The sequence below is a fragment of the Panthera tigris genome, chromosome C2 (assembly GCF_018350195.1).
Source record: "Panthera tigris isolate Pti1 chromosome C2, P.tigris_Pti1_mat1.1, whole genome shotgun sequence".
NCBI classification, from domain to species: domain Eukaryota; kingdom Metazoa; phylum Chordata; class Mammalia; order Carnivora; family Felidae; genus Panthera; species Panthera tigris.
The window spans coordinates 73366345-73422415 of NC_056668.1; the positions used below are offsets into that span (position 1 = coordinate 73366345).

Here is a 56071-nt window from a genome sequence, read left to right on the forward strand (position 1 = left end):
AAATCAACATATATGAAATGCATAACACAATACCTGACTCAAAGGAAGACCTTGAAGAGGGATTGGTTCCCTTCCTCCCTATACTTCCTGGCCATTTATGTGCTGAAAGGCAGTGAGTAACCCAAAATAGCAGCTCCACAGATAGAAGGGACTTCAGCAGTTTGAATCCCTTTAACAATCCTAAGAATTGACTAGCTAGCCCTTACTTAAGCTCCTCCCCTTCCAAAAAAGATTTCACCATTTTCTATTCCAAAGAAGTCTGTATCCTTTAGGGAGAGTTCTGATCACTAAGACTTTCTTAAAGTCCTGTCTAGACCCTGAAGAACCACTGTCTCCTTATCTCCGCCAGTACTTTAGCATGAGGAAGAGATCTTTGAACAACATCTGATGCCACACTCACATCATGTTTGTCACAATGGGGTATGAACTCCTCCTACAGAGTAAGGAGAGGCACTCAGCCAAGTAGCAGGGCTGGGCTCTAGCTCCCAAATCTGATTAAGTGTGATCCTGGTCATTTCCCTTTCTGGGTCACAGTTTCCTCATTTGTAAAACGGAAGTTAGGCCAGATTTCTTTCCTGTATTCCCTTTTATGAATATGCCAGTGAGTTTGTTTCCCACAGAAGATTGGCATTTTTATAAACTCTCAAAAAGATATTAAAACATAAAGACAAATTTCAGATTTATTGTGAAAATAGATTTCATTATATAATATATACTTTTGTTTGAGTTTTGCTATCCAATTAAGATAAAATCTGTCTATGCTAGAACACGAAGAGATCACAGCATTTGACATTTAAAAATTTTGCAGATTCCATGGTACCTGGATGGCTCAGTCAGTTGAGCACTTGACCCTTGATTTTGGCTAAAGTCATGATCCCAGGGTCATGGGATCGAGCCCCGCATCAAGCTCAACACTGAGCATGGTGACTGCTTAATATTCTATGTGTGTGTGTGTGTGTGTGTGTGTGTGTGTGTGTGTGTATGTGTGTGTGTGTGTCCCCCTCTGCTCCTATCCCCCGCTCATGCACTCTCTAAAAATTAAAAAAGAAAAAATTATTATTATTTGCAGGTTCCTTCCAGTACTGAAAACCAAAAACTATTAACACCTTGTTTCCAAACTTGGGGATTCTGGTGACTTCATTTAGTTTATTAATACTAAGAGCCTCTATTATTGGCAGGCTCAAGGCTCACTCTTGCTAAACCATCTCTCATATTGAAGGATATATGAAAAATATTTTCCACAGTGCAAGAAAAGGGATCTGTATCAATCACTGAGGAAAAGGCTAGAGATGTCTTAGGAGTGTCTCAAGACTGACTTCTAAATATTTCCAAGATTCTGTCCACTTCTTTTTCAGTGCCTACTTGATCATCCTCCGCATTTTTCAACCATGAGGGCATTGCTCTACTCTCTCCGACTTTACACTGTTCATTGTTCCCCTTTCCCCAAGTTCAGGGTGATGCTTTAGCAGAGACCGCTCTGCCTTGAAACAAGCCAAGCTATAATGCAATGTTGACAAAGATCTTTTTCAAGTTTACACATCCTGTGTGATATTACCCCAAAGGTCACCATCAGGTGAGAGGGACGACCTTAAACAAGAAAGAAGTTCAAGAAGCGGTGCTAAATCAAATGACTTAGAGAACATCTGATCTGCTTTTTCCTTACCAAACTCTGAAAGCTAAACAAGCACCAGGCATCCAGGACTGCTCCTCTGGGGCTGGACACTTCAACAGCGCGTTCACTTGAAGTGCCTTCAGATTCACTTCAAATTAATCCATTGCTTGGAGAACTCATCATACCCCCACCCCCATTCCGTTGGAAATTTTCCACCAGCTGCCAGCATTGACGACAGAGGTTCCCTGCTCTTCCTTTCCGGGTCCTCAGTGTCTGCAGCTGTGACTGCAGCAGGGCTTAGTCCCTATGGGGTTCAGGTGCGCTGGCCCCTCTTCAAGCAACGTAGGACTACGAGGGGAGGTGCGGGACCGCTGCTGGCCCTGCCAGAACTTAACCCCGGTTCCTATCGGCGGACCTCTTTCCCGGGGAAGCCGCCAACCCCTCGGCGTCCAGCGGTCCACTCAAACCACCCGCCGGGCACTTCCGGGAGGAGAGGAACTGGGCGGTCTGGCGCATGCGCACACTACACCCACCGCGCGGCGCGCAGGTTCCCGCCTCGCGGGCTGGCTGCGGTCGGGAGAGTCTGGCTGAGCGGCGGCTGGTGTGCGAGTCGCCCGGCTTGCGTTTTAAAGGGATGGCTCTAAGATTATTCTACCGTACCTAGCGTAGTTGAGGCCACTCGACATCCTTTATGGTGTACTGTAAGTCACTCTCATCTTTGTTTTTAAATACACATATTTTTTGAAAGAAAGGTAGTGCGGATACACAGTTTTTTAAAAAAGAAGCAGGTTGTAACAAAAAGTTTATGAAGAAAAGTAACAGTGCCCTGCTCATCCCCTCCACCTTTCTTCCTTCCATTTTCAATTCCTCCCTCCCGTCCTTCCTACCAGTTTTACCTTTTTTTTTTTTTTTTAAATGCTTATTTATTTATTTTGAGAGAGAGAGAGCGGCCTATGTGCAAGCAAGGAGAGGGGCAGGGACAAAGGAGAGAGAGAGAATCCTACAGGGCTCAGTCTCACAGTGAGATCATGACCTGAGACAAAACCAAGAGCTGGATGCTTAACCAGCTGAGCCACCCAGGTGCCCCAAGAATTCCCAGTTCTAACACGGTTAACATAAAAACTTAACAAAAGACAATTTCAAGTAACAAAAGTAGTAGAACACAGGACAGTGTGCCACTGTTAGGAGCTATTTTGGTTTTTTTAGCAATTAAAAAAAAAATTTAGGTTTATTTATTTTGAGAGAGAGAGGGAGAGAGTGAATCCCAAGCAGGCTCTGCACCATCAGCATGGAGCCCAATAGGGCTCAAACTTACAAACCGTGAGATCATGACGTGAGATCATGACCTGAGTGAAAAACCAAGAGTCAGGTGCCTAACCGACTAAACCACACAGGTCCCCCCTTTTTAGCAATTATTTTAAGAACATCATTCACTAGTAAGATCAGAAGAGCCTTATCAGTCATTCTTAGTCTTTCCATTGCAAAGGGATGATGTGAATTCTTGTAGTAGTGGCTTCTCCACTGTGGAAGCAGTTAAATACACCCCCAACTAAAAAATATCTCCCCCTAAATTCCCTTTCCTTTAACGTTTGCAGCATAAACATCCTTGTTTCAAGAGAAACCCTGTGGCTCAAGCAGATGCTGTTGTTCCCATCCAGCTCATTGCCAAGTATGTCCCCCAAGACCAGATAAAGGTAATGTAATGGGAGACCAGATAGTAAGTACTCCCAAACTGAGGAAAGTAAGCAGGAGAGAGCCCCTGGGAAAATATGACAGCCTAGTTGCTATTTAAAGGCAGGGCAGGAAAGTTAAAAGGACAGAACTTTTTCAGAGTTCTTAGTATAAATAAAAAAAGAGGCATATGGAAAAGAAAATGTATGCACAACTTTGCCCGGGATATGTTTATGAATTTTATAATTTTTAATGCTTTTTTGTTCTTTATAGACTTTTTCAATTAGTATATATCTATTATATAATTAGACAAAATAAAGAAAGTTGTAAATGAATATATGCTACCCCCCCAAAATCTGCATAAACATTAGGAAAAGGGGAAATTCATGTGTAACTGTACTGTGTGTTGTGCATGCATTTTTATCTTGTTCTCTCTGTGTATGTAGAAATTATATTTCCTTTATACTTTTTGGTATTTTACACCTTTTCTGTAGTGAGTATGTATTTTTTTTTAATTAGGTAAAGACAAAGTGATCCGCCATAATAATAATTGATAGGCAAGTATCTCAATAAATGCTAAAAGCATCAGGTGGAAGGTTATTGGGAATATTCACAGGGTCTCAAATATCACCCCACAAATTATGAATTACAAGCAGAAATGGGTTTCTTTACAATGGTAAAATCTGGAGGATGTTACCTTGACCGAGTAATCACATTCACATCACCAAAATGAGACAATTTGGCATCATTTCCCTCCTGGTGCAATATCCTGAACAGGATACAACATCACCTGTGAAATAGTCTTGTCCAGTATTTTGATTGGAACCTATATATACTTTTGAGGAAACAATCAGACAAATCCAAATTGTGGGACATTCTGCAAAACAACTACCTTGGGTTTTTTTAGATGTCATGAAGGACAAAAACAAAACAAAACAAAACAAAAAACAACCAAACAAAAGAACTAGAAAGCTGTACTGGTATAAAGGAGTCTGAAGGGAGGGATGGGACACTATATTGGCATTATTGGGGCAATTGAGGAAATTTCAATACGTACAGCATATTAGCTAACATTGTTTCATTTTTTTTTTTGAGAGTGATAATAGTGTTAGGTTGTATAGGAGAACACCCTATTCTTTTTTTTAATTATTTATTTTTTAATTAATATCCAAGTTAGCATATAGTGCAACAATGATTTCAGGAGTAGATTCCTTAATGCCCCTTACCCATATAGCCCATCCCCCCTCCCACAACACCTCGAGTAACCCTCAGTTTGTTCTCCATATTTATGAGTCTCTTATGCTTTGTCCCACCTCCCTGTTTTTATATTATTTTTGCTTCCCTTCCATTATGTTCATCTGTTTTGTCCTCATATGAGTGAAGTCATATGATATTTGTCTTTCTCTGACTAATTTCACTTAGCATAATACCCTCCAGTTCCATCCACATAGTTGCAAATGAGAATGCCCTATTCTTAGGATACACATGCCACACTACTTAGGAGAGAAGCATTATGACTCAGCAACTTTTCAGTGGCTTGAGGCAGGTGAGGAATATATATTTTTCAGGTGTGTATGTATATGGAAAGAAAGAGATAAAGTGAAAGATGAAATGAACAGCTAGTGAATCTCGGTGAACAGTAGGTATGTTCGTTAGATGATTCTTTCAAATTTTCTGTAGGTTTGAAGTTTTCCCAAGTAAAAAGTTGGGGAGAAGGTACAGGAATAAAGACCCTCACAGTCAGCTCCACCAGGAGACGGCTTTTCATCATACTCGCCAGTGGAGGACCCTGAAACCTTAGGGCTTTGCGAAGGAACCAACCAGATTACTGCAGGCTGCTTTTCAAGCAGCTTTCCAGTGTGGCTGGATTCAGAGCGGGCTAATTGTGGGATGATGTCAGGACACAAAAGATGGACAGATTCCAGTTTGTCTGGTACTGAATAAAAAATAGGTCCTATATCTTAGACAGCCCTGATAAGGCGCCTCCAGGGATATGAGTAATGGTCAGACCCAGGGGATGAACCAGGGCTAAGAAAGCTGGACAATGGAGAGCCCAGAGCACCGTGACAAGGAAATTCTTCCCCTGAATTGCCTTTTCCTATTGAGATAAGATAGTTCACAATAAAGCGCCAGGCTCAGAAGTGCTGCATCAAACCCAGCGAGAGCAGCTGCCACTCAGGCCTGTGAGCCACAGGACTGCGTGCCTGGCGCTGTGGGCACCTGGATGGTCTCCAGAGGGCCTCGGGGGGGAGTCATTGATCTTGGACCCAGAAGGCCTGGTGGTGAATCCCAGTCTCACCACTCCCCAGCTGTGAGACTGATTCCTGCTATTCTTGTTCACAAGAAAGTTCATTCCTCTCCTACCTGCCTTATCGGTGGGCCACAAAACCTGAAAACAAACCATGAAAGGCCTTTTCAACTCCTAAAGGCCAGTAAAATGTTGGTCATCATCATTACCTTATAGGAATGAAGTAGTTTGTTTTATAGCTTCTCTCCTCCTTGCCCCCCCGCTTAGGGGTCCAAAGTGAGTTGGGCCTTGAGTACATTTGTATTGTGAAATTGTGTGAGTAAAGCCCCTTTGAACCTCTGAGGAGGCAGGAGTGAGATACTTTGAGATGCTCACTTTCTCCTGGGCAAAGAAAGAGTAGCAGAAGATGTCACTGCTTTGGGATACCTTACCCAGGAAATAGATCCCCATAGACAGGTGGTGACTCATCCACGCTGTCCCGAGCTAGTGAGTAGCTGAGCGAACACTGGGAGTGTGGGTCATTGTGCTGCACTGGAGGGGAAGCAGGGCCTCCTCCTTAGTCCGAGCTGTGGACCTTGGGGTCTCATGTGAGGTAGAGCAGAACCGGGAGAGTGGAATGGGAGCAATGCCTTTGACCTTCAGGAGGAGAGGACTGAGCTGCTACAGAGAAGAGTGTAACTTAGTGCAAGCGAGAACATTCACGTGGGCCTGCCCCAGCTGCTGTGGTTGCACGGAGCTCCCCGGCACTAGAGTTATTCCAACCCAACTCCATCACCCCTCCTTGAATAGGTTTTGGGAAAGATGTACCATTGCCCAGAGAGTTGGATCAGATGATATGCCACGGCTCTTCCAAACTTAAGAATCTGAACTCCTTTTGTCTAGCCAAGAATTTGGATGAATCTGTCCTCTGCTCACTAGCCACATGACCTTGGACATGTTTATTAGCTTTCCGAGCCTTCATTTTCTCAGCTGTAAAATGAGGTTATTATCTCAAAAAATTGTTATAAGCATCAACAGAGATAAGGAATGATAAATCATAAACATCTTCTCCTGTCTCTGTACCTTACCCAGTTCTGGGGTGACCAGGTGAGTGCCTGGAGTGGCTGTCCCATGGGTCAGAGCAAAGGTCACATGTGCTTGAGGAATCAGCACTAAATCAGATTTCACTAGCCATCCTCCCTCCAGGGTGTTCCCTTTGGCTCTTTTTGTCTTCCCTATCTCCTGTCTTTAATCTCCCCTTCTTCCTTTCCCTTGTGTTCACTCAGCTAGCACTTTCTGAGAGGTTCTCTGTCCCAGATACCCTGCTGGCTGGGGCAGTGCATGAATCACATGCAGTTGAGAATGTGAGCAGTGTCTTGCCTGGTGCTGACAGAGAACGGAAGAGGAGGGCCATGGTCTAAGGGAGGCCTGTGCTGTGGGCTTACAGAGGGGCGGTCCTTTGGCGGGGGCAAGGCTAGAGGAGTGGTGGCCAGACAGGGGAAGTTTACACTAGGAATAAGATGTTTGAGCCTGTCTTTGAAGAACAGATAATGACTTTCTACACAGAGAAGATGAGGCCCCAGTCCTTAACCAGCTCCTTCCCTCTGGTCAGCTTCTACAAGCAGCTTCCTTTTTTTTTTTTTTTTTTTTTTTTTGAGGTAGGCAGAGGGAGAGGAAGAATCTTTTTTTTTTTTTTATTTTTATCTATTTTTGAGAGAGAGCGAGTGAGCATGCTGGAGTGGGGGAGGGGCAGAGAGAGAGAAGGAGACACAGAATCTGAAGCCGAGTCCAGGCTCTGAGCTGTCAGCACAGAGCCTGACGTGATGCGGGGCTTGAACTCACAAACTGTGAGATCATGACCTTAGCCGAAGTTGGACACTTAACTGACTGAGCCACGCAGGCACCCCAGGCAGCTTCTTTCTAAGCGAGATGATGTGAAAGCTAGCCACAGTTCCTGGAATCACTGCTGCCTGCTCACTGGGGGCTGTAAAACATCACTGTGAAATAAAGGGAGTAATTCTTAACGCTGTCTGTGCCCTAGAATCACCTGTGGTTTGTTTTCGTTGTTTTAATTCAGGTTTCCTGGCTCCACCCTTTATATATTCTGATTCAGTGTATCTGGAACAGTACCCCCCCCCCCCGGTTATTGGTATGGCCTGCTCTCACAAATCCAAGGTAGAGATATTGTCACACCCACTTTGTTTCTCCAGTCTCTCACTAAAGACTGCCCATGGTTTACTTCAGGAAGCTCAGCATCCCCTCGTAAAGATCTCCAACTCTTGCTTCAGTTCGCTGAGAACCCGAAAGGCTTAGATAGTCCAAAAAGTGAAGGTGCTGCGATGGGGTTAGGTGGCATTCTTCCAGCCTCCATTCCCAGAGAAGAGAGGACGGATGATGAACGGTCCACTACTTATCTATCTTCCCCATGCCCCCACTTTCCCCATCTGCGAAATGGGAATAAAAACAGTCCTTACTTCATAAGATGGCAGTGAAGACTAAGCGAGCACGGAGCACACAAGAGCACACAGTGAGCACTCAGTAAATGATGGCTGTGGCTGTAGAGGCAGCTGGGCCAGCCTGTTAGGGGGGTGGGCTCTGGAGCCAGACTCTCTGGTTCACAGCCTAGCAGCTGTTCTCCGTATAACCTCCATGCCTCAGTTTCCTTCTCCGTGCAATAGAAGTGGTCGTGACTCCCTCCCAGAACTGATACTGAATGTTATTAAATCAATGAATAAGTGCAAGGCACTGAATTCAATGCTGGGCAAACAACACTTAAGAAAGGTTAGCAGTTACCATTACTTCTGCTGTGATCTCTCGCTGCCTCATGGTGTCACTGTTGGACACCGATCCCCTCGGTTCTCAGCTGGTGCGTGCCCCCTGCTCCCTACAGCCTTTCAGGCCCAGCTGGGGCCCTTGGAAGAAGGGACAGCAGCCTCCCCCTTTCCTAATCATGGCCAAGGGTACCCTGACTTGGTCTCCTAAAATAGCAGTTCACCTACACAGCCTCCTCCCCGGGAGACCAGCTAGCTGAGCAAGGCTGAGTCAGACTGGTTCCAGCCCCTCCAGCTGGCGAAACCTGAATCTTCACTCTCTTCCCCATAGAGACCCACCCTGTGCCCGCAGCTTTTCTGTCACCGTCTTGGAGTCTAAGGATCTGAGCGTATCCCTTTCCCCAGTGAGGCTACTCTTTGAAGGAAGTTACCAGGGTGAGTCCTGGGGCCCCACACCCCATTTTGTTCAGAAGGCTGTCTGTCCTCTGTGGTGCCAAGTGACTGACCCTCATTAGGAAGATTCCCCAAGAGATTAATTACCACGTGCCAGCACGTGCCCTTGTGGTGGAACCACGGCCAGGGATCCTCAGGCACTTTTTTGTTTCCTAGAGAAGAGGGCAAAACCCCACACATCTACTGTCTGCTTCGAAATCACGTCATGTGCAATTTTTACAAACCGCACGTGTGATTCTAATAAGCAGCCAAGGCAGAGAATCACTGAAATAAGAAGACTGACACCTAATGGTTATTAACACCCACCTGTGCAAATGGCTGTGCGCTTATTCCCCAGAGGCTGCCATCCCCCAGAACATTTTGATCCTAAAATATTGGAGCTAAATCCGTCCTTTGAGATCAGCTGACTCGATGATTACCAGACTCTGTGCACAGCCGAATCATCAGGTTGGTCTGTTTATCATATGGATTCTCACGTATTGCTGATACAGTGGGTCTGGGAGTGGAAGAGGGCGGGGACCCCAAATCCTACTGAGAATGCAACAAGGAGGGGACCTGTGAGGAGGGTGTGGACAAAGTGGATAGAAGGCTGCCCACACAGTCGTGCCCCGGCAGGGAGTTGTTAGAGGCAAGGGCAGCATCCCAGGTAGAATCAGACAGTTGGCATCAGAAGCTGGAAACACAATGCAGTTCTCAAAATTAAATCTTTTTTTTAAAGTATTTATTTGTATTTTTACCTTTTTTTAACGTTTACTTATTTTTGAGAGAGAGAGAGTGTGAGGAGGGGAAGGGCAGAGAGAGAGAGTGCGGGCCTCGAACGCAAGAACCATGAGATCATGACCTGAGCTGAAGTAAGTCGCTCAACCAACTGAGCCACCCAGACGCCCCCTCAACGTTAAATCTTAAATCTCTTGCCAATTAATATATCCCCTGTCTGGCTATTGGAGCATAATTTCAGATGGAAGAAAAATGTATGTCTAAAGCAGGAATCCCAATATCAAAACCCTCCGCGAGAGTGGAGGTGAGCCCTGGGAATGCAAGCTAGGAAACCATTGCTGCCAATGGTCAGTGAGGAAAGCCTTGGGCTCCGATGACCTCATGGCTCTTTTCTGTCGCCGGTGACTGGACACTCCCTTCCCTTTGCCCCCCTCCACCCACAGGCATATCAGACAGATGACCACAGGAGCACAGGGGAAAAGTGCTCCCCATCGATAACACACATTCTCATGTGCTGCTGTGGCCTCATCTCCTGAATGTCCTGTGATGTCAGGCTGAGCAAGCCTGAGTGAGGTCAGCGGGAACTCTCTCCCTGGAGACCCAGGAATTTTTTGAAAAGTCGTACAAGGACAAATGCCTGGTCATGCCTTGAATTCTCTGTGTGAAACCTTTAGCTCTGACAGCTCAAGTCCCATTTGCTCCTTGGCTTACTGTGCATGGTTTTGTTTTTCTGAGCAGTGTTCGCTGTGAGAGGTGAAAGAGTATTTTCATCTGGCTCCAGAGGAGTCAGCAAGGCAGGCTATCCAGCCAAGAAGGAGGTAGTTGCTGAACCAAACTAGGCTCAAATGCTACTGCCTCCAGAGCCCTTACCTCAGAAGGGGTCTCTCCCACTCCTCTGCATTCAGGCAGTGACCCTAAGTGACCTTTCCTGAGCTCCAAAGAACTCAGTTAGTGATAAGGAACTCAACGTGCGGGGACCAGAGCCTCCTGGGTGTCACCATTCCCAACATAATGCCAGAGCCTCACCAAAGTCCTTTCCCCACATTCTCATGCTCTCAAACCTCTGACCGCTCCCCAACCTTCCCCACCTCCTACTTAGCTAAATATTTGGGAGCTGAAACAATAGCCTTACTGAGGCAGTGGTGGGCAATTACTGGAAAGCCATGTGATTGTCCAAATTGAACCAATTTGTCAAAGACTGTTTTCCTTTCACTCATCACCTCCCCCACACCCCATGATAAGATAGGGTCCCCAGAGCACAATAATCCTTTCCTGAGATACAATGTAGAGGCTCCTGAGAAAAGCAACAAAAGTGAGGCTAATTTTGGCTTTTCTGGGACTAAAGGAAAGGAGGCAGGCCAGCCCCATCCAGCTCCAGGAAGCCAGGGTGGGCCTTGTTTCGTTGCTCCAGGGTATCTGCTCAGACCACCAGGGGATTTGGAGAACAATGCCAGGAGGGTGGGGAGGAGGGGAGCAGAGTCCTGGCCCTGGCTGCAGTGTGGGAAGCCTGGTCCCAGCTCTGAAGAGGTCTCTAAAATGACAATCCGTGACTTCAGATTTGAAATGGGTTTTAACTGTAAACTCCTCACCACTGCTCCCCAACTAAATCAGTAATGAATTAAGATTTGGGGATCCTGGGGCGCCTGGGTGGCTCAGTTGGTTAAGTGTCCAACTTTGGTTCAGGTCGTGATCTGGTGGTTCGTGAGTTCGAGCCCTGCGTTGGGCTTTGTTGACAGCTCCGGGAGCCTGGAGCCTGCTTTGGATTCTGTGTCTCTCTCTCTTTCCCCTCCCGCTTGCGCTCTGTCTGCCTGTCTCCTTCTCTCTCTCTCTCTCTCTCTCTCTCTCTCTCTCTCTCCCTCCCTCCAAAAAATAAATAAATATTAAAAAAAAAGTATTTGAGGATCCCTACAGACAAGCAGTGGTCTTCATGCTCTTCAGGGCTCCGTGATGCCCCTAAAGTTGTAAGCTACTGTTGGTATGCATCAGCACTTTTTTCCAGGGTGAGGGTCCTTGACTTTCCTCTGATTCTCAAAGGGATCCACCGTCCCCAAAAGATGTGTACCTCTAGGAGGAGTGCGACACCCAGGCAGAGCTCCTGTCCTTTATGGCAACGCTGGACAGATTTCAATGTGCATTAGAATTGGCCGGGTATCAGGTTAAAACGTAGACTATGATTCAGTAGGTCTGGGCAGGGCTCAGAGTGTGCATTTCTGACAAGCTCTAGGTGACTCAGAGTCGGCTGGTCCACAAACCACATGCTTGAGTAGCAAAGCTTGAGGGTTTGCAGTGGGTTTCTTACTCCAAGTCTGGATCAGGGCCATAGCCTCCTAACCCAACTCTCAACTACCTCCCGATGGCCATGGGAAGTGACATAATTCTAATCCCATTCTTCCTCCTTCCCCCCACCCCCACCCCAGCCTCTATGTTAAATAATGGCACTGAAGAATCCATAAACAAAATGTTTCATGATTTGTCTTCATCCTATGTTTTCTCCCATTGTCTCGCTCCACGATTAATTCCGTTCATGCTGGATTACATAAGGACAAGGACAGGGGGGAGCTGGACCAGGGTCTGAATCCTGTTCCTGTCATTTACTAGTTTTGTGACCATCTGAATTCCAGTTCCTTCATACGTACAATGGGAATAAAAATATCTACCTCATGGAGTTACCATGAGCAGCAAATGAGATAGTGTGTGTAGAGCATTTAGCACAGCGTTTGCATGTAGCAAATGCTCAATAAGCAGATTGATAAGAGTCCGACGCAGGGCTTGAGCCCACAAACCGCGAGATCATGACCCGAGCTGAAGTCGGACACTTAACTGACTGAACCTCCCAGGCGCTCCCTGAATTCAGTGTTTTAGATTGAGGGGTTAAAAGGTCTCTACAGTTTGGTTCGTTGGCTAAACCATGGATCTAAAGGTGGCCTACACAGAATGAAGTTAAATGCCAGAACAGCTTTGGCATATTGTAGAGGAAGGTAGCCAAAAGCTTAGGGAGACTGGTATGTTAAAGTCAATTTATCACGTAAGACCTGCTCACCGACATCAGCAGGGCCAGGAGTACAAACCTTTTGCTCTGACTGTGAAAATAAGTTTGTGAAGGGGGGCTCAGCTTCCTTGTGGTCACTCTTGTCTGTAGGTCAAACTTTATAATAGGAACTGCAACCACCAAACTTATATCCCTCATGCAAGGGGATAATGGGATCTCGGAGCGGCAGGTACCAAGTGATAATCACTTAATCACCAAAGACAAGCTGTGTGTGGTTACCATCATGGACGATTATGCCCAAGCAATAATCACAATATTATGATTCATAGAGACCTATGGTGTTTAGCTGGTAGATCACGGTCCCTTTGGGGAAGACTGAAAGAAAGATTAACAATGTTAGTAGAGTTCTTCCTCAAGGGAACCTGGTCTCTACTTCATTCAAGAGGTTCTAGGTCTGCAAACTGGCTCAAGTCTAGGAATTGATTGAAGAGCCATCATAACTCTGTTTTTGGTGATCCAAGATATACTACTTTTCACTCAACTCAGAACTCTTATGCTCATACATAGGCAAGATTCTATGCTAATTCATGGGCTGTGGTCAGTGGTTTGGCTGGATGGTCAGGGACTTGAAAGGAACATTATTGGAAAGTTAGTGACAAGGAGGTCTGGGAAGGAGGTAAGTGTACAGACCTCTCTGAATGGGCAAAAGATGTGAATGTATTTGTATTCCATGTGAATGTTCACCAAAGGGTAGCCTTAGCAGAGGGAAAATTTAATCAAGTGGATAAGACACCCTATTTTATGGATACCCGTCACCTTATTTCCTCAGTCCTATCATTGCCTACTGGGTTCATGAACAAAGTGAGAATGGTGGCAGAGATGGAGGTCATGCTATGGGCTCAGCAACATGGACTTCCACTCATCAGTGCTGACCTGGCTATAGCCACTGCTGAGTGCCCAATGTGCCAGCAGCAGAGACCAACACTGAGATCATCTGGGGTGATCAGCTAGCTACCTGGTGGCAAATTGATTACATTGGACCATTTCCATCATGGAAACTTTGTTCCATCATGGCACTTTGTTCTTATTGGAATAGCCACTTAGTCTGGGTATAGATTTGCCTTGTCGGCACACAATGATTCTGCCAAAACTACCATAGGTGCGCTTACAGAATACCTTATCTGTCATCATATTATTCCATACAGCACTGCTTCTGATCAAGGGACTTAACTTTATTGCCAGTGAAATGTAGCAATGGGCCTATGCTTGTGGAATTCACTAGTCTTACCATGTTCCCCCATCATCCTGAATCAGCTGACTTGATAGAATGGTGGGATGGCCTTTTGAAGACACAGTTACAGTACCAGCTAGGTGACAATATCTTGTGGGGCTGGGGTAATGTCCTTTAGAATGCTGTATATTCTTTAAACCAGTGTTCAATATCTAATGCTATTTCTCCCATAGACAGGATTCATGGTTCAGGAATCAAGGGGTGGAAATGGGAGTCCCTCCACTCACTATTATTCTTAATGATCCACTAGAAAAATTCCTGCTTTCTTTCCTCGTGCTCTTAGGCTCCACTGGTCTAGAAATCTTAGTTCCAAAAAGAGGAATGCTTACACTGGGAAACACAATGATTCCATTGAACTAGAATTTGAGACTGACACCCAGCCACTTTGGGTTCCATACGCCTCTTTATTAACATGCAAAGGAGGGGCTTATGAGTGGCCTAAGCAAAGGAGGTAAACATTTTTAAAGAAACTTGATACATGCAGGCACATTTTCTATCAATTCTTCCTTTCCTTATAGAAAAAGGAAATAAGCACATATATAGAACAAGTCACTTCCAAAGTTCCAAGATAGGTCTTTGAGGGATGTATTGGGTCTCTTTTACATGTCCACTTGGCTAGATCACAGTCCCCGGTTATTCAGCCAAATGTTAATCTAAATGTGGTGTGGAGGTAATTTGTAGATAAGATTAAAGTTCTTAATTGACTTATGTAAGAGACATTATCCTAGATAATCAGTTGGTTCAAAGAGTTCAAAGGTCTTAAGAGGGTAGCTGAGGCTTGCCTGGAGAAGAAAGTCACTTGAGAGTTCCAGCTCACCTTTCTCGAAGGTCTGCCCCATAATTTCAGGCTTATCTAGTCAGCCCCCAGAAATACATAAACCAATTCTTTGCAATAAATGTCTTAATATATTCATATATATCTCCTACTTGTTCTTCTCTAGTTGAATCTTGACTGATAGAAATGCCTGTCTCTGAAGTCCCTCCTATTTCCCACCTTCTCATCCAGCAGAGAAACCCAAGAGTTAGGGAGCATGAAGGCATGATTTTCTGAAGTAAATGGAAGAGTACCTTGTATTGAAACTCTAGGATTGGGAAAGCAGAGGGACCTTTGTTCCTCTACAAAATGAAAGATTAAAATTATGTTGACAAAAGGAACATGAAGTACTAACATAGACTCATTGAAGGATTAATTAATCCTTTTTAATCTTTTTTTTTTTTAAGTTTATTTTGAGAGAAAGAGAGAACACAACTAGGGGAGGGCCAGAGAGAGAGAGAGGGAGAGAGAGAGAATCCCAAGCAGGCTCCTCACTCTCAGCACAGAACCCGATGAGGGGCTCAAACCCACAAACTGCAAGATCATGACCTGAGCTAAAAAACAAGAACCAGACATTCAATGAACCGAGTCACCCAGGCACCCCTTTATCTTGTTCTTTTTAAACTGAGATATAATGGACATGAACATTATGTAAGTTTTAGGTATATAAGGTATTGATTTGATACATTTATATATTGCAATATGATTACCATGGTAGTTTTAGCTAACATCTCCATCAGGCATGCACATAACATAATTATTATTTCTTTTTTGTGGTGAAAACCCTGAAGATCTAGTCTCTTAGCAACTTTGAAGTCTATAATACAGTATTGACCATAATCACTATCCTGTGCATTATTAGCTCTCCGTGTTGTATTCATCCACTAGTTGCAAGTTTGTAATCCATTTTTAACGTTCATTTATTTTTGAGACAGAGAGAGACAGAGCATGAACGGGGGAGGGTCAGAGAGAGGGAGACACAGAATCTGAAACAGGCTCCAGGCTCTGAGCGGTCAGCACAGAGCCCGACGCGGGGCTCGAACTCACGGACCGTGAGATCATGACCTGAGCCGAAGTCGGACGCTTAACCGACTGAGCCACCCAGGCGCCCCTGTAATCCATTTTTTAGTCTAACATTTTTGGGGGAAAGTAAGCTGCATTCTGAAGTGGAAGTCCCCTTTATTCTAGATGTCCTTTATTTTCATTGTTGGGTCTCAGAACCACCTCTCCTCTGTACCCAGTGGCAGAAAGTGGAGAGAGGAGAGTGAGATGCCAGAGGCTGAGTAATTTACAAGCACTAGAAGGGACTTAGACCTGGAGATTTCTGGTGAGAGTGTTGGTAACTCAGAAAAATGGGGTGGGGTGATGCAGGGACTCCGAGGACAGGGGCTATGAAAAGGAAAGAGAGACTAGGAGAAGGGGGAGAAAGGCTAATATTAGAAAAGGACGGGACAACCACAAGGTATAGGTCAGGGCAGTGAGGCTTCAGACTTACACTCAGGGCAAAAGAACAAAGCAAAGGGATTCAGTATTTGACTTTCCACACTCCTTATTCTATGTAGTTCGCATTTATCACTGCAGCTTTGAGTAAAGAAGTGCTCACCCTTTTCCAGGTTCTGAGGTCTCAAAGAGGAAGGGGGAGACTCCCTCCCCCAAGAGCAGTGTCTTCAAAAAAAAAACAACAAAAAAAATCCGTGTCAGGAATTGGAAGCGCTTTCATTGAGGCTGCCCAGGGGACACTGAAGGGAACAAGAGAGTAGTGCCTTTTCCATGCCCTTTGCAAAGTGACTCAGAGTGTGGAACTCTGGGTGGAAGTTACAGGGTGACAGATTTCACTTCTGTGAAGAAACGTCTTTTAAATGCTCTTTTTGGCTAAAGGGAAATGGGCTGCTTTGGGAGGCTTCTTGTCTCTGAGGTGTTAGTAGGTACTGGGTGACTACCTAGTGGGGGTAGTGCAGGAGGTACCGCCTAGTTCAGGCGGTAGACTCTGAGGTATTATTCAACAATAACATTTTCCAGTTATACTGAGATAACTTAAAACAGTTTTTTAACGTTTATTTTTGAGAGACAGAGACAGAGTGTGAGCGGGGAAGGGGCAGAGAGAGACACAGAATCCAAAGCAGGCTCCAGGTTTTGAGCTGTCAGCACAGAGCCCAACGTGGGGCTTGAACTCATGAACTGTGAGATCATGACCTGAGCCAAAGTCGGACACTTAACTGACTGAGCCACTCAGGTGCCCCTATACTGAGATAACTTTAAGAATATTTGGGACCGGGGGCATTCACTTTCAAATGCCCCCTCTCTGTAAAGAGAACTTTCATACTATTCTTCCTTTCTGATCTTATATTCTAATAAACTTTTGCCTGCTGCCCCCCCTCCAAAAAAAGAATATTTGGGACCAAAACCATGAGATATTCTATTATAATCTCAGGGTTAAAACTCATCATAGAGAGGCAGAGATGGACAGGATCTTTAAAATCATCTCGTCTAACCTCCTTCCTTCTCCCCTTTTATGTAAGTGAAAAAAGGTAAGGCTCAGAGAGAGGTGACTAACTCAAGGTCATATAGCCAAAAAGTGGAAGATCTGGACTAGAACCTGGAACTTGGAGGCAGATCCGTTCTCTCAATGTCTTTGCTGGCCTCAGGATCAAATCTACCCAGCGATGATCTGGAAACTTACCAAGAAAAAAAATAACGGAGACAATTAAACCTTGACAAATGACAGCTTCTTCAGATATCATTTAAACACAAAGAAATATAAGGAACTCAACTGCTGAAGCGCCCTGATAACATCAAGGAAAAGGAGTCATTTCACATAAATCTCAGAGATGATGTCATCTAAACACAAGCAGTTAGTGGAAGTTCCAACTCATTATGAAGGAAATGATTCTTATAAATAGTTTTGATCTAGAGATACTGTTTGGCGTCTTCAAGCCATAGATTCTTGAAATAGGAAGACCTACCATAGAGGTCATCTGACCGGGGCACGTTGGTCCTGCACACACCGGGCAGGGTGAATGCCACTCTCAACTCTGTGTTTCCAGGGTACCTCATACCGGCCACTGCTCCGGCATTTTGAACATTATAGTATGCCAAATTGAATGGAAGCTTTTTCTTTCAAACTGAAAGTCCTTTTTTCCTAATTATAAAATAAACATGCTCATTGTAAAATGTCAAGCAATACAGAGAAGAATAAAAAAGACTTACCAGAAATCTCACCACCCAAAGATAACCATTGTTAGCATTTTGATGAGTATCATTCAGTTATTTCTCCATGCACGTGTGCTTATACTTGCACATCCATAGTTTTGTAAAATCGGGACCAGAGTAAAAGAATGGGCAGTTTTGTCACATTCTTTTTTTCACTTTTAGTATAGATCTGTATTTTCACTTTAATGGCTTTATGATAAACCTTAATATGCTGTATGAATAAACCTTAACATAGTGAGCCAGACCCCGACTGATGGATCAGTTGTTCCCAGGCTTTTGCTAACTTGGGGGTTATTTCCTGCTTCAGGGAGAGAGGTCATCTTGGTCACCCTTGGGAGGATGAATCATCTCTGGAGACTAAAAGTAGCTTGCTTCCTCTCAAGTGGTGAGGGGAGTGATTGTGGGGCTAAGGCTCCCTGGAGAATGAGGGGGTCGGGGGAGGCTCCCTGAGAAAGGGAGTATAAGGGGCCTTTGGTTGGCTGGAGAAGCTGCATGCTCCAGATGGAAGCCTCAAGGAGAGGCCGGAGACTGGAGCCCATCTGACTTTGGCTGACTTCTAGGTCAACTTGCAAACCTGCCCCCCAATGCCCAGAGCAATCGCCAGAACAGACGACTGGGCCACCTCCTGGTCCAGGACTCAGCCCACCCAGGCCAGCCATTGCTCTGGGATCAGGACTCCACTCCTGGCCCCAGCAATAAATGTGGCTCCCTAATTCCTTGGTCACTAAATGCGACCAAAGCTTCATTCACTTCTGGGTTTTTGGGTACCGATTACTTAAACCATTGCTACTCTGTTTCCCCTCACAACTATAGTAAGAGGCACCACCATCAGCTAATTTGCCACCCCACCCCCCACTCCCAGGTGCTATATGAGGCAGGGCCTGGGGGGCTCTAGCACCCACCCACACTCTGGGGATACAGAGCGTCTGTATCTGTGTCTGCATGCGATACAAAATTACCACCACCACGTTTAGCTGAGGAAGAGGGCAGACGACTTCAATCATGAGCACCTTTCTGCATATGTCTTTACATACTTAGCCAATTCTCTCCTTAGTACAAACTTCTCTAGGTGGAATTGCTGGGTCTGTGGGAAAATGCTAACCAAAGCTTGCAGTAATGCTGGGAGAGCCCAGGAAAGACCAGCAGGCCAACTGCTGACTGCCTTCAGAGGGTAGTCACATATTGTAGACGTAGCCGCTGTCCAGGGTCTGGCCTTGAAGGTTCAGAAACTTGATCTCCTCAGGGCCCCAAAGTTAATGGGACTCAGAAAGCTGACTCACTCAGAGGAGACTGGAGGGGATAAAGCAGAATGCCAAATGATTAATTTATAATGAGATGTATAAACGCCTGGTGAAGCGGGCATTTGGGTCAGCCTGACCAGCCTGTTCTTTCTCACTGTGGGAGGTTGCTTGCAAAGCCAAGTCATAATCAAGAGGCTAATGATGGCCCTAGAATGGAGTGAGGGGAGTTAGTTCAGTGATCTGAATGGTGACCTGATGCGGTCACTCTCCAACCAGGGAGATATACACCTCTCAGGTGACGGTGGTAGCAAAGGGAAGTCAAGTGAGTCGTAAGTACAGAACTGCTCTGTGGCTAGGGTGAACCCCACGCCATTCTCCCTGCAGACTTCTTTTTTCTGGCAGTCTCTAGGAGTTAGGAGACTCACAGGTTTTCTTGGAAACAAAGAGGGTACAGATGGGTCAAATGACAGCAGAGGACCGTGTGTGTGTGTGTGTGTGTGTGTTTAAGTTTATTTATTTGTTTTGACAGAGACATGAGTGGGAGAGGGGCAGAGAGAGAGGGAGGAGAGAATCCCAAGCAGGCTCAGTCAGTGCTGTCAGTGCTGAGGACCCCAGGACCCTCCCCCTTTTTTTTTAAATGGTCTATCCAGGGGTGCCTGGGTGGTTCAGTCGGTTAAACATTCGACTCTTGATTTGGGCTCATGTCATGATCTCACAGTTTGTGAGTTTGAGCTCCACATTGGGCTCTGCACTGTGTCAGTGTGGAGCCTGCTTGGAATTCTCCCTCCCTCTCTGCCCCTACCCTACTCATGCTCTCTCTCTCTTCTTCTCTCTCTCATAATAAATAAACTTAAAAAAATTTTAATAGCCTATCCATATCTCACTTTCTCTATTCATTTATTCCTTTACTCACTCGCTTAACAAGCGATGGTTGGGTGCTGTTCAGGTCTTGAGGGGAAAGCAGTGAACAAAATAGATAAAATTCCTGCTCTTGTGGAGCTTACATTCTGGTGGGGGAGAGAAACAATAGACATAGAGTCTAATAAACACACAACTATTAAAGCAAACACACCAATAAATAAAACAATTACTAACTGCAAAACTTATGTGCAAGATGCCAGATGGCAATATTTGCTATGAATGAAAATTAAATGAGGAATTAAAGAGTGATAGGGTGGTAGTGGAGAACAATTTTTTTTTAATGTTAACTTATTTTTGAGAGAGAGAGAGTGTGCAAGCAGGGGAGGGACGGGGGGTGGGGGGGCAGAGGATCCAAAGCAGGCTCCTCACTGACAGCAGTGAGCCCGATCTGGGGCTTGATCTCATGAACCATGAGATCATAACCTGAGCCGAAGTCAGATGCTTAACCAACTGAGCCACCCAGGCACCCCATGGGGAACAATTTTTATAGGGTGATCAGGGAAGTTCTTTCTGGTAAGACATTTGAGCAAAGACCAAATTACACAGATATCTAAGGAACAGGTATTTCAGGTGGAGGGAACAGCATATGCAAAGGCTCTGAGTCTAGAGCATGCCTGGAACAGCAAAGAGGCCACCTTGGCAGGAATATATCTATAAACAAGGGGAAGACGTGGTAGGAAATGGGGTTAGGAAAGTAACGGAGGGGGGGAATCAGATCGTATTGGGCTGTATAGGCCCATATGGCGAAATTTGGATTTCATTCTGAATTATATGGGAAGAAACCAATGGGTCAAACAAATGTATCTTTTATAAGGAGTTCAGCTGCTGAATAGCAAATAAACTGATTATTCTAATGTGTCAAAAACAGAGCCATTGAACATTAGGAAAGGGACCTTTCCTGTTGAAACCTCTGCTTCTCAAAGTGTGGCTCCCAGACCAGAAGAACTAGCATCACCAAGAGCTTGTTAGAAATGAAGAAACTTGGACCTCACCCCAGATCTCCTGAGTCAGGACCTGCATTTAAAACAAGATCCCCGGGTGATCTGTGTCCACACAGAAGTGTGAGAAGCACTGGTCTAGTCCGACTTCCTTATTTTACAAGTGATAAAACCAACTATCAGTCTGCATTAGTGACTTGCTCATGATCACACGGTTGAGCTCATAACAGGGCTAAGGCCGAGGCCCAGGTCTCTTGACTCTGGCAAGCCTGCTTTCCACGGCCCTCACATGACCGTGAGGCTAGTGGATTATAATATCCATTCACTCAATCAGTCAATAATTCACTCTCTCCAGCATCACTAAGTCACCATCCAATAATCATATACAATCATTTCACTAAAGATTTTTTACCCTTTGATCAACTCAAGAGCAAGTGAAGAGGAACCAATAAAAGACTAGGTTAATCTACCTTAATTGAACACCTACAATGATTGGGGGAAAAAATCTGCATTATAGGTTTCAACTGCCATATTTTTCCCACCACATCTCATCATCTGCTGAGATTTGCTGGAAATGCCCAGGATGTTTAGGTGTGGTGCCCCCTGAAATGTTTCTTCCTCCAGAAGGGTGGGAAAAAGCACAAATTGCATTGTCTTCTCAGCACAAAATTCCCCTATGGCCTGAAGCAATTGAAAAAAAAAAAAAATCTCTATGTGGGTACCACCCTAGGATCTTAGAGATTAGACACAGAAACCCAGGTCATGTCCCAAAAGGGAAGAGTGGAGATAGGAAGGACTATTTTAAGGGATTGATAGGGTGAATGGCTGGAAGTTTCTACAATGGAAAAAAAAAAGGCGGGGTTATCATCTCTGTCATTGCTATTATTGTTGTTGTTATCAAAAACTTGTAAATAGTGCTCTTAAATTATTGTCCCTTTAAAACAATAAAGGACATAATGGAGATTTCTGCATGCATTTGCAAAGAGAATATTGCTATTCACCAACAGCTTTAAGAAAAGCGGCCCAGAGATGACTGTTGGGATCCAGGCAATTCTCAGGGCAACGCTAGGTGTGTTGTTGGAGGACTGAAGAGGGTCCAAGGGCCCCATAAAGAAATGGTTCCGGCAGCGTGGAAGGGTGCTTCCAAGAGAAGCAAGCCACCCTCTAGAAGGCCATTTGAGCCATCCAGGTGGTAGCAGCAGGGGAGAGGGGAAGGGAAGAGAGGAGAGGTGGGAAGGAGACACTGTGGAATGAGACTTCCATGAAGGGGCAGACAGGGAGGCTCGAAGTTGTCTCTGAAAGATCAAGCCTGAGGGACTGAGGGGTGTGTGGGTTACCAGGAAAGTTACTCGATTTCTGTATTAGCCGGGACTGTTGGCACTAGCTGCTGGTCACCCTCCTCCACCTCTCATCTCAGTGTTCAGCACGACAAAAGCTTATTGCGTCCCCCTCATTGCAGGAAGATGTGGGTGGCACGGGTAGGGTAGGGCTCTCACACAGCTGTCTCCCAGAGACAACGGCAATCTTGGCTGGACCCCTCTGGCAACTTTGCCGTCTTGGAGTCCTTCGCTTCCAGCCACATGGACAGAAGAGAAAGTGAAGCTTTTTCTTTGCCACCACCAACTGGCAGTGACCCATACCTTTCACTTGTTTCTGTTGGTAAGGATTGGTTACATGACCCCATCTAAGCCCCAGGGGCTGGGAAACCTAGTTTAGGTGTAGACCTGGAAGTGAGCCTGGGTAGGGAACCTAGCCAGCACTGGCCGACTCACACGAAGCAGGGAAGGTTGTGCTGCCCACACCCTGAGCGGCTGCTCCGTAGGCTGGCAGGGAGCTTGCCCTGCTAGGAGAGGGGAGGTGGCAGGTGTCTCCTCACGCCACATTACACCCTGGTGCGCTGTCTGGACCATCCTTGGTTAGGTTAGGTTTGGAGGTTGCCAGGGGCCACTGTGGCTTTGGCAGTCCCCGCCTTATAAATGGCAGAGCCGTGAACTTTGCTGTTTATCGTGGCAGGGCTGTATAACCTTTAATGCTCCTTCCAGCGCTGAGATTTGATGACATATTCAGGAGATTTGGATTCTCACGCTGTCTCTCTCAAGGGAGTCTCCTCTTCCTGGGTCTTACTTTCCCAGCTGCAGAGGGAGTGGATTGGCCCAGATGACCTTTAACGTTCTTCCCAGACCTGAGAATCTACTTCCCTTGGGGGGCTAGCTTGAACTGGCATGTTTCCACCTCTCCTGAGCCCTTGGAAAGGAAGTAGGCCTGAAAAACCTGGAGTTACCACCATGAGCTTCAGCCCTACCCGATCCTGCCCAATGTCATGTAACAAATTCAAGAGATTCCTTCAACGTCCCAGCTGCTGGCATTCAGTTATCCAAAAAAAGTGGGATCTAAATGGATAGAGGGGGAAAGCCATGGGCCTGTGCCAGGGCTAGAGGTCAGATTTCAGGGCAGCAAATTGTTCTGCCTTCCTGGACCTCTGTGAGGTGCAGGGCATGAGCAAGGCCTAGAGCATCCATGGATGTGAGAGCAAGTCCATCATTCAGGGTCCCGTCAGGCAGCAGGTGCATACTCAAAAGTGTTTAACTGGAGGGAGGGAAAGAATAAGAGCTTCATGAAGGAACTGTTTACAAAGGTATGGCTAGAGTTAAGGAACCAACACAGAATGGCAAGAAACTAGGACCAGACCTGAAGGGCCCGGGAGCAAATGGTGTGCCAGGAGGCCTTGAGAGCTTCAGCCATGAGAGAAGGGCCTCCCCTTCCAGAGCTGCAGAGGACATGACCACTGCTGGAACTGTAGTCAAGTGGGTGGGATGGAATGGAGTGGGGAAGCAATGCGTCAACCTGGAATGTTTGCCAGTGCCTCCCATTGGCTGAACCCAACACGAAGCCAGAGGAACTGGGAGATTAGTGTTACAGTTATAGGAAACAGAGGGCACAGAGCAGGGCAGGGAATAGAAGGGGAGGAGGGATATGTGGAGAATAACCAGGACACTGGTCTCGGGTGCCACCCAGTCTTTCTCCCCAACAATGTGAGAAGAGTCTGAATGGCTTGGACCCGGTGGCACACTCCCGATAAAATTCCTTGCCACGTGGGTGATGACAGTGATAATAATGAAGGTGGTGACTTTGTCTTAAATGTATCTAACCATGTTCTCCTGAAATAATATCCCGTGACATGGAGCAGCTTTCACAGCATGTGAAGGAATCAGGTCAAATCTTCTCCATCTTTCATTTGAGATTTCTTTTAGACACACATTTGGACCCCATTCTGCCTTTTTCCTGAGCAGTGACACTGGCTGCTGTCAGTCCGGTGAGAGCTGGAGGAGGGGGGATAAATTTAGACCAGAGGGTTATTATTCTGGAGCCAGTATTTTAGATACTTGATTTTTAACATGACCTTGACCTGTATGCCTTGCGTAACTGCATATTCCCTGTCCTCAGCTTGATCAGCTTCTCAGTCTCTTGCCCCCACACTCCTGTGTATCTCCCGCCCCCGGTGGCTATGAATAAATAGTTGGTGTGTACAATGTGACTTGGTCGGGCTGAAATCAGTTCCCACTCTGTCAGATACCATCACTGTCAAAACAAAGTCAGCTATGTGAAAACCCTCACCATTCTGCCTGCCTCCTTTTGGAATGCACTGTTCTGACTGCAAGTACAAAGCAGCAATTTATAAGCATGAGCTGGTGCAGAAAGCAAGACACGAAACCAAGAAAATGAATATGACACGGCATAGCATGAAATTCAGAACTGTAAACAGGGAGACAGGGATGGAATCAGGAACAAGATGACATTTTGAGATTAATATACATGAGACAGGAGAGCCAAGAAACCAGACCTTAGGGATTTCTTTTATTTCTTTTCATGGCTACCTTTACTACGGAATTACTTTCAGTAGATTGTTTCCTATGGCATTTTAAACGTTTTAAAACAGATATGTCTGTGCATCAGCCATGTCTTTTAGTACTATAACAGTGGAAAAAGGTATAGAAAGTTTGTTTGTTTGTTTTTTCCTTCCCCTATAGCATAGCATATTATTTGCAAACTCTGGGTCACAACCCATGAATAGCTCCTGAAGTTAATGAATTTCATGGAGTGTGGTCAGCTTTTTTCACAAAATGAAATTGAGTTAGAATGGAATATGAACATCAGAGTGTATTACACAGTAAAGTTAACTAGTGGATAATACACACGGACAAAATGTGTGTGTTGGTGTTAACGTAAGAACGCCTCTTGGCTGCGGGCCTCAGTTTAATAGAGTTGGCTGGTTGTCAGGGCACTTGGGTCCTTGTTTCAACAGAGCCGTTAATCTTCTAAGTGGCCTCCTCTGGACAGTTGTCCTCTGGCCTTGGTATCTTCGTGTGTCAACTGACATGTTTGGACTGAATGAACCCTGAGAGCCTATCAGTCCCCCTTTTAAAACACCCTTATTGAGCACCTACTAAGTGCCAAGCTCTGGGGATTTAGCAGCAAAGACCTTGCTCTCACTGAGTGTATATCCTGAGGGGTGGGGGCGGGGGGGGGGCAAGCAACTGACAAACAATAAACAAACAAACCAACAGGTAAAATGCCGAGGGGTGATCCGTGTGGTGAAAAAAAAAACAAAGCAGGATAAGGAACTAGAGAACACTGGAGAGCGTGGGTGCTGTTTTAAAAGGAACAGCCCTAGGAGGCCTCTCTGGTAAGGTGATATTTCAGTGAAGACTTTAAGAAAGTGAAAGGATCACACCCCAAAGATATCTGCTGAGTCTGGAAAGTGTTTGCCTTGTTTGAGGAAGAGGCCAGAGCAGCTGGAGCAGAACCAGGGGGTAAGGGCAGGCTGGCTGGGCCGAGGGAGAAGGGCAGGGCCGGAACCAGTGAGGTGGTCTGACCCGATCTGACTCAAGTTGCAAAAAGATCCCTATAGACTTTAGGAAGTGAGCTCTGAGGCTCTTGGCATACTCCAGAAGCAAGATAATGATGTCTGGCTCTAGGATGATAGAAAGAGGAGGTGAGAAGGATTCTGAATGTATTTTGGAAATAGAGCAAGTAAGATATACTGATGGTTTATATATGAAGTGAAGGAGAAAGAGGAATGTGGGATGAATTCAAGGCTTGAGGCCTGAACAGCTGGAAATACAGAGTTCTGATTTATGGAGGCAATGAAGAAGATGAGAGAGAGGAGAAGCTTTGAGAAAGGGAGGGCAAGTGATCGGGGAGGGCAGACTTACTTATTGGACATGCACGAGGTGATGGATGTCAATGGCACTTGGAAGTCTGGATCTGGAGAGAGGCATTTATTTAAGAGTAACCAGCAGGGGATGATACAGAAAGCCAGAGTGCTGGATCAGCTGACCTAGGGAGGGGCTATCCAGTGATCAGAAAAGGCCCCGCGGCTGATCCCTCCTGGGCCCCTCCAACAGAGGCCTGGAAAATGAGAAAGAACCAACCAATGTCATTCGACTCTTATGATTCTTTTTAGAAGAGGTTGCTGAATAAGAAGAGGAAAATCTGAAAAATGTGGGTTTTGTTTTGAAATAATTAGCATGGCTTTGCTACCAATCATTGCTAAAATTATCATTCCTGATTACAACGAAGATAGCTTCTTGTGTAAAGCTAGGCAGAAGATTGCTGGCGGGTTAAATGGAAATGCATATGGAATGACTCCCAGTTTTTTCATAGTTTCTTGGTGTTGTGAAAAAAAAAAGGGGGGGGGGAGTAAAATTGTAGCTTATTGGCTTTCAGCGACCCTTTCAGACCAGAACAAACTGACCCCCAGGGCTGCCCCGTGCTTTAAGGGCACCTGTAGACTGGATTCCCCAACTCTGCTCCAGTCCACATCATCTCCATCTCAAAGTATGATTGGAGTGACCAGGTCCTGAGCTCTCTGGGGTCCTGAGCTCCTTTCATTCCATGAAGGCAAGACAGCCCAGCCGTGTGATGAAGCCCTCAGCACATGCTTTCCAGTGGTTTCCTCAGGCTTCAGCACTAGCTCTCCAAGCGAGCAGAAGAATTTTCAAGTGGAGGAGGATTGAATACGAGCCTCAGCTTATTAAAACTTGTCTGAAAAAGGATTCCAAACTGCGGTGTTCAGCAAAACATGCAGGGTTGCGGGGCGTGTCTTTCTGTTGGTGCTTAATTTCAACTGCAATTCCTATTGGCCACTTGGACACAGCAGCTGGAAGGCTGCGGTAGCCACACCGAGATTAGAGGGGAGAGAGGATTGCTATATTAGGAGCAGCCACAACGGGAACTAGCAATTTTTGCACCCCAGGAAAACTTCCTAAACTGCCCCCGCCAACCATTGTCCTCTGCCCGATGGGCCTCTTTCCTCCCTCTAGCAAACCAATTCTCTGATTCCATTGTGACATCTCTGGGCACTCAAGCCAGGACCCGACGCATTCCAGAAACTGTTCCCTGAGCCTTCACCCTCCTCTCTTCACCCCCTTTGCCCTTAGAGCACCAGACCCCTGAAATAATTACCCCTGGCCTGCAAGACAAGTTGAATTTGGAGGCTCACCACTCAATAGACTCAGTGTAGTTAAATATTGTCAGAATCAAAAGGGAAGATGTGTTGAATATTTTTCAGCCTTCTGAAAACGTACTTGTCAGGTTGAGGCAAGAGCAGGCAGCTCCCTTCTCCTAACCACCAGGGTGGAGGGAGAAGAGGGGAGGGAAACAACACTGGGGCCAGTGTATAACCTCACAGAAAGTCTGGTTTTGTTTCTGGCTTTACCACCCTGATCAGACTAAGCATTATTTTTAAAAGTCCTTCCTTAGTTTCCAGGTGCCTGTAGTACAGGGACTAACCTTGGTGGCTTCTCATTCAAAGCCTCACACCATTTAGACCCTTCGCAATAGTAAATCATATCCGTTTCATCATTTCCTGTGCAGGCATGCACACACACACACACACATTCTAACATTCTATCCACGACGGCCACAAGGTCTTTACCCCAATGTCTTCCCACATCTCCGGGCCTTTGTCCAAGTCTTTCCCGTGTCCTTTGGCTCTCAAATCCACCTTCCTAAACCCTAAATTACCCCTGTTCTCCTCTCTGGGCTGTCAGAGCACTTTATAATATGACTCCCCACAGTCTACATGGCACTCACTAACTGTGTGGGTTCCTGTCCCAATGTCCGCCCTCCCCACCACTTCATGCCCCTGCACACAGGAGGTTGAGCCCTTTGAGAGCAAATTAGCACTGGTGACAGTCACATGGCAGGGGCTCAGGCCCTTTTACAGAGTCAGAAGAAAGAAGACTTTGCTATTTCAAAATGGCACCAGGCTGGTAGCTCCATTGTACTTTCTGCTAATTTCCTGTATGAGGATTCCAGGAAAAGATGAAACTTGACATCTTCAAAAACAAAGAAAACTTGGCACATAGTCTGGGACTTGGGCACATCAAATACTTTCCAACTATGGTTCCAAGAAGGTTGTGGCCGGAAACTTGATCAAGGCAGCTACCTGAACACAGGCTGAGAAAGGTGAGCACCCCTCTATCTACATCTTTGACCCAACAGTTATTTTGCTAGGAATTTCTCCTGAGGAGTAAGTATGTATGCTGATAAAAATTTAAAAACAAGGGGGAAATAGGAGCGAAATTACATGCCCACTGGAAAGGATAGGCTGAAAAATTGGGATAAATATGTGTGAGGGTATATTGCACATCAATAAAAATTCTGTTTTATTTTTGTCTTTTCTTTGTGCGCTAGGGTGCCAGAGCGTTTGCTAAGACTGGGGAGAATCGGAAGGGATTTGGAGACCCAAGCAAAGTGGAGAAGTTTTGAAATGGTCTCTATGGAGAGCAGGACAGCTGTAGACTAAAAACTCCAGAGGGACCGTCAGGTCCTTATCTGTGTGGGAGGGGTCCTTCTTTGCCACCTGTAATTCTTCCCCACCTCTAGTTCCATAGCCAAGGATGTTGAGACCCAGAGAGGGGAAGTGATTTGCCCAAAGTGAATGGCAAAGCTTTGGCTGGCAGCAGGTGTCTGGGCTTCCAGATGAGGTCACTTCCATCACATGGCAGCAGACATTTTCCCAGGTGTCTGCTCTTCATGCTGAATAGTCATATCAGGCTCTTTTCCAAGGATGGGCTCCTGGATCTTATTAGATGTTCCATCACCTCCTCATGCAAAACCTCACAAAAAATATAGAAGAGATTCAAGCAATATTTTCTCAGTAGATGAACAATCAGGCCCACTCTTCTTCTGTCTCACTCTCCCTTAAAGGGAAGTCCACCTTTTATGTGATTCCCCACTTAACCCTACACCCGTATTTCAGAATAAGCCAAGGGTAGAGCAGAAATAGGGCGAGCAGTCTCTTTGTCATTTATAGTAACAGACATCGATTCCCATAATATCTCTTTCCCTAAGTTGGGACATGGATAACATTTATTCATATATACCCCACCTGGTTCTGGAAAGGAATTCATGCCTCTAGTGTGTGTCAGTCTAGTCGCTAAAAAGTAACAAGCCCTCCCTTCAGTTTATGGTAGGTGTCCTAGGGATGAGGGACCATAAGGCAAGCTGAGGGCCAAGCATGAGCTAGAACAACGCCCTCCCCCCCCCCCAACAGGTGGGATATGTGTGACATTCCTCAGGCACTCCTGGCTGCCTAAGAACAAAGGAAAGGACAGAACACAAATGGTTAAACTGATAGTCTCCATCAGTTTACACATATCTCATCAATAGCCTAATTTCCAGGAACTCTCTACTATCTTAATGATAATGCTTTGCTAGAGGGAAAAACAACCTTAACTTGACAACAGTTAGGCCTCCAGTAAACTGTAAGTCCACTTTAGCATATGGAAATGACTTTAAGAAACTCCCTCTTGACTTTACCTCCCCCAACTCCACAATATATAAGCAATCATTCTGCACAACCCCAGTACAGCTCTTCCTGCCCACGGGTCCTGTCCCCATGCTTTAATAAAATCACCTTTTTGCACCAAAGAATTCGTAACTGGTCATCAGCTCTGAACCCCCACCAACACCCCAAAACCTCATCACTAATGTTCCACATAACTGGATTTGGCTATTATAGGCTCCATTAATTAATTTATGGTATTTCCTCCGGGGCTGGGGGAACTCATTTACATATATGAATGTGAAATAGATTGCAAATTAGAATTCCCATCCTGTAAACATGCCATATTATAAAGATAGAATCAGGAAGGAGTGATCACTATTTATCCACTCAACAGGCTAGCTGAGCTAATATGGTTTTCGCAGTTACAAAGATGTAACTCTATATAAATGCCAACAGAAGACCCATAACCTTGCCGTGGTGGGTGGCAGGCCTTTCACTGTGGGATACTCAGATCATGGGATCAAAGATGCACAGTGTGATAGCGAGAACAATGAACATGTGGCTATTAGGAGAACTCTGTTCTAGGCTTGGTCTTGTTACTCCACTTCTAAACTCTTCTGAGTCTGTTTCTGATGGACTATAGATAAAAGGAAGCGTTCTAGCTGCTTGGACACGGCAAGAACTTTTGGGAATCTAAACTATTTCTGGCTGTGGGCCAAGCCTTACACAGCTTCCGCGTCCCTTCAGGCACAGCAACCAGTTGCTTGTCCCCAGGGCAGTCAGCATTTATCAGTGCACGTGAGGAGCAGGGTCCTGATGGTCAAATCACTCGCGCTGAACTTGCGAGGGCTGAGTCTGGTTCTCGTGATTTGTTCCGGTAGCTGAAACTCTGACTGGAGCGCTCTAATGCAGGGTACACTGAGAAGTGTATTTAGCTTAGTGGAATCGAATGCTCCCCATCACATTTTAACAGCTGAGCAGGACTGACACTCTAAGACTTTTTTCTAGGAAACTTCTGGTTTGAACTTCTCTGCAGGCTTGACTAGAGGATTATATATGTGCAGATAAGGTAAAGACCACAAAGTGACCTGACCGGGGGTGAGGGGTAGGGAAAGTGTGCCTGTGGCCTGAGCTACTCTGTTTCTGCATCTGTTTCTGGAACCCCAAGTCCTTACTATGAGCAAGATACTGCCCCAGGGTTGAGTATTCAGGCTCAGGCAGGGGGAACGAGAGCATGAGGAGCTTGTAGTATGGTGGGTGATTTCTGTCCTCAGCAGAGGGTCAGGCCATGTGAGAAGCGAGATGATTCATTTTCAGGAATACCAAAGAAAAGCTGTGCTGTCTAGTCAACAATAGGTTTACAACTTACTGGAAATATGTACAACACTCCCCCCACCCCTGCCAGTGGAGTCCCAAATCCTTATCACTACCAGATTTCTCTTCCCCTCTTTATTTGGCTTCGGGTAAGGCTGTAACCTCTGTCGTACTCAGCCAATGAGGAATCAGGGGAGGGATTTGCAAGCTAAGAGGTAAATTGCCTGCTGTAACCGCCCCGAGTGTTCCTGTCCATCAGACACCTGCTCTCGCAAGAACGTGAAGCCTCACTTCACTGTGCTCCGAGTCTCTGCGTCCCTCTTTGATGGGGTCAGTGGGCTTATTTCTCACAGGCCACCAGGTCCTCAGAAAGGAGCTCTTCCTCCAGAGCAGGAATGGATGTTTTATTTGGAACACATGAGTATCCAGGTTGCCAGGAAAGTCTGTTAACTGTTGTTGCAGGTAGGACTTTGCTAGGCACTGAGAATTTGGAGATGGATAAAAGATGATCTCTGTCCTCAGGGAGTTCACAAGTGGCTGGTCATTAAGAAGTGTTCTCTCCATGCCAAGAAAGCTGCAGGGGAGCATCCAAAACATGTTCCAAGACATGCAAAACTGAGGATCAGGCTGATGCAGCCTGGCTGGGTCCGAGGACCCAGAGGGGGTCCTGCAGGACCAGCCAAGAGAGTCCTTGGCTTTGCACAGGATAGAAATCAAATGTGAACAGGGAGGAAGTGAGAACAGAGGTTAATGAAGCCAAGCAGACAGAGCAGATACAGAGTGTCCAGGAAAGGAAAGGAGAAGAGAGTGAGTCTCATCTTTGCTTGGTGTCAGGGGTTTTTATTGAGGATTGTGGTCCCATGTATGTGTCTTCTCAAGCATCCAGGAACTGGTTAAAACAAAGACGAGTGTTTAAGTGTCCTCCATAAGTCACTTAGGCCCTGGAGCCAGGGATCTTGGGAAGTCAGAGGTTTGGAAAATGCACATGACAACCCGCCCACCCAGTCACTCCTTAGATGTTATCTATTGGGCTGCAAGTCTCCAAAGAGATCATTAACTCCTTCACCTTTACAAGGAGGACATACGTTAAGACATGTGTAAGATAGAGCTGTGTGTCCTAGCAAAAATAGAGGCAGCAAAAATGCAGTCCTGGGGCACCTGGGTGGCTCAGTTGGTTGAGCCTCTGACTCTTGACTTCTGCTCAGGTTATGATCTTGTGGTTTGTGGGTTCAAGTCCTGTGTCAAGATTGTGGGGGGGGCAGTGCAGAGCCTGCTTGGGATTCTCTCTCTCTCCCTGTCTCTCTGCCCCCCCCCCCCCGCTACCCCCGCTCATGTCCTCCCTCTTTCTGTCTCTCAAGATAAATAAGTAAACTTAAAAAAAATATGCAGTCTTTCATGGGGTCCCTTCAGTTTCCCTATCCACAAGACCCTCAACACCAGAAAGGTGCTGTTGTGGCAGGAAGGGCTGGAAAGCCAGCTGGATTTTGCCCCGTCTCTGCCCAGTCAGTGGACTTTATTGAAGTAACCACTTTCCTCTCTAACCAGTCACAGATTTATAAGAATGTTAGAAAATAATTGTTACCTTTTGTACTTAACTTGCTATTGACAGTGACTCTGCCCATATTCACTTGCTGTCTCCAGCTCCCACCCTTAAGGAAGGAAACAATGTCCTTTAAGCACCTCTGCCTCCATTTAAATTATGAAATGCATCACATTTACCGAAGTATATGCACAGTTTAAACATAAATAATAAAACAAAACACCTGTTACCCACTAGTATCTGAAGCCCAGATGTGGGCCTATCTCCAATCTCTGCCTCTTCTGACTACCCCCATCCTCCTCGGTAAGCATTGGACTGACATTTATGTTAATCTTTCCACTTTTCTTTACAGTTTCTCCCCAAGTTACACAGCCCTAAACAATCTATCACTCGAATTTGAATAACACAAAGCCAGCTGTGGAAGAAATGAGCACTCTTGCCAGTATTTGATGAGATTTCCCAGAAAAACAAGCTAGAGTCACTGGGCTAAGAATTCCTTCCCTGAGTTTTCAAAACCCTTTTCTGGGGGGAGGGGGTCGCCGGGGTGGCTCAGTTGGTTAAGCCCCCAACTTAGACTCATGTCCTGATCTCACAGGCTGTGAGTTTGAGCCCCACGTCAGGCTCTGTGCCCAAAGCTCAGATTCTGTGTCTCCTTCTCTGTCTGCCCTCCACTGCTCGCACTCTCTCTCTCTCTCAAAAATAAAATAAAAATGTAAAAAAAGTAAAAAAAAAAAAAAAGAAGACTTTTCTGGAGAAGTTGGAAGGCAAAGTGATGAGTAGAGAAAGATTCAGGATTTGTGGGGGTCTAAAGATTATGTAATTTGGAAAACTCTTTAAGAAGATTATGAGTTTAGGGGCACCTGGCTAGCTCACTTGGTAGGGCGTGGGACTCTTGATCTCAGGGTTGTGAGGTCAAGCCCCACATTGCAAGTGGAGCCTGCTTAAAATAAAGGAAAAAAACATGATTATGAGTTCAAAATTAGAAATACTGAGTTGGGTACAGGGCATTGGGTGGGACCCATATGAGTAAGGAGCTTAAGTTTATAAGTAAGTCTCTAGCGATGAGGGCTCACCTGTGTCTAAGCATCTGGGAGATCTACAGTATGGGCCAGGTGCTGAACACCCTATAGAGATAGGGGCAGAGGGAGAGGGTTGCTTGTATTTTCTGCTTACAAGCTTACATGGCCTATGTCCAGCTCTCAAGAGTAGGTCAAAGCAGAACACCTGAGAAATGGGATTTTTTTTGGGAAATTAATGTTCTCAGCTAATTCTAGCAGCAAGGCAGAGAGAGAGATGAGCAGGAATTTTCTTAATACATGCTGAAGGCATGACAACACAGATAAACCTGTCCTCACATCTAAGTGAGGGTATAACGTCAGCGGGAATTTTGGTGGTAATAGTTCTCATAGTATTTGTTTCTTGAGTCACACTTCTCCAAATGGAAGTGGTTGCTCTCTACATCTGGTACACAGCTATTATGGGATTTCCCTTCACCATCCTCCTGGGAAACCTCTTTGTCTCTCTCATGTTTTAGATCTTTCTCCTTGATTTGCTTTATTTTTTAGTGGTTTTTGAGAAAGCATGCACAATAGGAGAAATTGGACTTTGCCTACTTGAAAATATTGTTTTCTACTCTCATGCTTGATTGGTAGTGTGGCTGGGTGTAGAATTCTAGATTGGAAATGACATCCTTCAGAATTTTAAAGACTTCATTGTATTTGGGTTTCTAGTGAGAAATTAGAAGCCATTCTGGTTCCTAAACTTTGTGTGTAACCCACTTTTTATCCTCCTGGAAACAGTGAAATCTCTTGGTCTCTAAAATGGTACTGGCCACTTACAAGTCCTTCAATCTGGCCTTCCTTCATTCTGTTTTTTAATTATACCATTGATTGCTTCTGATGCTTTTTCCTTTTTTCCTTTTCTCTCTTTCTGGAAACACTGCAATTTGGATGCAAGACCTTTCAAACTCGTACTCTAATTTTTAACCTTTACTCTCCTATTTTCTTCCTTTTGGTCTTTTTGCTCTATTTGCTGGAAAATTTCCCCAATATATTATTCAAACCATTATGTTAGTTTTGTATTTACACTTAGGCAGATAATATTCCTTTCAAACTCCTTGTGTTTTTTTACCGACAATAAAAGTATTAGATGCACATTATTTAAAAATTAACTATTACAGGGGCTCCTGGGTGGCTCAGTCAGTTAAGCATCTGACTGTGGCTCAGGTCTGTGAGTTTGAGCCTTGCATCAGTCTCTGTGCTGCTAGTAGAGAGCCTGCTTCAGATCCTCTGTCCCCTCTCTCTCTGTCCCTTCCCTCCCTCCCTCTCTCTCTCTCTCAAAAATAAATAAAAACACTAAAAAAATAATTTAAAAAATTTAACCACTACAAAAATATGTTCCATAGAAAATGAAATGTTTCTATAGTTCCATCTAGTAGATCATGGAACAGACTAGAGTCCAGAAATAGACCCAGGCATATGTAGCCTAAGCCTTTGTATATGAACTATATTGTTTGTTTGTTTTAATGTTTATTTATGTTGCAAGAGAGAAAGCATGAGCAGGGGAGGGGGAGAGAAAGAGGGAGAGAAAATCCCAAGCAGGCTCTGCGCTGTCAGCACAGAGCCCAATGCGGGGCTCAATCTAACGAGCCTGTGAGATCGTGACCTGAGCCAAAATCAAGAGTTGGACGCTTAACCAACTGAGCCACCCAGGCACTCCATGAACAGACCTCCTAAGGAGGATATACATATGGTATACTTTGTTGGTAGGAATGGGAAATGGTACAGTCACTTTGGAAAGCAGTTCAAGAGTTTTAAAAATAGTGTTAAATATACATTTACCATATGACCCAGCAGTATTACTTCTAGGTTTTTATCCAAGATAAATGAAAGCATATGTCTACATTTAAAAAATCTGGGGGCACCTGGGTGGCTCAGTCGGTTAAGTGTCTGACTTCAGCTCGGGTCATGATCTCATGGTTCATGGGTTTGAGCCCCGCATCAGGCTCTGTGCTGACAGCTCAGAGCCTGGAGCCTGCTTCAGATTCTGTGTCTTCCTCTCTCTTTGCCCCTTCCCCGCTTGTTCTCTCTCTCTGTCTCTCAAAAATAAGTAAACGTTAAAAAAAATTCTTTTAAATCTGTACATAAGCTATAAAAGGAAAAAATGGATAAATTAGACCTCCTCAAAATTAAAATAATTTCTTCTGTAAAAGACCCTGTCAAGAGGATGAAAACACAACCTAAAAAGTGGGAGACAATATTTATAAGCCACATATCTGACAAAGAACTAGTTTCTAGAATATATAAATAACTCTCAAAACATAAAAAAAAAACCAAATCCAATTAGAAAATGGGTAAAGACAAGAACCAAATATCCTTTTTTTTTAAAAAAAAAATCTAATTAGAAAATGGGTAAAGACAAGAACAAACATCCTTTAAAAAAAAAAAAAAGTTTATTTATTTTGAGAGAGAGCAGCCGTGAGCAGGGGAGGGGCAGGGAGAGAGAATCTCAAGCAGGTTCTGTGTTATCAGTGCAGAGCCTGATGTGGGGCTTGATCACATGAACTGTGGTGATTATCAAGCACTTACTATATACCAAGAAGTAGTCTAAGAACTATATATACTTATGTAATCATCACAACAACCCTCTGAAGTAGAAACTGTTACTACTGGTCCCATTTCACAGACTCCCAGGCTGGACATTGTAGGATGAATAGGAGTTAACTAGGTGAAGAAAGGTAGTGGTGGATTAAATGGGATCCAGGCAGAATGAAAAGTGTGTACAAAGGCACTGAGGCAGAAGAAAGTGAGGACTATTCAGAGGTCCTGTGAGTAATTTCAGATGGCTGGCACCCAGAAAGGACTAGGGGAAAAGAAGCTGGAGAGAGATCACAGATGGATGGATGTAGATGTTTCTCATTTCCTCTTGCCAAACACGCACACACACACACACACACTGCATTTGGCTGCCTCCACCTGACTAACATGCAGTTTCTAACAGAGCCTAGGAAGCAATGCCTGGGTTCAGACTCAAAGGTTGGGTAAGTGTCACCCAGACACAAAGGAGGAACTGAGTGTTTGTGTAGAGGAAGTGGCATGAGATGTCTAGGCTGGAGTGTTTAAGGAACTGACCGATACTGGGGGTGGTTAGCTATGAAGTATGGAGGGAGAGGAGCCACAAATGAGCCCAAAGAAGGATAACTGGTATAGGATCTGTAGGCCACATTAAGGAGTTCACACCTCATGGTGATTACAAAATCAATAGAAAAGAAATGATCAAGTATCTACTCCAGGCAGGCCCTGTGGTAGAGGCCTAGGGAGATACAGTGATGTGCACAGCCTCTAAGGAGCTCACAGAGTAGCTGAAGAAATAAAACCTGAGTGAATATAAGAAAACTAATTGATGATAAAAGGCCACATATAACAAGGAATACTTATGCAATGTTGGAGTTTATGGGAGGGAAAGACAATTGGCTGGAGAGGCAGGGATAATCGGAGTGGGGAAAGGAATGGGGCCTTGATGGACCACTTGGGAAGGAGACAGGGAGACAGCCTTCTGGATAGGACAGCCCAAGCATGAATAAATAGATCTATCAGACATATTTGGACAAGACCAAGTAAGCCCTTGGCCAAAGGGTAGGTATGTTCAGGGAATACGAAAGAACCTTAGAACAGGTGCATATCATCAAATCGTGAAGAGCCCCACATGCAAGAGTAAGGAATTTGAATTTAAATCTCTATGGGCAAAGAAGGACCATCCTGTCCTTTTCAGCGTGGAGCAACTTGATTAAGGTGATCTTGTTTGGTGATTAATCTGGAATAAAAGAGAGAGCCAAATCAGGGAGACGATTTAGGTTAGTGCTTATGTCAAAGTTTGGAACAAGGTTGGCAGAAATAAAGATGAAATGCGAGGCCAGAGGGAAGAAAGTGTGACCCATCATTTCACTTTTTTTGTAGGAAACTTTGGTCCTCCTCACCACCAGCCCTGAACCCGCTGTGTTACTGTCTCTTGCTGGACATGCTTTCAAGGCAATAAGTGGTTTTTGAAGGGCCTACAATGTGTCTGACACTGAGCTGGGCACCTGGGGTGGGGGAAGAAAGATAAAAAAAGACTGCCTTGTTGGAAGTTTATAGCTTAAAAAAGAGGAGGATGGGAGAAAAACAGATGTATATTAAAAAAAAAAAAATCACAGGGGGCCTGGGTGGCTCAGTCGTTAAGTGTCTGACTTGGGCTCAGGTCATGATCTCACAGTTCATGAGTTCCAGCCCTACATTGGGCTCTGTGCTGACAGCTCAGAACCTGGAGCCTGCCTCAGATTCTGTGTCTCCCTCTCTCTCTCCTCCTCCCCTGCTCATGCTCTCAAAAATGAATAAGCATTAAACAAAATTAAAAAAAAATCACACTGGGGCACCTGGGTGGCTCAGTCAATTAAGCATCCAACTCTCGATCTCAGCTCAGGTTTTAATCTCAGTGTCATGAGTTCAAGTGCCACACTGGGCTCCACACTGGGTGTGAAGCCTACTTAAAATTGCAGTAATACATGACATGAACAATGTGTTAAAACAGACCTGAAGGAAAGATGTGGAGAAGGGAGGTGGCATTAATTGTGCCGGGAGGTGGGACTTGCAAGGGGCCCTGAAGAATGCGAAGGGTGTGCAGGCACTTTTCTTGTCTTCCCCCATTAGCCACAGGAAGAGGGACTTGCTGGGTCCCCTTACCCGCCTCCAGCAGTCTCATCACCTGGACTCCATACCAGCTGTTCCCAAAGGAGGAAAGGTCAAAGTGCATGCATACAACCTTCTCTTCAGTAATGAGTAGAAGTGGCTAATCTGTGCCAGGGACTCTGCCAAGAGGCTTCCAGCTGTCATTTCTAATTCTCATAACAACAAAATGGTGGTGGCATTGACTCCATCTTACTGAGGAAACTGGGTTCACAGCTAGAAAGTGGCTAAGCCAGGACTGAAGCTGAGTCCTTTCTAGCTTCAAAATCTACTTCCTTTCCTCTATGCCATATGGCTGCTTTGGGCCTGCATTAAGTCTTTATGAAGTCATGTGGTACACTTAAAAGACACACACATAGCAAACATTCAATACTTGTGCAGGGAACTGGGTATTTACCCCAAAAATACAAGAACACTAATTCAAAGGGATACATGCACCCCTGTATTTTTATTGCAGCATTATTTACAATAGCCAAATTATGGAAGCAGCCCAAGTGTCCATCAATAGATAAATGGTATATATATATATACCGCATCATATATATATATATATATATATATATATATATATATATATACCGCATCTTATATATATATATATATATATATATATATATACCACATCTTATATATATATATATATATTCATTCTGCATATGTATATGTATATATACATATATGTGTGTGTATATATATATATATATACGTATATATATATACACACAGACACACAGACACACAGACACAATGGAGTATTATTTAACCACAAAAAGAATGAAATCTTGCCCTTGCAACCATATGGATGGAGCTAGAGTATAATGCTAAGCAAAATAAGTCAGAAAAAGACAAATACCATATGAGCCTGCTTATATGTGCAATTTAAGAAACAAATGAGTAAAGAAAAAAGAGATAGAAACCAGAAAGCAGACTTGTAGCTACAGAGAACAAACTGATGGTTACCAGAGGCAGGGTGGGGGGAGTAGGGGGAGGGGGTGGGAGGGTGGAGGATGAGGGAAACAGATGGTGGGGATTAAAGAGTAACTCATCGTGATGATTGCTGAGTAATGTACAGAATTGTTGAATCACAATAGGTACACCTGAAACTAATATAACATTGTTAACTATGCTGGAATCAAAATTAAAAAAAAAAACTAAAAAAAAACTTGTGCAGTGAATAAATGGGTAAGAACAAAAGACTAAGCTTCTCAGGAGGGGCAGCCTCTGGGAAGTGCGTCCCTGCATCCTGCAGAATGAATTTACTTTCCTTGCTATTGACAGATCAGCCATCAGACCCCAGGGCGCAGGGAGGCACTCCCCAAGCCCAATGGAAAGGCACCTCTCAATGGAAACTAAACCACCAAGTTGAGTGGATTTGTCACACGGTTACTGAAAGTAGCCTGTCCTTGGTGCTGGCAGTTCAGAAGGGAGAATACTTTTCCTGAGTTTCGACGTCATTGACATAGCTCCTCACTGTTTATTTATGCCACCAGCCCAATAGCACAAGTTCACTTGTTTTGTTTTGTCAAAGTTGGCAAATCTAAATTTCATTTTGTGGTATTCTAATATATTCGCGAACATCCAAGAGAAATCTGCCAAATAAAATATATAAGATACATACTTTAATGTTTGAATTTCTGTGCGTCTTTAGGATGGTTTCCTAGGAGTGATATTTCCGGGCCAGAGTAAACGGCTATGTGAAATTGTTAGCCATTGCCAGCTTGCCCAGGAAACTGATTTCCATCTGCAGCGAATTATAGCCGTGACAATACAGCGACTGGACTGTGGCACGGAGGAGACCCAGCGGCGATCCCACCCTCTCTGCAGCAGGGGTGCACCTTGACCGACAGTTTGCCCAGTGCTGCCGCACCTGGGGCACTTCCCAAATCCTGGCCCAAGAGGAGACACCATCCCCGCCACCCCACCTTCCCGGCCCAAGGCTTCGGGCTGCTCCGTGGCAGGCAGGCAGAGGGCATGTTAAAGCAAAATCGGCCTCATTTAACGGAAAAGTTCAAGCAAATGTAGCAATTTGTTATCAGAAGGCAGTCAGCTCTCTCAGAAGACTAAGTGGGGACCAGAAGACGGGGCCAGGTGGCCTACAGCTGTGCTTTGAAGAAGACAGTCTGGGCCAGGGCTGGTCACCTGCCATCTCTGGGAAGACAGCAGCAGCCCACGTTTCTCTCAGCGTTGCTCTTTCAGCCTCTGCTGACATCAAGGATCTCCTGCAGAGGTCCTGACAGCTGGAGAGCGAGCTGCTTTTGTTTCTGACAGCCTCCCCTCTGCGATGGTGTGTGTGAGCCTCTGCCGCAGGGCAGGCACCGAATGGTGACGAGTATGTCTGCCCAGCCTGAAGCTGAGCATGCGCTCTGTTGGGCCTTGCCACCGGCTGCCCGGGATCGCCACCACGTGCGGAGAGGACAGGGCTGTGAGCTTCCTGAACATGGGGTTCCGATCTGCATCTGCACGCTGCTGCCCACGGTCCCTGGGACTGACACTCAAACAAAAGCCGCTCGGAAGTGGGAACTGGCGTCCGTCCGAGGCTTTCAGTAGAGATTCACAGGACAGAGTTGGGACTAGAAGCCCTTTGTAAAGGCTAGTGTCAAGTGAAATTATCGTTATTATTAGATAGGTACTCAATAAATGTTTAACCGGTGATTAAATAAATGATGTGGAGAAAAAGGGGATGGTAGGAGTAAGTGTTCCAGAAACTCCGATTAGCATGGGGGGAGGGGCTGCTGAAGAAGGGTGACGAGGATGGGCTTATGGGAATGGGGAAAATTTCTAGCCAGGGAAACGCTGCGCCAGCACTCAGCTCAGCAACAAGCACAATTTATCTGCAGCAACATCCTGGTCAGCGGGGCCTATAAGGAAGTTGTGAGAAATAGGGTCCAAAGGTAACTCAGTGATAGCTAACATTGATCAAGAGTCACTTTGTGCTAGGCACTGAGGTAAGAGCTGTACCTTGGTAACCTTGCTCAATCCTCAGAACAGCCCAGTGATGCAGTTACTATTATGATCATCCTCAACCTATAGAACAGGTAATTGAGACCCAGAGAAGTTAATTAATTTACCTGAAGGCTAGTGAGAGCCAAACCATTTAGTGCTTTCAATGCTAAATTAGGACTCTGACTTTCCACAGTGGCACAGGGGAGCCCCTGAAGGTTCTTGAGCAGAAGAGTAACATGGCAATGTAAGTGCTTCTGAAAAAAGCAATAAGGCACAGCAGTTAGGAATTTGGACTTTGACACCAATCTGGTGTTTTAAAAATCCCAGTTCTGCCAGTTGCTAGCTGTGTAATCTTAAAACACTTAAAAAAGTTTTTTGTGTGTGGGGGGCAGAGACAGAGAGAGGGAGAAAAAGTGAATCCCAAGCACAGCCCACACTGTCAGGGCAGAGCCCCAGGCGGGGCTCGAACTCACAAACTGGGAGATCATGATGTGAGCTGAAATCAAGAGTCACTTAACCGACTGAGTCACCCAGGTGCCCCCTAGCCTAATCTTAGGGATATTATTTGACAGCACTGTACTTCAATCTCCTCATCTATAAAATGGGGGTAATAAAAGCATCCAGCTGTTAGGATTTTATGAGGAATAAATGAGATAGGGAAATGCGGAGCCCTTAGAACAATGATGGCACGTATGTGTATGACAAGTGTCAGCTATTATCAATGTGTTATCTGTCCACTGGATGGACTAGAGAGGTCAGAGGCAAGGGAGGCAAGCAGAAGGTTGATGGCAACTGGAATAGAGAGCAAGGTATTTTAGGGGTGCCTGGCTGGCTCAGTTGGTAGCATGTGACTCTCAATCTCAGGGTTGTGAGTTCAAGACCCACATTGGCATGGAGCTTACCAAAAAAAAGAGAGAGAGAGAGAGAGCAAGATATTTTAAAGTAAGTTCCAGGGGCACCTGGGTGGCTCAGTCGGTTAAGCACTTGACTTCGGCTCAGGTCATGATCTCACGGTTCATGGGTTCGAGCCCCACGTTGGGCTCTGTGCTGACACCTCAGAGCCTGGACCCTGCTTCGGATTCTGTGTCTCCCTCTCTCTCTCTCTCTCTCTGCCTCTCCCTCACTCACACTCTGTCTCTGTCTCTCAAAAATGAATAAATGTAAAAAAAAATAAAAGATCCAGTGGGAGTCATTCACTGGAAATGTGGGATAAAGAAGAGTAGTTAATAAGGACTTTCAGGTTTCCACTCTCATTAACTGGGAGAAAAAGGACTTCTGATAGCAACAGAAAAACTAGGAGAGGGACTAGTGCTTCGAGGGCAAGACACAATTTGGGAACCATGGGAGTGATGTCAGGAGGACCTTGGGTTCTACAGTGGCCTATCACCTTGGCAAAAGCCTCCTTCCTCCTCCAGGCCTGTTTTCCCATCAGTGAAATGAAACTTTTACCCTTGAGACCTCAAAAATCTCTCCCAACTCAGATATTTTCCAGTCTCACCTGGGAGTGCTCTAACGGGAGAATAAATGCTGATGGCCTGGCTCTTAGGCTTTATGAGGTTCAGGCCTAGGTGACAGGAGGAAGGCAGTAATATACGAAGAGGACCACCCCCCCCCCTTATTTTTTCTGTGATAGCGCCCTCCTCCAGGCTCTCCAAAACAGCTCGTCCCGTAGATCCTTGCACCCCTCAAGAGATTTTAGGCACTGGTGTCAGAGAAAGTGAAGTTCAATGTTTATTTGATTTAGCCACACTCTCTTTCACTTGATTGGTTCCTGACTTGGGCTTTGTTTTTCTCCCAGATTAGAGAAGAAAGAGGAGGTTGTTTTTAAAAGTTCACTGTCCTTAGCACTGGCGTCAGACTCACAGCAACAGTGAAACTGAACCCTTGTAGTGGCAGCAGACCAGGAGAGCTTGTATTTACAAGAGGGCGCACCTGAGGGGTCAGAGCACTGTATGCCCAAGTGTGCGCCTGCAGATGGCCTCCGGCAGGTGCCTGCGAGTGACTTCCGTTCAGGATGGCTACAGGAGAATGGGCAGGCACTCTTCTGAGAAAAGCTGCATTTTGAAATAGGAGTTTCACATAAAATAAAATAGAAGGACAAAAACAGGGCTGGGTAATGAAAATGTTGAATGTATGCCGATCAACTTAGGTAGAAACAAACACCTGGGGAGATATTCTTCCCCTAGTAAAGTACCGCTTAACTCAACATAGACGCCCCTTCCTCCTTTTTCTTTTTTTTTTAAACTAGCAACTGTGCCTAGAACCTTTTTCTCAGGTTGTGACAATATTTAGGAATTTAGGAGGTACAATTAATTCTAACACATAGTGATTGATAGTCATTTAAGAAATCTTAGGGTGCCTGGGTGACTCAGTTGGTTGAGCGTCTGACTCTTGATTTCAGTTCAAGTCACAATCTCAGGGTCGTGAGATCGAGCCTCACATTGGGTTCTGCACTGAGCCTGGAGCCTACTTGGGATTCTATCTGTCTTTCTCTCTGCACATGTCCCAGCTCGTGCTCTCTTCCTCTCTCAAAATAAATAAATAAACATAGAAAAAAAAAAGAAAGAAACCTAACTCAAAAAGAAGTGACTCAAACTTAATGACTAGAGGGAACTTTAACAATAAGTAGGTTTTTTTCACATCATGCAGAATCATCACTGCTATTTGTGTCAGTAAATATTTACTGGGTATTTCTGTATTTAAAGCATCCTGTTTGTCAAAAGTATTTTGTACACTTTATTTTTTTAATTTTTAAAAGTTTATTTATTTTGAGAGAGAGGGTGAGAGGGTGCATGCACGCATGAGTGGGGGAGGGCTGAGAGTGGGGGAGAGAGAACTCCAAGCAGGGTCTGCACTGTCAGCCCATAGCCCAACGTGGGACTCAAACTCACGAACTGTGAGATCATGACCTGAGATGAGTTCAAGAGTTGGAGGCTTAACTGACTGCACCACCCAGGTGCCCCTTTTATACATTTGAAAGCACTGTGCAAAGATGTTAGCATGTTTGTTGGATTCACAGACTCTAAAAAATGGTCCCTGTCTTACAGAGAGGGAAACAGAGGCCTAGGAAGCAAAAAGAATTACCAATCATCTTTCTCTATTTTAAGTGATAGCACCAGGCTCTCGTGAGACAAGGAGACAAGACACGCAAATGATAATCCAGCTCAAGAAAGAAGACATGGAGAAATTCAACCCCTAGTGTTTAATTCCTCGTTTGTACTTCATTTGAATTGTGCAGACTTGTTCCTCTGAAGGTGAACGGGCGAACTGGGAACCCAAGTCTTCTGAGCAAGGCTGGGGAGACAGGAGAGCAACCTGAAAGGGAAGCAGGCAGAGAAGTGACTAGATACGGAAGCAAATCCCTGGGTCCCTGGAGAGAGAGTGCTGCTGAAGAGTGATAGTGACTGAGACCTGACACAAGTATCAGATCTCTAGTAAGAGGCCTGGGAGTCCACTTTTAACCAGCACCTGCAGGGACTTCCGTGATTGGCTAAGTGTCAACACGGAGCACATAGGGAAAGAGCGAGGGGAGTGTGGGAAGAACCCTGCTTTGGCCCAGTCGTTCCACTGAGGCTGATCTCAGTGACATAATCAGAAGTATGGACAAAGGTTTACACTTGAGAATGAATTATAACGCCTCTGTTCTCCCCTTGTCTCTCTCCCCCTTGCCCTCATCACGCTGAAATACTTGTGGTTCCCCTAAAAGCGCTGCATCCTCTCTCTCTTGTCTCTAGGCCTTTATACATATGTGTATTTCATTTTCCATTCTTCACTATCCTTCTAGAATCAGCTAAGTGTCATCTCCTTCAAGAAGCATTTTTCTCTCACTAAATGTTTTGGGCTGAATTGAATCTACGTATTGAGGCCCTGACCCCAATGCCTTGGAATGTCACTGTGTTTGGAGATCGGCCTTTAAAGTAGTGATTTAAGAGGAGTTAAGATGAGACAGTTATGGTGGGCCCTAATCCAGTCTGGGGTGGTGTCCTTGTAAGAAGAAATTTGTACACACAGACACCGGGGATGCAAGCCCAGAGAGGAAGGACCGTCAGAGGTTACAGACCACCTGTGAGTCAGGGAGAGAGACCTCCGAAGAAACCAGACCTGCATCTTCCAGACCCTGGAAGAATGAGAAAATACATCTTTGTTCGTTGAGCCACTCAGTCTGTGCTGCTTTGTAAGTTCTTTCCTCTTGGGGCGCCTGGGTGGCTTGGTCGGTTAAGCGTCCGACTTCGGCTCAGGTCATGATCTCACGGTCCGTGGGTTCGAGCCCCGCGTCGGGCTCTGTGCTGACAGCTCAGAGCCAGGAGCCTGTTTCAGATTCTGTGTCTCCCTCTCTGTCTGCTCCTCCCCTGTTCATGCTCTGTCTCTCTCTATCTCAAAAATAAATAAACATTAAAAAAAAAATTGTCTCATCTTATATATTGATTGTTGATGTCTGTTTCCAAGTCACTTTGCTTCTGCCTTTGGAGTTCCTGGAGGCCCAGACTTGCTCATTTTTGTATCATCAAACCCAGCACATTGCCCCATTCTTGAAAGGCAAGAGTTCAACAGATGCAGAATGAATGAATTAATATGAATGGAAACAACATGCAACGTAAATGATAAGCCATGTGGGACTGGATAAGGAGACTATGGCATATTGATACGACTAAAATAACGCTTACGACCAATTTTTAATAAATCGGGGAAATGTTTATATTCTTATTTTAAGTGGAAGAAGGTCAGGTGACAGATTCTACCTTTAGGATAAATGCCACCATATTAAAATGACTCAAAAGTGCCGGAAAGGACATGTGTATGGCTCTCACAGTGCCTCGCCTGGGCAGTGCCATCATGGATGTTTGTCTTTGTTCTCGCTTCCTATTTCACAGATTTGTGCTATGCTACTTCTTACTGAAAGTCTTCCTTAGTACCTAGGAAGTTTCCACAACCATCTGTACTCACCTTCTTTGCTGCGTCTCTCTTTCTGTGTCTCAACTTCCTGGTTTCTTTTATTTCTCAGTTTTACTACCTTAAACTGTAAATACCTAGGAATGGGAGCGGTGTTCTGTGCTACTGTTTCTTCAGTGCTTGGCACATTCTAAAACGCATAGTAGTCACTCATGAAATAATATTTTATTTTATTTTATTTTATTTTATTTTATTTTATTTTATTTTAGAGAGAGTGAGGGTGCAAGTGGGGAAGGGGCAGAGGGCGAGAGAGAGAGAGAGAGAGAGAGAGAGAGAGAATCCCAAGTGGGCTCCACACTCAGCGTGGAGCCTGACTCGGGGCTTGATCCCATGACCCCAGGATCATGATCCGAGCCAAAATCAGACGTTGGTCGCTTAACCAACTGAGCCACCCAGGTGCACCACAAAATACTTCTTCAATGAATGGTGACCACAACAACCACAGAAAAGAACGTATTATTTTTAAGTTTATTTATTTTGAGAGAGAGCGAGCGAATGAGCAGGGGAGACGCAGAGAGAGAGGGAGAGACAGAATCCCAAGCAGGCTCTGTGAGATCAGCACCGAGACCAATGCGGGGCTTAAGCTCACGAACTGAGAGATCATGACCTGAACTGAAGTTAAGAGTCAGGTGCTTAACCCACTGAGCCATGCAGGTGCCCTGGTATTTTTTTTTTTTTTTTTTTAAGAAAATTCTCACTAAACCTCTTTTCCCTATGTCTCACAAGCCAGGAATAAGTGAGCAGAGGCAATGGTTTGTCACTATGAAAAGAGGCCAATAACTATTCGGGTAAGCTTGCATCAGGAAAAGGGACGAGGTGGATCCTCGGGGAAGAGAAGAATTTTGTAATTCAGGAAAACTGTCTGACAGACCCTGGTGTACAATATGCTGAGGATGGGGAAACAATTTTGTCCACATTTTGTCAGAGCTCTCCAATATCCCTTACCAATCAGTCCACTTGCTCCCTTATAACTTGAGGTCATGGTGAGATAGACATGCATATTTGCAATGAAAAGTTACTAGCAAGGGGCACCTGGGTGGCTCAGTCGGTTGAGCATCCGACTTCAGCTCAGGTCGTGATTTCACGGCTCGTGAGTTTGAGCTCCACGTCGGGCTCTGTGCTGACAGCTCAGAGCTTGGAGCCTGCTTTGAATTCTGTGTCTCCCTCTCTCTCTGCCCCTCCCCCGTCCATGCTCTGTCTCTGTCTCTCTCTCAAAAATAAATAAACATTCAAAAAATTTTGAAAAAAAAGTTACTAGCGAAACATATGGAACATTAACGTGCTACAAGCAAATACTTTTTCCTCTGAAGTTGAGCCTCAGTTTCATTTAGCAATGAACACCCACATCCATCTGTACTGGAAGATGAGAGGGAACCTGTCTACATAAATACCAGATCAAGGTCTCCTTCCAAGGCTTAAAACTGCTGGGACTGTTTGTGGGGCCCTCCACCGAGATCCTTATGGGAGTAACACTCTGGATTCATCTGGGTTTCACCCACAGACTCAGAAGGAAGTGAAGCCCATTGGGCCCGAAGCAAAGATGGGGATCTTAGAAATACAGCTGCAAGTTTGAGCTTGTGTGTAAATGTTCCTCTGCATCATGCATGTGCTGTTTTCTGATTTGCTTGGCTCTGAAGGCTAAGCTTTCGGGCTTTAAATTTAATCCCAACAGACCTGAATTGAAGCCTCTTAATTATGCCTATGATGTAGTAAATCAACACCCTATTAGGAAGTCATTCAAGTATTAAATATTTAGGAACTTATTACAAGAGAATTGCAACATGTAAGCCCTCCGGCGGAAGAGACGCTGCTAATCTCTTTTGCGTACAGAGCTGTGCTGGCTGACGTTGTGCAAGACAGTGCTGGGCTACTGTTCATATGCCCCAAAGCCTACATCCCATCTTTTAAATAATGAAAACATTCAGTATAATGCCTCTCCTCCATCTTTCCTACCTTTTTTCTTCTTGCCTTTTTGTGGCCCCTTTTAAGTTGAAATTAAATCCTGAGTTGCAGCGAAAGAACATTCATTCATTCAACCAACATTTCCAGTATTGAATAGCTTCTGTGTACCAGGCACTGCTGTAAGCACTTGGGATTTATCAGTAGATAAAACAAAGATCTCTGCTCTTGTGGAGCTTATTTTCTAACGGGGAAAACTGACCATAAACAAAAAAGCATAATAAATAAGAAAATTGAATAGGTGTTAGGACACAGGTGCTATGGAAAAAAGATAAGCAGTAGGGCCAAGTGATGTTGGGGGTGGTGGGGTGGGGGCTGGACTATTAAACAGGTGATTTGCCACATGGAGAGACCTGAGCATACATGGAGAATGTGAGGCAGTTAGGCAATTAAACATTTGGAGGAAGAGCTGCAAGAAAGAGTAACCAGAGTAAAGGTCCTGAGGCCACAAGTGCTGCCTGTGTCAGCAGAACCCCAAGGAGACCATGTGGCAGGTAAGGAGTGAGCCAGGGTAGGATAGTAGGAGGGGATATCAGATAAGGAGGTGGGGGGAAGCGGTCAGGAAGGCCTACGTAAGTATGTTTGATGGCTTTTCTAGTCTACGCAGAAACTGGAAGAGGTCAGGTGATTGAACAAAGTCTGGTTCTTTGAATAAGCAGAGTGGAAACCTGGGAATCAGACCTGGACTTTGCTTTTCTTTCTACCACGAAGTTAATTCCTGACCTTGGGCAAGGCCTATTTCAGAGCTTCGATCATTTCTAAGGCTCTTTTCGGTTCTAAGGTCCTGTGACTTTAGGCAGCCATTTACAACACGTGATTTAAGTAGCCAGAAAATGTCTCAAAGTCCAAGAATCTCATGTATCTTCAGCCACCGGACCCCAAATCCCCAGACAAGCCTCAAGGCCTCAGCCTTTCTGGAGTGGTGGGGCCCATTTGAAAAAAATCAGATGGGAGCTACAGAACTTCTCCCCAGAGAAAGGTAGAGCCACATCTGTACAAAGAATGTTGTTGACAGCTATAGGGGGAGTCACGGGGTCCTCGAAGCATAACCATGTACACCCCCCACAAAGTGATGTGTGGGCTACTCTAAAATCAGTGCGTTAAAAAAATTAAAAATTAAAAATTAATAAAATCAGTGCGTTAATGAGACTTGTTAATTTCCCTTCAACTTCCTTTTTAAAAAAAATTTTTTTTAAATGGTTTTGTTTATTTTTGAGTGAGAGAGAGAGAACATATGCAAGCGGAGGGGGGGTGCGGGTGCAGAGAGAGAGGCAGATACAGAATCTGAAGCAGGCTCCAGGCTCTGAGCTGTCAGCACAGAGCCCGACATGGGACTTGAACCCACGAGTGGTGAGATCATGACCTGAGCTGAAGTCGGATGCTCAACCGACTGAGCCACCCAGGCGCCCCACAACTTCCTTTTTTTAAACTTTCTACTATGAAAATATTTCATATGTTCAGAGAAATGGAAAGAATAGTACAACAAATTCCTTCCCCTCTTCCATGTAAATGTTTTAAATGTTAATATTTTACCATATCTACTTTATCTATCATCTATCTTGTTTTGCTATTGTCAACCCATTCGAAAATTGCAGATATCATGGTACTTTATCCCAAAATACTTTCCACAAGTATCTCTTAAGAATAAGAACAGGGGCACCTGGGTGGCTCAGTCGGTTAAGCACCAGACTTTGGCTCAGGTCATGATCTCTCGGTTTGTGGGTTTGAGCCCCGTGTCAGGCTCTGTGCTGACAGCTCAGAGCCTGGACCTGTTTCGGATTCTGTGTCTCCCTCTCTCTCTGCCCCTTCCTCGCTCACACTCTGTCTCTCCCTCACTCAAAAACTAAATGAACATTTAAAAAATTAAAAAAAAAAAAGAATAAGAACAAAATCAGGCTGCTCTTTCTGCCTACCAGTCCTGTCCCATGTTTTAATAAAACCACCCTTAAAAAAAAAAAAAAACAGATTAAGAACAATACCGTTATCACATCTAAGAACACTAAGATTGATTCCACAATCTTATATCCAGTCCAAACTCAAAATTCCCTTCATTCTAAGAATTCCTTTTATATATTACCAGGATTCCAATCAAGGTTCACACATTGCATTTGATTGTTATGTTTTGTTAGTCTGTTTTATTCTAAAACATTCCCTGCATGGTTTTGTTTTTTGATTGTTTATTTTCAAGAACTGACTTTGAAAGAGTTCAGACCAGTTGTCCTATAGAATGTTCCCACTTCTGGATTTGGTTATTTTCTACCAGTGTCTAACTCATGTCTTCCCATGAGGGTGGGATAGTGGAGATACATGGACAGAGGGGAGTAGGACTGAATTTAGAGTTTAGCTCTGAAGTTGATCATTTTCACTCTTCAATTTCCTCATCTAAAAATTGGAGTAATAATAATTTCCTTTTTAATGGATTGTTGGGCTCACATGAAATAATAGATAAGGAAATTCTTTCCTTGGGGGCGCCTGAGTGGCTCAGTGGGTTAAGCAGTGTCTGATTCTTGGTTTCAGGCCAGGTCATGATCTCACGATTTGTGAGTTTGAGCCCTGCATCAAGGTCCATGCTGACAGTGTAGATCCTGCTTGGGATTTTGTCTTTCTCTCTCTCTGACCCTCCTGCACACTCTCTCACTCTCTCTCTCTCTCTCAAAATAAATGAATAAACTTAAAATAATTCTTTCCTTGTAAAATGAGAAGATTTATATGGAAACAGATCTGCTTTAGGGAGTGACACCAAGTGGAGAGGTGTCCTGGATTCATCTCAAGTAAGTGAGCAAAGTATGAATCTGTGTATCTATCTGTCTGTCTGTCTGTCCATCTATCATCTACCATCTACAGTGATGAATTTCTGGTACTTCTTAGAGTTATTGGGAAGAGTTGGGCGGGGGGGTGGGGCATGGTCAGTTTTTTCCCATGATGATTTAATGGCAGTGGTTTTCAGTTGAGAGCAATTTTGCCCTCCAAGAGGACATTTGGCAATGTCTCAATACATTTTGATTGTCCAACTGGAGAGCTGCTGCTATTTAGTGGGTGAGGGCCAAAGATGCTGCTAAATATCCTACAATGCACAGAGCAACCCCCCACCAGACCCCCACTTCCAAATGATCTAGCTCAAAGTGCCAATATAGAAAAACCTGATTTAATGTGAGGCACAATTAAGTACTGAACCTTAGTCCACAATCCTGGACCAATTCTTCAAATAAATACTGGGATTTGAGGTGACTTGCACCAAAATTCCATGCACTAAGGTGGCAGGTTATGAATAGGAGAAGAAAAACAGAAAGAAAAAAAAAACGGAGACAAAAATTTTAATTACTTCGATCAACATAATTGCTGTGGTTCAACTGAGCTTCCCCCCAGGCTATAAAAGAAATTAAAATCAGTTGTATAGTTTTGATTATCAGAAAGGATAATTCCTAAGGGACATTGCATTTCCTAAAATAAAGCTTAACATGAAATTTTCATGAAGTATTCTGTAATACAAAGAACGATAGTGATATAGTAATGGGATGGGCAATGTTCTTATTATTTGTGCAAAAAAGTGCAGAAGTAAGCTCCACGCAGCTATTTATTATGACAATTTGGATTTTAAAAAACTATAGGGAGGGGTGCCTGGGTGGCTCAGTTGGTTGAGCGTCTGACTTCAGCTCAGATCATGATCTCACAGTTCGTGAGTTCAAGCCCCACATTGGGGTCTGTGCTGACAGCTCAGAGCCTGGAGTCTGCTTCAGATTCTGTGTCTCCCTCTCTCTCTGCCCCTCCCCTGCTCATGCTCTGTCTCTTTCTCTCTCTCTCTCAAAAATAAATAAACATTAAAAAAAAGTTAAAAAAACTATAGGGAAAATGTTCAGGTGATGCTGTTAGGGTGATTGTGAGGCACTAAATACGATTCCATTTGGAGCCTTCTGATGGTCTAATTCAATGACAGAATTGAATTATGGTACTTGGAGGAATATAAGGTTTAAATAAAGCACTACTGAGCCATGGCCCTCATTATGTTATTTAAAACCCTTTGTAAATATACTTTTTTTTTAGACATAACATCTTTATTGGGATATTACTCGCATACCATAAAAATTACCCTTTAAAGTGCACAAGTCAGTGTTTTATAGCATATTCACAGAGTTATAAAACCATCACCAGTATCTGACTTCAGAATATTTTCATAACCTCAAAAGGAAACCCCATACAGGTTAGCACTCATTCTTTATTCCCTCCTTACCCCAGTCCTAGCAAACATTAGTCTACTTTTTATCTCTATGGACTGGCCTGTTCTGGAAAATTCATAGAAAAGGAATCATGTAATATGTTGCCTTTCGTGACGGACTTCTTTTGTTTTGCATGTTTTCAAGGTTCGCCCATGTTGCAATGTGTATCCACATTTCATTTTTTATTGCCAAATAATATTCCATTGTGTGAATATACTGTATTTTGTTGTTTCATGTATCAGTTGATGAACATTTGGATTATTTTCATTTTCTAGTTAATATAAATAATGCTGCTATGAACTTTGGCATGAATGTTTTTATCATGATAGGGTATTGCATTTTGTCAAATATTTTCTCTGCATCTATTGTGATGATCATATGATTTTTGTCCTTTATCCTCTTAACATGGTATATTACATTTACTGATTTTTCTGTGTCTTTTTTGTGTGTCAAGTTGTCTAAGCAATTTCTCCAGTTATTCAATTAAAGACTAATCTAGAGGTTGCTATGGAGGTATTTTGTAGATGTTATTGACCATATCCTAAAGAATATGGGTGAGGGGCGTCTGAGTGTTTCAGTCAGTTAAGCTCCTGCTTCAGCTCAGGTCATGATCTCAGCTTCGTGGGTTCCAGCCCTGCGTTGGGCTCTGTGCAGACAGTTCAGATCCTGCTTCTGATTCTGTATCTCCCCCTCTCTCTCTCTCTCTCAAAAACAAATAAACATTAAAAAAAAAAAAAAGAATATGGTTGAGCCGAATTCAGTCATTTGAAAGGCTTTACAAGTAGAGCTGAAGCTTGCCTAAGGAAGAAATTCCATCTAAGAGTGCCGGTCAGCCCTTCCTGAGGACCAGCCCTGCAAATTTCAGCCTTGCCTAGCCAGCCCCCATAATCATATCAACCAAATACTTGCAATAAATCTTTTAGTATATATCAATGTATATCTTCTACTGATTCCACTTCTCTGATTGATTCCTGACTTTTACAAGAAGCACCAAAGTTATTGAAAAATGTGTAAGAATTCTAAACCTCCTTCCCCTGCATTTAAGGATATAGGCTAATTTATTCAATACTTTTTGAGTAGTACCACCTGTTGGTTGTTGTTCTAGTCGCTGGGCCTATAGGAATGAGCAAAACAGAGAAAGTTCCTATCTTCATGGAGGTTATATGTCAACAATAACAATTACTGACCATCTACTACTGTGGCCACATGTTGTGGGCAATAAAAAGGTGTATACATGACCCTACCTTGTCTCTTGGAGCTTGCAAATTAGTCTGTGAATATCTGGATTGCTATGGAGGAGGATGGACTGGGCATGATTTTTATTTTTAGGAGCACATAATTTCTTTTCTTTTCTTTCTTCTTTTAATTTTTATTTTAAGTAGGCTCCACGCCCAACTTGAGGCCTGAATTCATGACCCTGAGATCAAGAGTCACATGCTCTACTGACCGAGCCAGCCAGGCACCCCTCAGGAACACATAATTTCTTATGGAGAGATAAAATCAAGTATTTTAGGAACCTAAAGGAGCTTTAGGTACTTCTTAAATAGTTGAGATCATTAGGTCCCTGTGACTTCTTTAAAAGTATGTGTATTTTAAAAATGAAATTAAGTTCATGGGGTGCCTGGGTGGCTTGGTCGGTTAAGCATCCGACTTCGGCTCAGGTCATGATCTCACAGTCCGTGAGTTCGAGCCCCGTGTCAGGCTCTGTGCTGACAGCTCAGAGCCGGGAGCCTGTTTCAGATTCTGTGACTCCCTCTCTCTCTCTGCCCCTCCCCTGTTCATGCTCTGTCTCTCTCTGTCTCAAAAATAAATAAACGTTTAAAAAAAATAAAAAATAAAAATGAAATTAAGTTCATAAATTTACTTGAAGATACCTTAGAGTAATCACGTAAACTTAAAAAAATTGTAAAGGGGCTTTTTAGGAAAGCCCCAAGAGGTTTCACTTGGGTTGTCTTTGCTGGTAATAAGGGCTACTTAAATGCATTCAAGGAGTGTAGTGACAAAGAACAGTGTGGAAATGTGGACACATTTCTGGTATTCTTCACCTTAAAGTCTTGCGCTCTTGCATTTTGCGCAGCTGTGTGGAATTTGCAGCACCTTGAGCTGTTTGGACTGTGATTCCTAGGCTGGATTAGATTACAGGTAACCTCACAGGGGAGGTGTGTTTTGGATCAACACACTTTTGAAATGTTTATGAAAGACATTCTTTGGCAGTGGGACTTGCACACAGGAGCTCAGCCGGTGTCGCCTTACCTTACCGATTCTGGGGAGGCATCTCCACCTTGAGGAAAAACACTCAACAAGGAGAGCACACGGGTTCTTTTTCTCCATGACTCTAAGGAAGCAACTGTCTTCAGCAAATGGAAGATAACAAACCGCCTTCTAGTGATCCTGAGGTATTGACCCATGGTTTAGAGTGCAATGAAAATCTGCTGACCTGAGCGGGGCAACCAGGTGCCCATCTGACCTACAATCCTTTCACTGGGCCAGTCTTTTTTGGTGTCAGGAGTGCAAAAGAAACAGTTGACCATGTGTAGCTCAGTCTTGGTCTTCATTTCCTCTGGTAGCCAGAAGTTTCAGCTCAAAATAGGTCACAAGTGACTAGTCCCTGAGAGACTCACAGGAAGTAGCTGCAAAGGTCGGGGGAAATTTTTAATGACTACACAGAAGACCAGTGTGATAGGCTTTGAGGAGCTGCTCTGCTTGGCATTTGAAACAGCCGTGTGGTGGAACTCCTCGGAGACAGAATGACAGGTGTGGAGATGTGAGCCTGGGGCCCGAGTCCCATAAAAGAGACTCTGCTGTGCAAAAAACCCATGTCTGTGTAGAGGAATCAGCTTGCGGGACTCCAGGGATGATCATGAGGGATTTCCAGCATTAAGTTCAGAAACCTGAAACTGCATTCCCCAAGTGAAGAGTTGGGGTTGGGATGAATCTGTAAAATAATTCCAACCTGGAGATGTTGGGATCCCATGAAGGGAGATACATGTTTCTATTAACATACATTTTCATGGACCATTTGTTTCTGAAGCCTACATTTTAATGCTACTTCACTGATACAATTGTTATAGTACAAATGATGGGGTACAGTTACAATCTTTTTAAAAAAATTTTTTTTAACATTTATTTACTATTGAGAAACAGAGAGAGACAGAGCATGAGCATGGGAAGGGCAGAGAGAAGGGGAGACACAGAATCCAAAACAGGATCCAGGCTCTGAGCTGTCAGCATAGAGCCCGATGTGGGGCTTGAACCCACGAACTGTGAGATCATGACCTGAGCTGAAGTCGGATGCTTAACTGACTGAGCCCCCCAGGCACCCCCATACCGTTACAATCTTGACATTATTTCTGTATGATCTTATTGGCTCAGAATACAATTTCAGAACCAGCTCAAGATTGGGGACTATAGTCTCACCTCATACAAAGAGGCAGGATATCATACAGCAGGGACAGACAACTTTTTTTTTTTTTTATAAAGGGCCAGAAAGTAAATACTTTGGGCTTTGTAGGTCATATAGGGTCTGTCACGACTATTCAACTCTCCTGTTGAATCACAAAAGCAGCCACAGATAATATGTAAGCGACTGAGCATGGCTGTGTTCCAATAAAACTCTGTTTATAAAAACAACTTGGGGTTCTAGAGGCTAAAAGCATGGACTCTGGAGCCAGATTCAAATCCTGCCTCTACTATTTGCTAGCTGTGTGACCTTAGAGAACTTAGTTAACTTCTCTGTGCTTTGGTCCTTTTATCTCTAATTTGATCATAGCCTACATTGTTAT

The 56071-nt window shown here is 44.5% G+C and overlaps 1 long non-coding RNA gene across 2 annotated transcripts; it reads left to right on the forward strand.

The window, feature by feature from the left end:
* Positions 1 to 2211: 2211 nt before the first annotated feature.
* LOC122230645 lies at positions 2212 to 39917 on the forward strand. Of its 2 annotated transcripts, none has more exons than XR_006207665.1 (3): positions 2212 to 2313; positions 3208 to 3306; positions 39872 to 39917. It is a non-coding gene; the product is annotated as an uncharacterized LOC122230645 (long non-coding RNA). The 2 variants fall into 2 exon arrangements; XR_006207664.1 differs by lacking the exon at positions 39872 to 39917 and adding an exon at positions 8613 to 8709.
* Positions 39918 to 56071: the final 16154 nt, after the last annotated feature.